Source organism: Stegostoma tigrinum, chromosome 30 (assembly GCF_030684315.1).
Source record: "Stegostoma tigrinum isolate sSteTig4 chromosome 30, sSteTig4.hap1, whole genome shotgun sequence".
NCBI lineage: Eukaryota > Metazoa > Chordata > Chondrichthyes > Orectolobiformes > Stegostomatidae > Stegostoma > Stegostoma tigrinum.
This window is the reverse complement of record NC_081383.1, coordinates 19815453-19887541: the sequence shown is the minus strand read 5'-3', so window position 1 is coordinate 19887541 and position 72089 is coordinate 19815453. Positions and strand designations below refer to the sequence as shown.

The 72089-nt window shown below is 41.7% G+C and overlaps 1 protein-coding gene across 3 annotated transcripts; it reads left to right on the top strand.

The window, feature by feature from the left end:
• The first annotated feature begins 34646 nt into the window (after positions 1-34646).
• Positions 34647-71614, top strand: tbxa2r (thromboxane A2 receptor). Of its 3 annotated transcripts, none has more exons than XM_048559955.2 (3): positions 34647-34970; positions 55556-56402; positions 63802-71614. In XM_048559955.2, exons 2-3 carry the CDS (start codon positions 55617-55619, stop codon positions 64051-64053), a joined length of 1038 nt encoding a protein of 345 aa, XP_048415912.1. In that variant the 5' UTR covers positions 34647-34970; positions 55556-55616; the 3' UTR covers positions 64054-71614. The 3 variants fall into 3 exon arrangements, with proteins under 3 accessions (XP_048415912.1, XP_048415914.1, XP_048415913.1); XM_048559957.2 differs by lacking the exon at positions 34647-34970 and adding an exon at positions 35186-35510; XM_048559956.2 differs by lacking the exon at positions 34647-34970 and adding an exon at positions 35186-35582.
• The last annotated feature ends 475 nt before the right edge of the window (positions 71615-72089 follow it).

Sequence of the window (72089 nt, the reverse complement as noted above, 5' to 3'; positions counted from 1 at the left end):
TTGGAGGAAATGAAAGGAGTTAGGTCTTTCCGTACAAAGAATTGCTAAATGTTCAGTTCAATGCCATAAGGTTAATGTAAAAATTAAATGAAATAAAAAGATATATTGGTGGGGAAATCAATTCAAAACAAACAAAAAAATCATTAAATTAAAGACCTCTCTTGGAAGAGGTCTTGAATACCATGTGCTGCTTTGGTTTTCTCACACAATAAATGACATAAACATTCTGGGGAAATTGTCACTAGATTGATACCAGTTGAAGGTGCTGAGTTAACATGGTGGCACTTTTGAGATCTGAATAAGGGATTTCATGGAATCATAAAATCCCTACGGTGTAGAAGCAGGCCAGTCGGCCCATTGAGTCCACACCGACGCTCCAAAGAGAATCCCATCCAGACCCACCCTGCTCCCCTTGCCTGTAACCTTGCATTTCCCATAGCTAATCCATCCAGCCTGCACATCACTGGGCACTATGGGCAATTTAGCACAGCCAATCCAACTAGCATGCACAGGACTGTAGGAGGAAACTCGAGCACCCAGTGAAAACCCATGCAGACACAGGGAAGTGCAAATTCCACACAGTCACCCTTGGAATCAAACCTGGATCCCTGGCACTTTGAAGCAGCAGTACTAACCACTGAGCCACGACACTGCCCCAAATATGAAATATCTAGATTTTGCCCATGATATAGACACCTTTACAGTTCAAAAAGAATCTGCCAGTTATCTGGATTGGTTAAGGTTATTTTCTTTGCCTTTCTTTGGAAATTGTGTCGCTGCTAGGAATGATACTCAGTAATCCTGTTACTGGGAAGTATAATCCTGATCAAATAACTGTTTTCCCCTGTCTGTTATTTTCATCTGCTTATGTGTCCCTCCTTCAATTGCCTGCAGACCTCCAAAGAGCGGGTGACATAATTCAAATGCTTTCTGCATACTTCTTCACTTCTTTCGAATTTTCCTTAAGACGTCAACGTTCTACTAAGGTTTTGGTTACCTCTTCTAATATCTCTGCCTTTGGCTTGGTGTCTAATTGTTTGATTACAGCTCTGTGAAAACTTTTTTTAGAATGTTTCTGTGTCATGGCAGTATTGCCAGCACTGCACTGTCAAGGCCCACAATTAATGACAGTCCAGGTGTCAGAATGTAATTCTTTTCTATTCATTTGTGGGATGTGGGCATCGCTGGCTGGCCAGCATTTCTTGTCCATTCCTAGTTGCCATTGAGCAAGTAATGGTGAGCTGCTTTCTTGAATCACTGCAGTTCACCAGCTGTAGGTTGACTCACAATGCTATTAAGGAGAGAATTCCAGGATTTTGATCCAGCGACAGTGACAGAACAGTGCTTTATTTCCAAGTCAGGATGGTGAGTGGCTTGGAGGGGAACTTGGAGGTGGTGGTGTTCCCATAAGCCCTCGTCCTTCTAGATGGAAATGGCCGTGGGTTTGGAAGGTGCTGTCTGAGGATCTTTGGTGAATTTCTGCAGTGCATCTTGTAGATAGTAACACTCCTGCTGCTGAATGTCAGTGGTGGAGGAAGTAGAAGCTTGTAGATATAGTACCGATCAAGTGGCTTGCTTTGTCCTGGATGGTGCCAAGTTCCTTGAGTGTTGTTGGGGCTTCAGTCATCCAGGCAAGTGGGGAGTATTCCATAATGTTCCTGACTTGTGCCTTGTAGATGGTGGCCAGGCTTTGAGGAGTCAGGAGGTGAGTTACTTGCTGCAGTATTGCGAGCTTCTGACCTGCTCTTGTAGCCTCTGTGTTTACGTGGCGAGTCCTGTTGAGTTTCTAGTCAATGGTAATCCCCAGGATGTTGATAGTGGGAGATTCAGTGATGGTAACAGCATTGGATGTCAAGCGGTAATGGCTGGATTGTCTCTTGTTGGTGATGGTCGTATCCTGGCATTTATGTGGCATGAATGTCACTTGCCACTTGTCAGCCAAAGCTTGGATATTGTCCTGATCTGTTGCATTTGAACACAGACTGCTTCAGTAACTAAGGAGTCACAAACGGTGCTAAACATTGTGCAATCATTGGTGAACATCCCCACTTCTGACCTTATGATGGAGGGAAGGTCATTGATGAAGCAGCTGAAGATGGCTGGGCCAAGGACACTGCACTGAGGAACGCTGGCAGAGATTCCTGGAGCTGAGATATTGACCTCCAGCAACCGTTATCATCTTTCTATGTGTCAGGTAGATCTCCAACCACCAGAGACTGTGCCCCTGATGTCCATTGATTCCAGTTTTGCTCAGGCTCCTTGATGCCACTCAGCTGAATGCAGCCTTGATGTCAAAGGCTGTCACTCTCACCTCACCTTGGAATTTAACTCTTTTTTCCATCTTTGAACCAAGGCTGAAATGAGGTCAGGAGCTGAGTGGTCCTGGCGGAACCCAAACTGGGCGTCACTGAGCAGGTTATTGCTGAGCAGGTGCTGCTTGATAGCCCTGTTACTGACACCTTCCATCACTTTACTGATGATTGCAAATAGACTGATGGGGCGGTATTGGGCAGGTTGAATTTGTCCTGCTTTTTGTGTATAGGACATACTTGGGCAATATTCCACATTGTCGGATAGATATCAGTATTGTAACTCTACTGAAACAGCTTGGCTAGCGGAGTGGCAAGTTCTGGGGTACAAGTCTCAGTAGTATTTCTGGAAATTGTCAGGGCCCATAGCCTTCACAGTATCCAGTGTCTCCAAATGTTTCTTGATATCATGTGGAGTGAATCAAATTGGCTGAAGACTGGTATCTGTAATGCTGGGGACCACTGGAGGAGGCTGAGATGGATCATCCATTCATCACTTCCAGCTGAAGATTGCTGTGAATGCTTCAGCCTTGTATTTTGCACTGATGTGCTGGGCTCTTCCATCATTGAGGATGGGGATATTTGTGGAGCCTCCTCCTCCAGTGAGTTGTTTCATTGTCCACCACCATTCTCGACTGGATGTGGCAGGACTGCAGATTATAGATCTAATCTGTTGGCTGTGGGATCGCTTAGCTGTGTCTATCAATTACTGCTTTATCTGTTTGGCAAGCAAGTAGTCCTGTTTGGTGGCTTCACCAGGCTGATGCCTGGTGCTGCTCCTAGCACACCCTCTTGCACTCTCCAATGAACCAGGGTTGATCCCTTTGCTTAACGGTAATACTTGAGAGGGGGATATGCTGGGCCATGAGGTTATAGATTGTGCTGGAGTACAATTCAGCTGCTGATGACCCACAGAGCCTCATGGATGCCCAGGCTTGAGTTTCTAGATCCTACAAATAACTTTGTCTCTAATGTTTTCAGAAAATCAAGAAGGGAAATTTGGCAGGGTCGAAAAATGGTTGCTAATATATTTTCCTGGAACAAAATAACAGGATGCTCTTTCTGCAAATTTTACTGACCTCATTTACAGAAAGTAGACTGGCAAAGTTTTTGCGGTAAAGTGGGAGCAGCTCCAAGCAAGTGCCCAGCCTATCGAAAACAAAACCTTGGACATTTCCCCTTTCCTACTCAGCTACGATGATGATAAACTAAAGCATGTGAAGATCCTAATGCAGCTAGGAAGTTGCCAACACACTGAAGTATGCGCATAATCGTCAGAAGACAGGAAAAAGGAAACAATTTATGAGCATTCTGGAATGCTAACAGAATTTAAGCATATATGCAGTCAATGTTACAATGATAGACAAACCCCAATATCGTTGTGGCTCTCAGCACTGAAGTAATACCAGTATGTTCTTACTATTAGTGTTTTTACTCTATCAAAATGAAAGCAAATTGCATTTACTTCACAGACACATACTTTTTACAAGAACGTCATAAGAAAGACTCTAGTGATTTAAATGCTCAAACTATCCTGAGTTTCATTTACATCCCCTCAATTAATTCAACCTGAAACACTTAAACAGAAGCCTATGTGGACTTTATTAATTCTGTTCCTACATTGTCACTTGTGATAACTATCGAATTTAAATTTAACTTTGGGATGTGTGTTTAATTAGTCTCTTCAGAAAGTATGTATCAAGCTGTCTCTGAGATCTACATAATAAGGTTATGCCTGAAAATGTCTTGTGGCATTGTCCCATTTCTATATCAGTGAAGAGACAATATAGTGGCTGAGAGCAGTCTAATGCTACGTTCGGCTATAAACTAATCATGTAGCAATCAGTTCATAGGAATGTTCTCTGCCTTGGTCTCGACCGGACTGGACTTGGCGGCTGCAGCCTACATGTTAATATTTCATTTCCTTCCATGCTCATTTCACACTACACAGAGCGGAATGCTCAAGGTTAAATGGGAGAATTTCTTCACCATAGTTAAAGCAACATAACCATTTTACAGTAGGTTGTCCATGGACAAGACATGAGAGTTGTTAACATTGTACAAAGCATGAGTCCATTCACACTAAAAGCATGAACATTACCAGAAACAGTAAGCTCCACCTGAACAAGTGGCATAAACACATTCTTTTCTTCTCACAGACAATGTAACGCTCCTCTTTTCATGAAATCTGGGCTATGTAGTTTTAATCAACAACTGTCACTGTCACTTTAAATATTAGGAAAGTTTCAAAGGCAAAAGCAATTCCTTACTCTGCAGAAAAGAACCACACCAGAATTTACTGACATAGTCAACAAGTTGGAAGTTTGCAATACTCATGTAGAATATAAGAAATTGAAATATTCAACTTAGGGGCTGCGAGATTCCTGTCTTCAGATGAGAGTCCAATGGCACAAAATGTATCCAGGGATGGTGATGGACATAACTGAGACATTGCCTGATAGCTTTGGTTCTGCAAGTAAGACAATGTCAGCCTTATGCCCCAGTTTCTGTTTGCTGGGTTTATTTCAAATTGATCCACATAGTATCTCACAGACATTTGAACGCAACTCTTAGACCCAGAAGGGTTCTTTATCCAGGCCTACCTGTACCCTCCACTTGGGCCCAATATTATACTCTGGCAAGGTGAATTCCTGTGGGGGTATTCAATGGTGTGATCAGATTGGAATGTTCCTGAGTTCTTTTCTGAATTTCTAAAATTTGTGGAGTTTTTGGGTGTAACAGGAACTGATTGCTTTATTATACTAGAATCCAAATCAATCAAATGGCAGCGTTAAGTGATCTTATGACCACCCCCATCTCCTACCTACTAGCGTCATCCCTGCCTCCTTGTCCAGTCTATCTTCCCTTGACTGACCAACCGCCACCTTAACTCCCTACCTTTACTGGCTCCATCCCCACCTCCTTGACCTGTTTGTCTCCTTTCCACCTATCTGTTCCTTTATCCATCTTCCATCCACCTCCTCCCCTCTCCCTATTTATTTCAAAATCCTCTTCCCCTCCCCCATTTCTGAAGAAGGTTCCAGACCCGCTACATCAGCTTTCCTGCTCCTCTAATGCTGCTTGGCCTGCCGTGTTCATCCAGCTTTACACCTTGTTATCCAACATAAACCTTGGATTTATTAACACTGCCAGAAATCGGTGGCAGATGCTCGTCACTTACTTGCATCTCCCACTAATCCTGATTTTATCTCAAACTTGTCTTGAAGGGCAGTTTTTGTCCTGTCCTATTTGTAAGTACATTCCTACCAGTTTCCATTAAGTATTTGTATTAATTGTCAAAATTAATTGTGTATATCATCCTCCGACACTTCCGCCATCCATCATCCTCCGACACTTGCGCCATCTACAATCCGACCCCACCACCCAAGACATTTTTCCATCCCCACCACTGTCTGCTTTCCGGAGAGACCACTCTCTCCGTGACTCCTTTGTTCGCTCCACACTGCCCTCCAACCCCACCACACCCGGCACCTTCCCCTGCAACCGCAGGAAATGCTACACTTGCCCCCACACCTCCTCCCTCACCCCTATCCCAGGCCCCAAGATGACTTTCCACATTAAGCAGAAGTTCATCTGCACATCTGCCAATGTGGTATACTGCATCCATTGTACCCGGTGTGGCTTCCTCTACATTGGGGAAACCAAGCGGAGGCTTGGGGACCGCTTTGCAGAACACCTCCGCTCAGTTCGCAATAAACAACTGCACCTCCCAGTCGCAAACCATTTCCACTCCCCCTCCCATTCTTTAGATGACATGTCCATCATGGGCCTCCTGCAGTGCCACAATGATGCCACCCGAAGGTTGCAGGAACAGCAACTCATATTCCGCTTGGGAACCCTGCAGCCCAATGGTATCAATGTGGACTTCACCAGCTTCAAAATCTCCCCTTCCCCCACCACATCCCAAAACCAGCCCAGTTCGTCCCCTCCCCCCACACAGCCAGCCCAGCTCTTCCCCTCCACCCACTGCATCCCAAAACCAGTCCAACCTGTCTCTGCCTCCCTAACTTGTTCTTCCTCTCACCTATCCCTTCCTCCCACCACAAGCCGCACCTCCAACTCCTACCTACTAACCTCATCCCACTTCCTTGACCTGTCCGTCTTCCCTGGACTGACCTATCCCCTCCCTACCTCCCCACCTATACTCTCCTCTCCACCTATCTTCTTTTCTCTCCATCTTCGGTCCGCCTCCCCCTCTCTCTCTATTTATTCCAGAACCCTCACCCCATCCCCCTCTCTGATGAAGGGTCTAGGCCCGAAACGTCAGCTTTTATGCTCCTGAGATGCTGCTTGGCCTGCTGTGTTCATCCAGCCTCACATTTCATTATCTTGTATATATTGTATGTTTGTTTATAAATTTAAAATTGTCAAATCAAATACAGTTTTTAGCATTTATCATTACACAAGTCTTATCAATAATTAGCATTGACCTTAATTGATACCGTGATTAATTAATGTGATTAAATGACCATTGTGATTTTTTACACTACATTAAGTGGTGCAATTCTACTGTTTTGAACAACACGAGAGTCAAGTGTAATGGGCAGAAAGGTGGGAAAGTAGAATTGAGGCTGCAAACTGATCAACCATAACCTTCCAAAAACCAAGCTCAAGAGGCTGAACAGCCTACTCCTGCTCATATTTCTCATGTTCATTAGTTCAACTAACTCAATGCTGCTTGTCTATTTCTATTTCCCAAGCTTCCTGACATGCAAGCCATTCAGTGCCTAATTCATAAACTTGCCACTTAGCAAATTCTATCCTCGCCTGACAAAATGAGAAATGATAAAATTCTACCCCAATAAGCTGAGAAGTAGCTAATTCCTCCATTGACTGATCTTCCCAGGAAGAAGTAAGTCCAAGCATTGTATCAGGATATGGCTGCTGGTTACTGTAATATTCTGTAAAGGAGCACCAAGGTCAAGTATTTGCTATTTCCCCACAGGGAAGGCCAGGTGATCTAGAAGCCAGCTTTCTATTCAAAATATTATATAAGTGGAAGAGTGACATTCCTCTGTCATCCTTCTCAAACAGAAAGTGCAGTTAAATGCAAAACGAAAGTGCCTGCAGAATGAAATTAGTTGCAAGCTATTCTACAAGAATGCAATGTGGGCTAGACATCAGAGAAACCCAATCGAAAAGCTCTCCTAACGCCTCAATGGTTAAAACCTCTGTCTATGAGATAAGATCAATCTATATCTCTTTATGGAGGCAGTTTATCTCCACTGGAGCTTAGGAAGAAATTCCACAACTGTACAAACATTTCCACATCCAATACATGAGAGCTGATTAGTCAGGAATCTCTTTCCGTGGTGCACATTTAAAGTAGTGATGGAAATTCAGCATCTTACCCAATCCCTGCTCAATGGCCTTTATATGTGCATTGAGTAAGGATATTATTTGGGATTTTTAATACTTTACAGGGAAATGTTGCAGGTATCTGATTTTCTAAATTATATGTGTGAAGGTCTATATACGTTTGCCATGATAAACTGTGTCTTAAATAAGTTGACCTTATTTGTCGCAATGCAGTGGTACAATATATAGGTATAGAATCCATATGGATAGAGATAAGAAAGAACAAGGGAAAGAAGACACCAGTGGGAGTTGTCACTAAGCCCCCTAAGAGTAGCTATATCATAGGACAGTCAATTAATCAGGAGATAGTAAGGTCATGTAAAAATGCAGTATACGAATCATGGGTGACTTTAATCTTCTTATAGATTTAAAAAGTCAAATCAGTGGAGATAACCACCAGGAATTTATTACTGCAGAGGACTTTGAAGCCTGGGTCATTAAATATATTCATAGCTGACACAGACAGGTTTTTAACAAGCAAGAGAATCAAGCATTATGGAGATGAAATAGTAAAGTGTGCTGAGGATTATCAGTTCTGCCATGTTCTCGTTGAATGGCAACGTTGACTCAATGAGCTGACTTGTCTATCTCTGCATCTAAATCTTATGGACTTATAACTTTTTAAATCTTATATTCTTTGGCACTGAAACAATATAAATACGTCAGAAGTGCCAGAAATACCCAACACTTCCATAAATTAGTTAGGAAAGGAGGACGAAAGAGCTAATCTTTACCATAATAGGAAACAGAATGGGATTATACAACACAGTGGAGCTTCTGGATAACATCAGCCAAGTCTGAGAAGATGGTCATTGAAGTATTTAGCCATTTTCTTCTTCCAAGAAGTAGTTTGCGGAAACATTTTCCTCGTAAGTTGTTCTTTTCCTATGTAAATATTCCATACGCTACAGTCTCTAAGACTGTCATTATGTTGTCCCTTTTTCTGACTGGGAAATTGACCTTTGAATCTTCCGAGCTGCACTGCATGTTTTTCTGACCATTAGTCCAAACTGTGCATAACGCAGGCCAGAATTTACTATGTATTCTGCTGTAGTCAATGATCTCCACAACAAAATGAAATCTGAAATAGAAAATCACCCCCAGAATTTTACTCTACCATTGATATTAACCATTTATGAGTTTGGATCAATACAAAAATAGCAGAGGAATTAAATCCCAATCTGATGCTTTCATCTACTCAAACGATATGATATCAAACCTTGGACAAAATTTTACACCAGATTTTCGTTTGTTGCAAAGCTTCGATTTGGAACTGCATATTCCATTGGACTATTTGAGGTACCTAAAAACTTTCTAAGGGGCCTATTTAATGTTATTAGTATTCTGATGTTTGGCTGAAACATTCCTAACTTTAAAAATAAGTAAAGCTCTGTTCCATGCTGTATTACACTATAGTTCTATGACTCTATGTGTCAAAACTCTTTCAATACTAACCTTCATGCATTGATGATATACATCAACTGCTGCTTCCTTAACTACCAAAATCATAAATGCACAGCCAGATAATAACAAATAACTGTAGACAGAGTGCAGTAAAAGAACAGGTTAATTTTCCAAAATAAATATAAGGGTCAGCCCAAGTACAGGTATTTCCAAATTAATCAGAATTAAATTAAATTAAATCACTTTGAATCCTCATACAGAGTTTTTTTTCATCAGGTAGTCTAAATTCTGTCTGATGGGACCTATCTGTACTCACCGATTACTGAAGAAACTATTTGTCTTAGTCTTGAGAAATATTATTGCTGCAAGTTCGCTTACAATAATTGCCGAGTCTATTAGGAGACAATACTTCGGCCACACAATGGTCCCAAAAGATGTAAGATAGAAAGTCAATATTGCCTGAAACAAACACTTGAAGTTATGCTTGAATCTATTATCAGAGGCATACTCCCTGAAAAAACTGCAATCTGTAGTTTAATCTAACTGATAATGGATTTCCATGTTCAATGTTTAGATTCCAGAAAGCTCTACAAGGTTATTAACACAACAAATAATTCCTGGGTTTGGGTATTTTTGTAAATAGAAAAAGCAAAAGATAAACCTAATTTAAATAAAAGAATACCATCTGGGTGGCTTGTACGTTTTTTTTTACTCGTACAGTGATGATTCCTTACGTAGTTATTAGTGGCAATGATTTTCACTGCCGCCACTTTCTGGCAAGAAGCAGCATGACTCTGCCATAAGTGCCATTCCTGCCTAGACTGGGTGGGGTGTGGTTGGAAAGTATTTGTTGGTTTTCAGGAAAATCGTGAATCCATTTGATATCTGTCTGCTGTCTCATAAATATGGCAAAGGGACTTCAGGGAATTTCTGTGACTAGGTAATTGGATACATCCATGGTAAATGGAGGACTGACCTGCTCTTGTGGGCTCAGGGAAGCATTTCTTTTTGCACAGAAAGTTTAAAAAAGAGGTGCCTGTCACATTCTAATCAGAATCGTCCACTTCTGAGCTGCTTCAGCTTGCTTAGAAACTGTAACATTGCACGTTTAATGGTGTACCTTCCTAGCTTCTAGTTGTAACAGCAAATTAAAATCAGAATAATGGGATCCAGTGACGGTAATTCTGCACAAGTCACCAATGCATTTTATCATGTTCTCCTGCTTGCTTTGTTTCCATCGGATGAGTAATAGATGGGGTTAAAATCTTCCATATATATAGCCAGTTTTATGTGGAACCAAGTAAATCAATAAAATGATCTCTTGCATCATGTGCAATCTCCGTCCAGCATCTAACTTTCTAAGATTGTGCAAATGAATCATAGAATCCCTACAGTGTGGAAACAGGGCCTTCAGCCTAACAAGTCCACGCCGACCCTCAAAGCATCCCACCCAGACCCATTACTCTATAACCCACCTAATCTACACATCCCTGAACACTATGGATAATTTAGCATGGCCAATCCACCTAACCTGAACATCTTAGGACTGTGGGAGGAAACCGGATCACCCAGAGGAAAGCCACACACACACGGGGAGAATGTGCAAACTCCACACAGACAGTCACCCGAGGATGGAATTGAACCCGGGTCACTGGTGCTGTGAGGCTGCAGTGCTAACCACTGAGCCACTGTGCCGCCCATCTCTGCTAGTCCATCACTGGTCCAAACAAACGGGTACATTCAAAATCTTTCATTACACAGAATTCAAGCAAGGCTGCCTTGAAAGTCATAGGTTCCTTGTTATAAAAACGTTTTTTTTTAAATGTTGTGTTAAAAGAGTACAATGTCCATAACAGGAGCTGTCTGATGAGTTAATGCATTCACTTAACTTTTCTTCCATTTTTTTACTACGACCTACGAATGTAAGAACATGATCCAAGTCCTGCTATTACAGCATGTGGAAACCCAGACTTTATGTCTCTATTTTATCATTTAACTCATCTCTTATCCCTTTCAATCTTAGTGATGTCTTTCTTTACTACATGGCCCTTCACTCAAGCAAAATTATTACTAGCAGCCTATTCATATCAGAATGGGTTTTTCCTATTGATAGCACTGGGCTAAATGTTGAAACCTATTAATCAATGTTGAGATAATGCAGCAAAACTCTCATTACTATAGATCTGTAGATTTTCTGTGTGGTTTGTTAATAGATACAAGTGATGGTGTTTTTAATTGTCAAAACTTTTGATACACTCACTTTGCTATATTTTATCAAATTGATAGTCTGTAGTAATAATATTGAGGAACAGGAATTTTGGTTCAGATCCATTCGGGCATATTTGCATAACTTTACTATATGTGGCTTCTCAGTTAACTTTTCATACCAAGTTCTGAAAGGAGTGGTTGAAATGCAACAAAAACTTAACATAAAGTAGTATTTTAGATTCAAAATGAAGCCCAGATTTCAATCGAGAGCGCCCTCGACCGCGTCTCCCGTATTTCCCGCAACATGTCCCTCACACCCCGCCCCCGCCACAACCGCCCAAAGAGGATCCCCCTCGTTCTCACACACCACCCCACCAACCTCCGGATACAACGCATCATCCTCCAACACTTCCGCCATCTACAATCCGACCCCACCACCCAAGACATTTTTCCATCCCCACCACTGTCTGCTTTCCGGAGAGACCACTCTCTCCGTGACTCCCTTGTTTGCTCGACACTGCCCTCCAACCCCACCACACCCAGCACCTTCCCCTGCAACCGCAGGAAATGCTACACTTGCCCCCACACCTCCTCCCTCACCCCTATCCCAGGCCCCAAGATGACATTCCACATTAAGCAGAGGTTCACCTGCACATCTGCCAATGTGGTATACTGCATCCACTGTACCCGGTGTGGCTTCCTCTACATTGGGGAAACCAAGCGGAGGCTTGGAGACCGCTTTGCAGAACACCTCCGCTCAGTTCGCAACAAACTACTGCACCTCCCAGTCACAAACCATTTCCACTCCCCCTCCCATTCTTTAGATGACATGTCCATCATGGGCCTCCTGCACTGCCACAATGATGCCACCCGAAGGTTGCAGGAACAGCAACTCATATTCCGCCTGGGAACCCTGCAGCCTAATGGTATCAATGTGGACTTCACCAGTTTCAAAATCTCCCCTTCCCCAACTGCATCCCTAAACCAGCCCAGTTTGTCCCCTCCCCCCACTGCACCTCACAACCAGCCCAGCTCTTCCCCTCCACCCACTGCATCCCAAAACCAGTCCAACCTGTCTCTGCCTCCATAACCTGTTCTTCCTCTCACCCATCCCTTCCTCCCACCCCAAGCCGCACCCTCATCTACCTACTAACCTCATCCCACCTCCTTGATTTGTCCGTCTTCCCTGGACTGACCTATCCCCTCCCTACCTCCCCACCTATACTCTCTCCACCTATCTTCTTTTCTCTCCATCTTCGGTCCGCCTCCCCCTCTCTCCCTATTTATTCCAGAACCCTCACCCCATCCTCCTCTCTGATGAAGGGTCTAGGCCCGAAACGTCAGCTTTTGTGCTCCTGAGATGCTGCTTGGCCTGCTGTGTTCATCCAGCCTCACATTTTGTTGCCTTGGATTCTCCAGCATCTGCAGTTCCCATTATCCCAGATTTCAGTTGCTTTCCCAGGATTGAATCAGGTAGTCCCTTCAATTCATAGTCAGCCAAATTGGAGCTCCTAAAAAGTTTGGCTTTTTAAAACTCTTGTTTACTATCTAGCATTGCAATACTTCTTTTGCACTGACATTTGTTATTAACTTTTGTTGGCATTTCTATGGAATGCATTGTGCTTTTACTGGAATATTTTCTCTTCTGAATGTGGTGATGTTTTTATGGAATTTTAGTGCTTCAGTATGGCTAATTCAACCATATATCTAAAATTTAGCCAAGTCTGCAGCACAGCAGGAGGTGAAAAAAACGCTGGATTGAATACATTAAAGCTGCTATTAAATCAAATTCTATAAGAGCTCAGGAGTTAGGATAAGTTATCTGCCAAAGTTAACACTAATGATTTGGGTGGCTTTGACACTTCACAAATCCAATATTTATTTTGCAACTGGAACAAAATAGTGAGTACATATGTGGAAACACAACAAGTACCAGAATGAGGTACTCAGCATGTCATTATCAACCATATCGACAGGCCCTTCAATACCAACTCAGCAAAAACAGTACAGAACTGCCTTCACCAGCTCCTGGTCAATACAGAACCAATTAAAGATCTGGGTCATCAGCTAAAAGGGGACCAAAAATCCAGCTGTATTGCAGGGGAAGCCAGTGCCAGAAATGTCCTCTTCAATAAAAACCTTCATTCTCTCATTCCTTGCAGACCTTTCATAGGAATTCTGTATACTGTTAGTCATTATGCTGTTACAAATGCATCAAATTGAAATAATGAAGCACAGATCAGGTAACTTTCATCATCTCACCCATGTCTATTAATACATAGCCACCCAGTCTTCGTATCTTATTCCAAAGTACAGGGCATAAGCCATTCTTAGTTTGTGGTAAAGTATTATCATTCAACCTCTTTGTGAGATGTATATTAACCTGGAGTTCTAGAGGAGTAACTCTCCTCTCATGCAGTCAAAACTTCCTTGCAGCAGCTATTGGACAAGATGCTCAGATGCTGCTAACTTACCCATTTACAAACAGACCTGGTTTCTTGTCTTAAGATAACAAAGCGTGGAGCTGGATGAACGCACAGCAGGCCAAGCAGCATCTCAGGAGCACAAAAGCTGATGTTTCGGGCCTAGACCCTTCATCAGAGCTCTGATGAAGGGTCTAGGCCCGAAACATCAGCTTTTGTGCTCCTGAGATGCTGCTTGGCCTGCTGTGTTCATCCAGCTTCACACTTTGTTATCTTGGATTCTCCAGCATCTGCAGTTCCAATTATCTCTGGTTTCTTGACTTCCCAAAATTACAGAAAGTGCATCACAGGCCATTTCTGGCTCATTTTTAGGTTTCAGTATGAATCCTATTTTGCTATGTTTTTATATCCCCACCCCGCACCTTTTCAAATACCTATACAATTCTTTCTTAACTAATTTTATAGTTTCCAATAGCCACATGTAAAACATAAATAACAGCCCTAGAAATTCATCAAACTTATTGCTGCATTCTGACAATATTTGAGTACATTCTGATAATAATTCAGCCAGAATTTGTCTATCCATTATCTGAGAACAGTAGGAAATTCGGAAAGATCATAGGTATTTCGTACACTTGCAACTATGTTCAAACACAGTAGGTTGCCCCACATTACTTCAAGATTTTCTTAATAGTTTTATCTACACCCATACTCGCTAAATACCAAGAATTCAAAACAACTTTTCACTTTATACCCTTTCAAGTCCTTTCATATTTTGTTTCACTTATCTTTCTCTTCTTCATTGAAAACCTCTTTTTAATAACCATAAGTTTACCTTTCTACCATTATTTTACCAAATCTCACTCTACCATCCTATACTTCCTTTGTCTGGGTGTCTAATATTGCATACAGCTGTATATTAATCAAAATTAAAACTAATGTAATTTGGATGAAGCGTATCCGCTGCTGGAAATAAGTTGATAAGTGAGAGCAAAACAGTTCCGTTTCTTTTGAAAGAGACAATATTTGAGTACATTCTGATAATGATTCAGCCAGAATTTGTCTATCCATTATCTGAGAACTGTAGGAAATTCAGAAAGATCATAGGTATTTCCTACACTCGCAACTATGTTCAAACACAGTAGGTTGTCCCACATTACTACAAGATTTTCTTAATACCTTGTATACTGATTGTACCTGCAAATTTGTACACTTTGAGGTAGTTAAACAATGTTACTTTACAGTAAGAAATACTTGTACATTTTTAGCACCTAATCAATTCTTAGGATATCCCCATTAATTATTTTCAACATGTGGGGAGATGCATTTGCCAATTTGAAAATATCATTGGAGTTTCACGCCCAGAAGCTTGCAGATGCTAGCCATTTAAAATATTCAGGTTAGTGATGGGTATGGTTTTGGTTCAAGAGTAATCAAGGGATGTAGTGATTGGGTGAGAAAGTTGATTTGATGTAGATAATCATCTTACTGATTTGGGAAAGCAGATTTAAGGAAACAGCTCCTGCTCCTATTTCTTATGTTCACATCACTGTTGCCCCATGAACAACAAACAAAGAAAAAATCAGGTAATATGTGTGTGATTCCTGAAAGAATATCATCTGCTCAGAGATTTCCCTCAGATCCGTTCGCATGCACAAGTAAGCAGACAGGGACTTGGCTGAACATCTCGGCTGAAAGATGATAATCATGTACTCCCTCAGTAATGAATTTGAAGCACCTGCCTACGTTACATTGTCATGGTCTGCAGAGGGGTGTTAATCTACAATAATCTTACCAAGAGGGCACAGTCTTGCCAAGTGAGTCAAGCAGATGTAGTATAACCTCATCAGGAAAACTGCACAATTATCAGGCTAAAGCATGTTCCAATCCAGGTAAAATGTAACATAACTGGAAAAACATTGAGTGACAATCTATAAGCACTGCAGCAAAAAAAACATTTAAAAATATGGCACAGCATCACTATATTTATGCCATGATCTGTAAAAAGCTTTGTTTATTTAGTTAATTCAAGTAAAATTTACTCACTATTAGAAACATTGGGCTATCAAGTTTAATCATTGTCATGGTAACTTTTTCATAAATATTCCTTTACTTCGTATAAAGATTGGTCTTAGTTTAAACTTATCCTATGTTTCAATTTAAGTCAAACATAAAATTCAAACCAAGTCATCACATGGTCTTGCAGTAACTGCCTGGATCATTAATTTTACTAGATCATTATTAGAAATCACTTTTACATTTTTGTCATATTTTTAAATTGTTAAGATGAGATAAATGATATTAAACTGTAGGCTATAGGGACAGAAGCTATTTTCCTATTGATTTCTCAAAAGCAGCAGTTGGCTCACTTAGCTCAGAAGAAAATCCTTTTAAGACTTGGGTTTAGTCATGTTTACATTTCTGACTGCATAACGCATTGTGCGTGATTCTTTAGGAATAAATTAATGCATTTTAATGTTGGGACTGAGAGTGGGATGGAGGATGATAATAAAATTTAATTTCATTGTCCCAACGCAAGACTTAAGTCGAGTAAATCATAAATCACTGAGAAGGATGTGCGTTCAAATTGCCAAAAAGCACTCACAGCATATGAAGTTATCTACTGGAGAACTGGTGGCCAAACTGATCCCATGCTCTTTCTTTCTGCTAGGAATTTTATATTTTTCCAAAAATGTACTTTATTCATAAAATTTGTAAACGTAAACATGACACAAACATTTCATCATCAATATTACAGGATTTGCAAATTCAACATGTACATACACAGTCTAGATATTTAGCAAATACCTTCCATATCGGATATGCATAAACATTTCAAATTACAAATTGTAAAGTGCAATCAATATGAGGTTCTCAATATTTCTCTCTGAGAAGTCTCAATGAACTTTTGATGGTCTTGATTTACACAATGAATTCTTTGTGAGGCACACAGTGCAAACTGATTATAGTTCCCAGCCTCTTGGTACACTATGGCAGCAAGACCTTAGATAGCTACCTTTCCTATTGAGTAACTGCAGCTACCCCAAGCTTTAGAGCATCCCTCAACACATAGTTGTAATTCTTGGAATGTGTCATTCTGAAACACTCGGTTGAGGACAACTCTTGAACTGAACCCAGGCAGAACAAAAAGCATGTTGATGGTCCTCCAGGCACAGCTGATGTTTGGCTCATGTGCAACTCAGGGAGAATAACATAGATCACAATGTCCTGGATTATGGAGTTGCTCAGGATGAACCTCAACTAAAAACCATTGTATCTTTCTCCAAATTTTCTTTGCGAAGGCACATTATATAAGGAGGTGGACAACAGCATCTTCTCCGTGATAGCTACCTCAAGGACAACACACAGAGGGGATGAGTCTCTGAGCATGGAAGAAGGATCTGACAGGAAGGGCCTTTCTCATCACCAGCCAAGCTACATCTTGGTGCCTGCTCCTAAGCCCTAGCAATAAGTCATTCTGACTTTTAGACTTTGCCATCCAACAGGATTGACCATGTCCACTTGGTACTGAACCTTGGAGACATCATGTGCTGAACACATGATGGGCTTATGGTCAAAGGTATTTTTCTACATCAGCTTCTTCACAAGAGTTAGGCAGTGGGGCTCAGTATAACTACTTGCAGTGTTCTGCAGCAATGTGGCCAGACATTGCTTTATGGGGACAAGTAGAACATCAGCATCTTGTAGCACTTGGTGTTTGAACAGTAAATGTCTATGCACAGCTTGAAGCAGCCACATATAAAGGGGACAAACAGGGTGATGTCAGACTTGTTTGGAAAGCTTTCTGTTTCCCACTTGTTGACTGAAATTGTCCTGTTGATGTTTCTGTTCAGTTGGACCAAATTGTGGATTTCATCCCCAAAGCCCATTTTCGAGAGCATATCAATCATGTAGATGTGCAATATTCTGTCAAACACATTCTCCTGGTTAAGGCTGATGAGGTCGGTGCCCATTCCACCCCACCATTGACACATAGATGATCATATCCCTGAGTAGGGTGAGGCTGTCAGAGATCATCTTGCCAGATACAGCACATTGCTGTCCAAGGTGAATTACCAACTCTATAGCAGACCTGATCTGATGACGATGACCACAGACAGAATTTAGTTATTCATATTCAGCTGCGAAATGAGTCGTCAATTTCTAATTTCCTCCTTCTTCCCCTTTGGTTTGTAGCTGAGGATGATATTCCTCATGGACTTAGGCAGGCTTCCAGCAAGAAGCATATTCTCATACAAAAAAAGGAAGGCAATGGCCCAGTGATATTGTCGCTAGACTATTAATCCAGAGATCCAGGTCATGTTCTGGGTACCTGTGTTCAACTCTATCATGGTGAAATTTAAATTATTTTAAAAGTCTGGATTTAAGAATATAAAGATATCCATGAAACCACAGTAAGAACCATCTATCTCTTTCACTAATGTCCTTTACGTATCTCCAGACTCATGATAATGTGCTTGATTCTCAATTGCTTTCTGGGCAATTAGAATCATAGAATCCCTACTGTGTGAAAACAGGCCATTTGGCCCATCAAATCCACACTGACCTTGAGGTCATCCTACCCAGACCCGTATCCCTACAACCTACCTAATCTACATATCCCTGAACACTACGGGCAATTTAGCATGGCCAACCCACCTAGCCTACAATCTCTGGACAATGGGAGGAAACTGGAGCACCTCGAGGAAACCCACGCAGACACAGGGAGAATGTGCAAACTCTACACAAACAGTCACCCAAGGGTGGAATCAAACTTGGGCCCCTGGTGCTGTGAGGCAGCAGTGCTAACCACTGAGCCACCGTGCCCTCCACAAGGTACATTAGGTATGGGCATCAGTGCTCAACCGCCTGCTGGGCAATTAGATATGAGCATAAATACTCAACTCCCTCTTGGCAATTAGACATAGGCAATAAATGTGATGCCACCTCCCCGAATGAATTATAAAAAACCTCCAGAAGGCACTGAACGATCAGTTCCTATAGGGGTGAATGCATTTGCTGGTCAGCCATTGTTTCTGGTATTTTAGCCTTCTCAAAGGAGTCAAACGCCTCAGTCAGCTCCTTCAGAGTTGACATTTTGTCCAGACTGTGCCATGTACAATTGTCTAAGATCTCCATGCTAGAGGACAGAATGACTTGGAGGCATGCTCCCTGTGAGCCCCCATCATAAAAGGAATTGCTGATCTTCTTTCTGGCTTCTGATGACAGAGTTCTCTCTGATTTCCTCTGGAAGAAGAAACATGAGCATGACTCTTCCTGATCCACAGAGTGGACTAGCAATCAGGAGTTGACCTTAGAAGCCCCAAGCTGGAGCAGAGCTGCCCACTTTTCTAGAATTGGTGTGCTTCCTTCTGTTCCTGTCTAACCTTCTGAACGCCTTTACAGACAAAGAACCTCTGTTGTTCACCTTGTCTGCTTCCTACCATAGTCCCAGAGGTTCAGAAAGGAACTCCACAGCTCTCCAGTCTTCAAAATCCTTTTTGAATTCTTTGACATACCTTGGGGTCAGCAAATGTATGTTCAATTTCCATGTGGCTTTGTCACCCTCTGGTCTTCAAGTCAGCAGCTGAACATGGGTGCAGCTGGGATAAATTCGCAGGACTTTATAACATCCTCTGAGGCTTCTAAAATTCTAATCCTAACTCAAACCCAAACTAATCTTCATTATATTGTCTATTATAGTAATCTGTTTTATGGAGAGAGCAGTATGACTGAAAATAAATGCTGATGTCTCATAGAACACATAACATCATTAATAAAAAGATGCCCTTTGTTTATGGTCCAGTAAAATTTCACATTAAAATGGCCCGTGACTTTCGGCCAGTTCACCCAAAATAGCAATAAGGACAGCAATCCCTGGATGCTATTGAATAAGATTTTTTCGATACACTATATTTGCTTTCATTAAGTTGCAAGCACACACATGCTGACTAATATGAAATCAACAAGCATTTAAATAAAACCTAACTGATCTGTAGCTTAATTTTTATCTCTGCAAATTTTAATTCATTGAGTCTGTACAAAGAGTAAACTCCCCTGGACAATCAATGGTGCTGTATGCTATGCAGACCAGTAAGGTCCTAGGTTCAGTGCCTAGACTGCGCTGAAGCAGTCACAAATATCTCAAGAAAGCTCGCAAAATCTGACCAAGCTGTTAACATAAGTGCAGATAGAGTGCAGCAAGCTTTATAATTTGCAAATGCATCTCAGTACATTCCTGTTGATAAATGTGGACTAGAAGGTGTTGGCTCCAAACTTCTAACAATTCATGTTGGATGTGGAAGTGTTGTATGGTGATTCGGCAGATGTTAAATATTGTGATTATTCACAATGAAATAAACAATTAGCTCTGTTAGGAATCCAGGTCTGTTTCAGATATCAGCTTGATTATAATGATGCTAGTCCATACCCTTGAAAGTCTGCTTGCTCGTTTTAATTTGTTTTACAGATGATGAGTGCCATTTCCCCAGATTTCCCAGAGTACTGATAGGACTCAAACAGGACAGCTAAATTCTGCAGTAATTAGAACCAGATCTTAATCTCACTGGAAATCGGCCCAGTTATACTGAGTGATGTTTTGTTCAATACAGTACGGAAGCTGCCACAGCTGACAAACAATGCAGTGATGAAATTTACTTAATGCAGTCAATGCAATTTCTTCATAGATTTATTTAAATACAATTGTAATATATTAAAGGAGAAGTTGGATCTGTACATGATCAATCACTCTGGGCTCAGCAAAGGCTACTAATCTCCTGACCTCATTACAGCCTTGATTCAAACATGGAAACAAAGAGCTGCATTCCAGAGGTGAGGTGAGAGTGACAACCCCTGACATTTCCTTACTTTGGCATCAAGGAGCCCTGGTAAAACTACACTCAGTGGGAATCAGGGAACAAAGATGGAGATAATTGGACACCTCTGCAGATGTTGCTCTAGATAGTTTCCTAGGCCCAACTATTTTCAGTTGTTTCATCAAAGACCTTACCTCCATCATAAAGTCTGAAGTGGGGATGTTAGCTGATGATCGCACAATTTTCAGCACCATTTGCAACTCCTCAGGTGCAGAAGCAGTCCACATCCAAATAGACAATAGACAATAGACAATAGGTGCTGGAGTAGGCCATTCGGCCCTTCGAGCCAGCACCACCATTCATTATGATCATGGCTGATCATCCACAATCAGTATCCTGTTCCTGCCTTATCCCCATAACCCTTGATTCCACTATCTTCAAGAGCTCGGTCTATCTCTTTCTTGAAAGCATCCAGAGAGTTGGCCTCCACTGCCTTCTGGGGCAGAGCATTCCATATATCCACCACTCTCTGGGTGAAGACGTTTTTCCTCAACTCTGTTCTAAATGGCCTACCCCTCATATTTAAACTGTGTCCTCTGGTCCTAGACTCACCCATCAGCGGAAACATGCTTCCTGCCTCCACAGTGTCCAATCCCTTAATAATCTTATACGTCTCAATCAGATCCCCTCTCATCCTTCTAAACTCAAGAGTATACAAGCCCAGTCGCTCCAATCTTTCAACATATGATAGTCCCGCCATTCCGGGAATTGACCTTGTGAACCTACACTGCACTCCCTCAATAGCAAGAATGTCCTTCCTCAAATTGGGAGACCAAAACTGCATACAATACTCCAGGTGCGGTCTCACCAGGGCCCTGTACAGCTGCAGAAGGACCTCTTTGCTCCTATACTCAATTCCTCTTGTTATGAAGGCCAGCATGCTATTAGCTTTCTTCACTACCTGCTGTACCTGCATCCTTGCTTTCATTGATTGATGTACAAGAACACCTAGATCTTGTTGTGCTTCCCCTTTACCTAACTTGACTCCATTGAGATAGTAATCTGCCTTCCTGTTCTTGCCACCAAAGTGTATAACCACACATTTATCCACATTAAACTGCATCTGCCATGCATCCATCCACTCACCTAGCCTGTCCAAGTCACCCTGTATTCTAATAACATCCTCCTCACATTTCAAACTGCCACCCAACTTTGTGTCATCAGCAAATTTGCTAATATTACTTCTAATGCCTTCATCTATATCATTAATATATATCGTAAACAGCTGCGGTCCCAGCACCGAACCTTGTGGTACCCCACTGGTCACTGCCTGCCATTCCGAAAGGGACCCGTTTATCACTACTCTTTGCTTCCTGTCAGCCAGCCGATTTTCAATCCAACTCAGTATTTTGCCCCCAATACCATGTGCCCTAATTTTGTTCCCTAATCTCCTATGCGGGACTTTATCAAAGGCTTTTCTGAAAGCCCAGGTACACTACATCCACTGGCTCTCCCTTATCCATCTTCATAGATACATCCTCAAAAAGTTCCTGAAGATTAGTCAAGCACGATTTCCCCTTCGTAAATCCATGCTGACTCTGACCTATTCTGTTACTGCTATCCAAATGAGTCATAATTTCATCTTTTATAATTGACTCTAGCATCTTTCCCACCACTGACATCAGGCTAACCGGTCTATAGTTTCCTGTTTTCTCTCTCCCTTCTTTCTTGAAACGTGGGACAACATTTGCCACCCTCCAATCCACAGGAACTGATCCTAAATCTATAGAACCTTGGAAAATAATTACCAATGCGTCCACAATTTCTAGAGCCACCTCCTTAAGTACCCTGGGATGCAGACCATCAGGTCTTGGGGACTTATCAGCCTTCAGACCTAACAGTCTATCCAACACCATTTCCTGCCTAATATAAATACCCTTCAGTTCGTCCATTACCCTCAGTCCGTCAGCCACTACTGCATCTGGGAGATTGCTTGTGTCTTCCCTAGTGAAGACAGATCCAAAGTACCTATTCAACTCATCTGCCATTTCCTTGTTCCCCATAATAAATTCACCCGTTTCTGACTTCAAGGGCCCAATTTTAGTCGTAACCATTTTTTTTCTTTTCACATACCTAAAAAAGCTTTTACTATCCTCCTTTATATTTTTGGCCAGTTTGCCTTCATAGCTCATTTTTCTCTGTGTATTACCTTTCTAGTTATCCGCTGTTGCTCTTTAAAAGCTTCCCAGTCCTCCGGCTTCCCACTCATCTTTGCTGTGTTATACTTCTTCTCTTTTATTTTTATACAGTCCTTAACTTCCCTCGTCAGCCATGGCTGCCCCCGCCTCCCCTTAGGATCTTTCTCCCTCTTTGGAATGAACTGATCCTGCACCTTCTGCATTATATCCAGAAATACCTGCCATTGTTGTTCCACTGCCATCCCTGATAGGGTATTGTACCATTGAACTTTGGCCACCTCCTCCCTCATAGCTCCATAGTTCCCTTTATTCAACTGCAATACTGACACATCCGATTCTCCCTTCTCCCTCTCAAACTGCAGATTAAAACTTATCATATTATGGTCACTACCTCCTAACGGCTCCTTTACTTTGAGGTCCCTGATCAAATCCGGTTCATTGCACAACACCAGATCCAGAATTGCCTCCTCCCTGGTAGGCTCCAGTACAAGCTGTTCTAAGAATCCATCTCGGAGGCACTCTACAAACTCCCTTACTTGGGGTCCAGTACCATCCTGATTCTCCCAGTCTACCCGCATGTTGAAATCTCCCATAACAACTGTAGTGATACCTTTGTGACAGGCCAATTTCAACTCTTGATTCAATCTGCACCCTACCTCCTGACTACTGTTTGGGGGCCTGTAGATAACTCCCATTAGGGTCTTTCTACCCTTAGAATTTCTCAGCTCTATCCATACTGACTCTACATCTCCTGACTCTATGCCCCCCCTCGCAAGGGACCGAATATCATTCCTCACCAACAGGGCCACCCCACCCCCTCTGCCCGTCAGTCTGTCCTTTCGATAGCACGTATAGCCTTGAATATTCATTTCCCAGGCCCTGTCCACTTGAAGCCACGTGTCAGTGATCCCCACAACATCATACTTGCCAACTTCCAACTGAGCCTCAAGCTCATCCACCTTATTTCTTATGCTTCGCGCATTCATATATAATAATTTTAATTTGTTTCTCCCCTCACACTTCCTATCAATCCCTATTTCACTTGGCCATACTGTACAATCCCTTCTTGAGTTTTCTGCTCTGTTGATTCTGTTGTCCTTCTTAACCTGTCTTATTCTCACTTTCCCTTTAACTTCATTCTTAAATTTCCAGTTTGGCCTCTCCCCCCCATTACTTCGTTTAAACACACCTGTGTTGCAGTGGCAAACCTGCCTGCCAGAAAGCTGGTCCCCCGATTATTAAGATGCAAACCGTCCCTCCTGTACAATTTATTCTTACCCCAAAACATACCCCAGTGATACAAGAATTTAAATCCTTGCTTCCAACACCAGTCCCTTAGCCACACATTCAGGTCCATTATCTCTCTGTTCCTGCCCTCTCCAGCCCGAGGAACTGGAAACAAACCAGAGATAACCACCCTGGAAGTCCTGCTTTTCAGCCTTCTTCCGAGTTCTCAGAAGTCCTGCTGTAGAATGCTCCTCCTTTTCTTCCCGATGTCATTAGTGCCGACATGCACCACCACCTCTGGGTCTTCACCTTCACCCTCGAGGATTCTCTGCACTCTATCAGTGACGTCCTGGATCCTGGCACCAGGAAGGCAACACACCATCCTCAAATCTTGCCTGTGGCCGTAGAAACCCCTGTCAGTCCCTCTCACAATGGAGTCCCCTATTACCACAGCTCTCCATGTTGTCTGACTTCTCGGCTCTGCCTCTACAGCAATTTTTGACTCGCAGACCTGTCCACCTCTCGGACTGGCAGTGTCGTCTGTCTCGGCAGTTTCCAAGACAGTCAGCCTGTTTACAATAGGTGCTTCCCCTGGGGTCTCTTGTACTTCATTCATGTCTTCCTTTGTCATCGACATCCCCCTTCTCTCTTCAAGTATCCTCGGTGTAGTGACCTTGTTGAAGGTCCTGTCCAGAAATTTCTCATTCTCTCGGATGAGCCTGAGGTCTTCTAGTTCTTTCTTCAGTGCTGCAACAACCTTCTTCAGAAGCTGAATGTGTACACACTTACCACAGTTATAGGAGCCAGAAACATCATCAGTGTCCCTGACCTCCCACATCATGCATGCAGCACACTGAATCAGCTTGGCAGTCATGTCTTCACCCTCTTCAACAGTGGCGTAACCTCCTCACTGAGCCTCTTCACCGAAAACTCGCACTTTACTCACCAGGCACTTCCCTCAGCCGTTGTGTGTTTGCTGTGAGTCTGTGGACTCTTAATTAGGTTAGAGGAGGAGGGTGGGAGGGAGGCCCTACCGTGTAGGACCTGGGGCTGAGAACACACCTACTTAAATAGCACTCCGCTGCAAAAGGGACCTTCTGGCTTCGAGGTAAGTACTTAAATAGCACAAATGCAGCAAGAACTGGACAATACCCAGGTTTGGGCAGAAGAGTGGCCAGCAACATTCATGCCACATACAACAAGAGGCAATATAGTCATCAGTCAGTGGTGTTACCATTCAAGAATTCCTCATTATTAACATCCTGTGGGTTACCATGGACCAGAAACTGAACTGGGCTTGCTATATAAATACTGTGGCTACAAGAACAGGTTATTGGGTAGGAATCCTGCAGCAAGTAATTCTCCTTCTGACTCCCCAAAACCTGTCCACTACCGTCAAGGCACAGGTCAGGAGTCTAATGGAATACTTCCCACTTGCCAGGATGTGAGCAGCTCCAACAACACTCAAGAAGCCTGACATCAAGTGGGGGAGGCAATGACTGTTAATCCAGAGACCCAGATAATGTTCTGGGGATAATAAAATGTGAGGCTGGATGAACACAGCAGGCCAAGCAGCATCTCAGGAGCTCCTGAGATGCTGCTTGGCCTGCTGTGTTCATCCAGCCTCACATTTTATTATCTTGGAATCTCCAGCATCTGCAGTTCCCATTATCTCTAATGTTCTGGGGACCCAGGTTTGAATCCCACCATGGCAGATGGTGGAATTTGAATTCAATACAATATCTGATATTAAGAATCTAATGATGACCATGAATCCATTGTCAATTATTGGAAAAACCCACCTGGGTCACTGATGTCCTTTAGGGAAATAATCTGCCATCCTTACCTGGTCTGGCCTACATGTGATTCCAGGCTCACAGCAATGTGGTTGACTCTCAGCTGCTCTCTGGGAAACAAGGAATGGGCAATAAATGCTGCCTGGCCAGCGACGCCCTCATCCTTTAATGAATAAAAAAAATCCAGGACACTTGATTGGCATCACATCCTCAAGTACCAGCTTCCTCCAACAATGATGCTCAATTCCAACAGTGTTCATCAGCTGTGAGATGCAATGCAGAAATTCATCAGGGTTCCGTTGACAGCATGTTCAAAACTACAAAAGCAGCAGATATATGGGAGCACCACCATCTGCAAGCACCTCTTCAAATCACTCAGTTGGAAACTTATCACCATTGCTTTGTCGTCACTGGGTCAAAATCCTGGAGGTCTCTTCCTCGCATTTTTTTTTGGCTTACACTAAATGGATTTCAACAGTTCAAGAAAGTTGCTCCAACACTAATTAAGTCAATGAGAGATGGGCAATAAATGCTGGCTCAGCCAATGATATCCACATTCAATGACTGAATTGAAAAAAGGGTAAATGGAACAGAAGCTATAAGGATAGGATGAATGGAGAGGGGTGAGAGATGCTCCTTTAGATCATAATAACAGGTATCAGTTGAGCTGAATAACATGTTTTTTCTGATTTATGTTCTGCCTGGTTTTGTGTTTGTCTGTCATAATAAATGTAAAGTACTCACGTATCTGTATATCCCACTAAAGGGATCCCTTATATAATGCTGAGAAACAAGATAACTGTGCTAGAGTTCTGCCGACAAAGTGACACCTATTCCTCCTTGAAGCTTCACTGCGGCCTTTGCCCTTTTCTGAAGTTTTGTAAAGTTTCTCTTGCTCATGAAAGGAAATTTCCAAGCCCCAGTAACATGTTAAAATGAAGCCATTCAGGGCACAAAGAAAGGACTTACATTTACTTTGTCCCTATCTTAATACATGGCAGAGCATTGATCCTGGCGGCTGGAAAAAAGGAAGGAAGGTCAAGTGTGTGTGTTTGTCAGGTCAGTCAGTCTGGCTATAGCCACCCACGCCACCAATGGCCAGGCACTGGCAATACAAGTTGGGGCACATCCCTTCTCAGTTGAAAATAAAGGGATCACTAACTTCAGCTAAGAAACACTATATACATCCCATAGCATATGGATTTTGAGCCATGCAGGAAGAGTAGCAGCTTTCATGATTTGAAGATATAGCAAAGCACTTTAAAAGCAATGAGGAACTTTCATGGTATAATTACTGTAGTTCCCTGAGGTTAGCAGGAGCAGCACTCAAAATGCAACTTTTGTTCTTAGCTTCTCCTCCTCTGAGCTGCTTTCAAAATGTCCTTTAGTGAGTAAGCTACTGCTATGCTGACCTCCATCATGATAAAATGCCTGAATGCTTTCTGAATGTAATGTACTTTCTGCTGTTGGTTCTATAAAACTGTTGCCAGTTGCTCCACAATGCTCTTATTTTCATTGTTTTCTTCTCCAATCCTTTATGATGTTGCTGGAGATCCTTCCCCTTAGTCTATTGTGCCATGTTTCCTGACTCCAGAATGCTGAGTTGCCATGTGACAGCCAATGCTCTGACTGCATTGTAATCAGCCTCTGTCATTGATCAGGGATTATCCTGTGACACTTTCAGGGGCCCTGCACTGCCCATCTGACCTGTCTCCAAATGGAAATGAAATCACTGGTAGATGGGTTAATTTTTAATAAATCCTTGCCAGTAGCAGAGATCAAAGAAACTTGTCAATTCCATGCTGCATCCTTGGCCCACCTTGTGCTGTCAATAAACTTCAGCTACTCCAAAACTCTGAAGCTCAGATCCTAACTCACTCACTGCTCTTTTGTTCATTGATGTATTTAAGCTTCTGATCTGGGAATGCCTGAAATTTAAAATTCTTATCTTCACGTACAAATCCCACCGTGACCATGTCACCTCCTATGGTCACCCCCAGTCCCACAAAACCCTCCAACAGCTGATTCTGGATTGTTACACATCCCCATTTTCAATGTTTATGGTCAAGTCTTTAGCTGTCTTGACCTTTATCTATGGATTTCGCTCTTTAAACTATTCTGCCTCCCAAACTCTTTCTCTCATTTAAGATGCTTCTTCAAACCAATCTCATCTGCCAAGCTTTCAGCCACCTTACAGATTCACAGAATTGTTACAGTACAAAAGGAGACCATCAATCTATTGATCTTCACCAGCTGACTCGGCATTTTGACTCTGTGATAACCTCCTGCTTTTTTCCCCTAACCCTGCACATTGTTTCAATTTAGATTGTCATGCTAAGCCCTGCTGACTACTTCAATTGAAGCTACCTCCCCCACACTTACACATGTGCATTCCAGACCTTAACTGCTTGCATTGTGAAAGAGATTTTCATGACCTCACATTTACTTGTCATCTCTGGTTCTTAATCTATTTATAAGTGGGAATAAATCCATACTACCAACTCTATCCAGAGCCCTCAGGATTTTGAAAAGCTTTATCTTTATTTCACCTTCACCTCTCAGGGAAAACAGTCCCAACTTCTCCAATTTTTACTCATAACTGAAGTGTTACATCCCTAGAACTATTTTTGTCAATCTGTTCTACATTATCTCCAAGGCTTTCACATTCTTCCTATAATGTGCTGCCAAGACTATAAGCAATACTGAGGTCTAACTGGTACTTTTATCTGTTTTCACTGATTGCAGTTTGTGGGTCAGAAAGCCAAGGATCCAGTTCCAGAAGGTGGAGCCGAGACTAAGGTCACGCAGTTTTGAGATGAGTCTGGATGGGATAATGGTGTTAAAGGTGGACCTGTCAACACTGAAGTCCCCTAAAGATGATTCCTCAGCCCCCAAATATAATCCCCGTACATGCACAACTGTGTTGTCAAATTCCAAATGAACGCCATCTACAATTTAGTTGACAACACCACCGTAGTGGGACAGATATCTAACAATGATGAATCGAACTACAGGAGGGAGATAGAGAGCTTGGTGACATGGTACTATGAAAACAATCTGTTTCTCAATGTCAGCAAAACTAAATAAATGATCATTGCCTTCAGAAAGAAAGGATGAGAACACGCCCCCTTCTGCATCAACAAAACTGAAGTTGTGAGGGTGAAGAGCATTAAGTTCCTTGGAGTTACGATAACCGGCAACCTGTCCCGGACTTCCCATATAGATGTGACAGTCAAGAAGGCAAAACAACTGCACTTCTTCCTCAGAAAGCTCAGAAAATTTGGCATGACCATAAGGTCCCTCACTAACTTCGATGGACGCGCCACAGAAAGTGTACTGTCTGGGTGCGTGACAGCCTGGTACGGCAACTGCTCTGCCAAGGACCATAAGAAACTACAGAAGGTGGCGTGCACAGCCCAGACCATCATGGAAGCCAACCTCCCATCCTTGAATTCCATTTACACAGCTCTCTGTTGTGGGAAGTCTGCCAATATCACCAAAGACTCATCGCACCCCAGTAATGATCTTCTACAATCTCTTCAGGCGGGCAGAAGATACAAAAGCCTGAACACATACACACACACACACACACACGCGCGTGTACGGGCAGCTTCTTGGCTGTTAGAAGATTGATAAAATGGATTCTCTAGCCTCAAATAATGCTGATCTTGCTAACATTGATCAATGCAACATTCGCTATCAATATTTATTCAGACCTCTTTGAGATTGTGTTACAGATTCACAAAAGACTGCAATTTTTGGCTTAGCTGCCTAATGTCTATTCCTGTAAACTTTCTATATACGATGGTGGCTTAGTGGTTAGCACTGCTGCCTCGACCACCCTCGTTTCCAGCCTCAGGTGACTATCTGTGTGTAGTTTGCACATTTTCCCTGTGTTTGCATGGGTTTCTACTGGTTGCTCAGGTTTCCCCCCAACAGTCCAAAGATGTGTGCGTGAGGTGGATTAGCTATGCTAATGCAGGGTTGCAGGGATAAGGTAATGGGGTGGGTCTGGGTGGGATGCACTTTGGAGCATTAGTGTGGACTCGATGGGCCAAGCGGCCTGCTTCCACACTATAAGGATTCTGTGATTCTATGACAAGTAAAGCGGGGAATGCACGATGTCGGTACTAGCCTGATCTCCTCTTTATTTATTTATGTTAAGCTTGAAGCTGGGCATGTGCATGACTTATAATCTCACAAAGTAGCATGAGAAATTCTGTCTGCAAAAGACTAGATCTAAAAACATCTCTGATCTTTGTAAACATAGAAATGCAAACACTTATCTCAAAGGACAGTTGCTGTCTGCATGAAGTTGGTCGTTGTGTATATTTGACCTCAGCTAGGAGCACATTTTAAATTCAGTGCTTCTGGTAACTCAGCCAGGACTGCTGCTTCTGGTCAACACATTTGGTGATAGTAACCCAAGGTAGACAACGGTGAGTGAGTCCCTCTTTGATCATCTACTCACAGCAAGGGACATACTAGTTCAGTTAACTTCCATTGAATAGTTAGAAGCTTTTCCTACCTGCAGTCGATCCATCCTGAGATCATTCAAAGTCTTAAATCTTTGTATGAAATTCTTCCTGACAACTTAATAAACTTTGAATGTATACATTTATTCTAGTCTCTTGGAATAATCTTATCCACATAAATTAAACACCTTGTAAACTCTGTTGAACTTCTCTCTCAGTACCCAGTGTTTAAAGCTGAAGGGCTCTAATTTCTCCACTCTAGATCAACTGGTGATTTTTGTGCTGCCATCACAGTCTGTTATCTATAAAAGCCTCTTGAAATTAAGGTTAGCCACATTCCTCTTTATCCAATGTTCAGACCTTGGTTTCCTTCAATGAAGGTACATCAAAGCTCCTGGGGTTTAAAATATGAAGGATTGATGTCAGGGTGTATCTGGATATCTAGAAGTATTTTTCTTATATTATTTTCTGCGGTACCTCTCACATCACCCACAGACCTAAATATGTTGAGAATAGAAAACAAATGCTATTGTACAGACATTACTTGTCTTTGGCAGGCCATTCCAAATGATGAGGGAGGCCATTCCAAATGATGAGGGATTGCTTACTCAGAAGTAGCCACTGACTGCATGTCTGCCACCATAATCAGGCATTCTATCTCCTTTCGTAGGATGCTAAGTATATATAAAAGGAGGAAAAATACTTCCAATTATATAGTATGTTTCACGACATTAGGGGATCGTAAAGCACTTTATAGCAAGTTTAATTGCAATCACTGATGCATCAAAAGGAGGTAGCCAATTTGTACACAGCAACCTCCCAGAATTAGAAATGTGATATTGATCACATAGGCTATGTATTATTCCAAGATGGCGTTTGAAATTTCCACTAAGAAATTATTAGGGTTAACCTTCTGAGAAACTAATTTTCACCATTAAACAGAAATAGAGTTGTTTTGTATAACATGTTAGCAAAAGAAATGCAAACTGTTCAACTTTTACAGATGCATTTCCAAAAACAAAAATGTGTGCGCCATAAATTAACAAGTTTTTGTGCCATTGCCAACTGTAACAAGAACTAGAATTCAGAAGACAGATGGCCTCAAGGCAACGCTGTACATTTCAAAATAAAAACAGATTTAGTACAAAGGAGTAAATAGCTATGATTATTATTCATTTTGTGGTATCATCAAAACCAAATTCACTACACAGTTTCATTTTGTATTTTAACTGAGAACCAGACATCATTTTAAAAAATATTTCTATCAACAATGCTTGTTCTTAAATCCTAAATATAAGCAGTAGCAAGTTCAATAAATGCTGGGCCATGGTTCAAATTGGGAGGGTGGTTTTATCTAAAAGCCCTAACAATAATTTAAATTTGAGTTTATTTTGATCACTTGAGGTACTATTACTCTGTTACATAACAAAGAACGAAGAATGAAAATTAGCTTCATATATGTTTTCTGTCACTTTGATTTTTACTATTAGCCAATTCCTTCATTTATATGGTACCCAACAGTCTGTTTCAATTTTGCACAGGACACTGATGGTTAAGTAAATGAAATAGACCTTATTTATGTCTGGTTTGAGCGATTAGCTCAATTAGATTCTGGCTTCTGTACCTTTTGAACCCTCTGAAAACTTTTTAAAACCATCACCAATAATACATAACATTTGTTCTACATATAACGGGCATTCTTCCGATAAGCTGTCATGATGTTTCTATTCCTGAATCCTTTAAAAACAAGCTGTTCATCTAGCCATTGTAGTTGTTTATACCAAAATACTTCCCTTAAACACAACTTTTGAATGTAACTATTCTCAATCTCTTTGAAGAACAGATTTTATATACCATTACCTTTCTTTTCCACAGTTAGGGATCCGTCCATTCATTTATTCCCCTAGTTTCTTAAGGTAGAATTTAACCCTCTCAAGGCTGTCTCCATTACTGCCACATTTTTCACTGCACAAGCAATTTTTATGGAGAACACTCCAGCCTCTGAAAGCAAAATACAAAGTTTGTTTTCTTCTCATAGCACTTCAAAGCCACCTTACTTACCTTTAAAAAAAATCTGTTGCTCCATAATACAAGTTCAACCTATAGCCCCCACTCCCGGTAAATTCCAACATACCGCACTCCGATAGTTATAAGAAACTGGTTTTCAACTCACATCCGATAAAGAAATACTTTCAGTTTTTAATATTAGCATTGTGTTTGAGAGGGATATCATTGCTATTTATCCAAAATAACTAATGAAATCTCTTCAGACTTAATGGGAACTGCAGATGCTGGAGAAATCCAAGATAACAAAGTGTGAAGCTGGATGAACACAGCAGGCCAAGCAGCATCTCAGGAGCACAAAAGCTAACGTTTCGGGCCCAGACCCTTCATCAGAGAGGCTCCTGAGATGCTGCTTGGCCTGCTGTGTTCATCCAGCTTCACACTTTGTTATAATGAAATCACTTGATAGGTATTAATTATTTATTTTTAAACAACTAATCAATAAGCACTTATTTCATACACTCTGTCCCACCCCATGCAGATTCCATGTTCCAGCAGCCAATTTAAATCTCCACATATACCATACTTCTTTACAACTCTTACCTATCAAATGCTAAACAAGTCACAATGTCAGGTGTCTCATTTTGCTACTGACAGGAAACAAACTTTAATAACGAGAGTATGCAAGCAAATCTTGGCATGGAGTTTGAAACTTGTAAGCAATTTACTGACGTTTGCATTTATTAGCGATTGTAAATGACTTGAGGCAATGTAAATAACTGATATATTCAGTCAAGCTCCAAATTAACCAACCTTTTGGAGACAAACAGGAGGCTGGAAGAACACAGCAGACCAGGCAGCATCTAAAGGAACGGTGAAGTAAACGTTCGGGTATTATTCTCCTTTCCTCCAGAAGCTGCCTGGCCTGCTGTGTTCTTCCAGCCTCCCGTTTGTCTACCGTGGATATCGGCATTCTTCAGTTTTTTTTGGTCTTTAACCAATCCATTAGCTGGTGGCGTTCTCACCTCCTTAAGTTTAGCACTTATGTGCCGCTTCCATTATGAATATGCATCGTCAGTTATATCATCTTTTTGATGATAAATGTATCAATGCCACATTTGCCTATTCAATTTAATGTAGAAAGGACAAATTTCAATATTTAAAGACAGGAAGGAAATCTTCCCGTAGTATACTGTCAGTGTAACCGCACTTCAAATACCACTTCAAAATATAATGCCTCAATTGTAAGTGCTTCAGGTCATCCTGCGTATCTAATAAAGCACTACATAAATGCTAAAAGAAAAACAGAAATTGCTGGAAAAGCTCAGCAGGTAGAAATCAGAGTCAAGGTTTCGGGTCCAGTGACCCTTCCTCAGAACTGGGCCAGAACTTCAGATTTCTCTTCACAGATGCTACCAGACGTGCTGAGCATTCCCAGCAACTTCTGCTTTTGTTTCTGGTTTACAGGATCAGTGGTTCTTTCCGTTTTTACTGAATCAATGCACATTCTTCCTTCCCTATTCTTCCAAAGAGAAAGCTTTGGAAGATAACTACTTCAGTTGATCTGCCTGCCTTTTAGAGAAATGATATTGGAACAGTCTGTGAAGATACTAACCGGATGTGCTATGACTTTCAACGGAAGGCATTTTGCATTTCTTGCTTCACGTAGCGCTATAGGGAATTCGTTAACTATCTTTGGTTCAATTATACCGTCATTATAAGGGTCCATTTTCTGGGCGACATTTTATCTCTTCCATAAAACACTCACTCGAATGAGAGTTGGGGCTTTGGGGCCAGGGAACATCAGAACCTGTCAAACCATCTGATGAAATATGAATATTGACAATTCTGACTGCAAGCCTGTCTACCCAATCTCAATCCTGGTGGTATGAAATATCAGTGAGGAAGTGGTTAAGAATTACTTTGGAACTAAGGACATTATGGACATCATTACATTTATTAACGTCGCTGTTGGACAGCGTTGGAGACTGTGCTCTGTTTACCTACTGAGTTACACAGAACAAATAAATCAACCAGGTCTTATTTTTTGGGAGGAAAAAAGTCCAACAATTTCCCCAGAGATAGTAAGGACCGCTGATGCTGGAGTCAGAGATAAGATAGGTGTGGAGCATGTTCCCTCAGGTTCCCCAAAACGGCCCCATTAACAAAATTATGGAATTCTGGCTGACTGAGTTTCGACATTTTCCTACATACTAACTGCAACTGAAGAATGACCATTGTGCCAAGGTCTCTAAGCCGCCTGCCTCCCCTCTGGATGCTGGTATAAATCTGATTGCAGCAAATAGCTCTCGGTTACCACCTGGTCTGAGAGGCTAACACTACCAGAAAGGGACGAGAACGCCTTCTCCTACCAAGTAGAGGGGAGCGGTGGCTGTTGGGGACTTGCATTAAGTCGCTCAGCAGGAGCTTCCAGGATTGTGGGATCTTGCTATACTATCTGTTCTCACTGGGAAGGACCTCGATTTAAAGGGGGAGAGGAGCGGGTAGAGGAATGCAAGAGCAACGAAACAAAAAACTAAATAATCCAAGGAATGTGCCGGAGGAATCGTCCCGCCTACCACTGAGGGCATAAATTGGGGCGGGGGGAGGTTGGAAACTGACGTCTAAAACTCTCGGGAATTAAACATTCTCATAAACCTCCTCGGATGCACAATCTGTGGGAACAAAGGCTGGAACCCCGAGGGATCGTATCTTCAACCAGTGAAACCAAGGTAAAGTCTTTTTTAAACTTAAGCAGCGAGGACGACTTTGGGAAATGTACCGTTACTGAGATTCCTGGAAGCTGAGTGCATATGCTAACGATCACAACAGTTAGAAGCAGGCGAGTCGCTTTCTCTCCCGGTATCAAGCCTCTTAAAAGTTCGCCTATAATGTGCAGGCTTGTACCACTTCCATACGAATTGGATCCAAGCTTTGCGCACTCGATGGCACGCACACAAAAAAAAAGCGTTTGTGGCGATTAGAAGTTAGCATGGTGCGAAGCACTCTGCAATTCAAAAGTTATTTCATTGTAATGGAGGATTGGTTTTGAGCAGGGACAAGTAAGGGCTATGATGCAACTGGCTTATCGCGGGTTCGTGTCAAGATAGAAGCAGCATTGTCTTTAAAAGCGTTTCTAAGAATGACCGGATGCGGGAGGGGTATATATTTATGCGCACTTATTGTTATTCGGGGACTATTGAACTCGTTGGAATTAAGGGCGATGCAATGAGTCCCAGAGATGCAATTGAAGGGATTGACTGTGGACTGGGGTGAGTTTGACTTTTGGAGCATCATTCTAATCATTGAAGTGGAAACGAACGCCAGGATAACTATGTTCATTTGTGAGTGTCACCGATTATTACGTTCCCTTTTAATGAACAACCTAGAATCGTAGGAATTTACAGCACAGAAAGAGGTCATTAGGATCATCGTGTTGTGTCGGCAGAAAGTAGAATCTTGTCTCAGCCTTGTAGATTTTCCTATTTCAAGTGCACATTCAAGTATATTTTAAATGTGGAGAACATTTTTGCTCTTACCAACAAGCGCCTGAATCTCATCACCATCTGGACGCAAAATGGCTCCGCATTTCGCTTTCTGAGACAAAATAATTCGAGCAGGATGTATAACTTGGAGGGGTTAGATGGATAAAATTATTCATGTATCTACTTAAATGTTCTGACCTTTAAGTATTCTCCTTGCTCTATTCTATTATGTTAATGCTGTTAAACTGTTGATATTGGTGCTTTACTGCAATTTGTGCATCAAAGCGACTTAAATGGCCAGGTTCATTCAGCTGGTACACATCTGTACAGCTGTACCTGTACCAGCTCCTTAAGGTGCTAGTGATTATACCTGACTAACCATCTCGTAATGAGCCTCCTTGTTATCCAAGAACAATGCCTTTTCAGTAAATACTCCCACTAATCATTAAATTGGCCAAAACAAAGAAGGACTGGCGACGGTGATCTACCTCTAACCCTTCCCCAAATGACATTCTAATAGAGGTGGCAAATACTACAAGGTGCCAGCCATAATCGGTTTCACGCTAAAATCTGAGTGTCCTACAATGTTCGCTGTCTTATACATTTAAAGTCTGTTTGAGGGTTTCAAAAGTCACAGTTACCCTTGATTTGACTTTAAATATGTGATGTAACATTATGTACAAGACTACTAAAATGGACATTTATTTTTGTTCGCTGCTTTGAATATGTACAGGAAACAAATTAATGGAAGAATTGCAATATTTATCTATGTGAAGACAGCCACTTTTATAGATTGAAAATCATTATTAAATATGCTTTATGCATGCATTACTTCTTCTGCAACATTTCAAAATAATATGGTATCTGTCAGCCTAAATAAGACAAATATTTAAGGACCATAAACAGTTGTACATTTTGTACCAATTGACTAATAATTGTGGAATACTAAAACATTAATGTGAAATTAAAATTGCAAAGTGCGCCTCAATATCTAATTCATTGGGTTCTATTGGTATTCTCCTTTAAACTATATTAAAGTACATATCTGTGTACAATTTCTATTATACAATGTCACATTTTCCTGGTAATTGCTTTCCATGTCCATATTTATAATAAAAAGGACAAATAATCTGCATTGGTTCATAAAATCATTGTGTGACCGATCATTAGCATAAGATCCTGATTTACATATCATTCTGGCTCATTCATGACAAGATATTTGTTTTGATTTTGCATTCTTGATTACCCATTTTTAAAATCAAATCTGGCTGCCAATAGATTTTAGAAAAGTCATTTGCTTTCTGGCCCATATTCCAGTATAAATTAGGCAATAGACATTTGAAAAAATACCCTTCCATTTGCAATGCCATCAGAAATCAACTGGTATATAGTCAATTAAGGATTAAACTTAGCTTTATTAACCCCAATGCTTATAACAGCCAGATTTTGCCAATGTGATGTGCCTGTTATCTGTCATTGGATCATCACACGGTTACAGCACAGAAAGAGAATATCTAGTGAATTAAGCCCGTGCCAGCTAGTTAAACTCTCTGCCTTTTCTCTATAACCTTCCAAATCATTGTTTCCCTTTCAAATATCAATCTCATCCCTTTTAGAAAGTCAGACTTAATATGCCTCCGCCATCCTTTCAGCAATTGTTTTCAAGATCATAACCATTGTCCTGATGAAGAATTTCGGTCTGAAATGTTGTCTTTCATGCTCCTTGAATGCTGTGTGACCTGCTGTGCTTTTCCAGTTTCACATCCATTGACTCTGGCTTCCAGCATCTGCAGTCCTTACTGTCTCCAAATCTTTTCTCCATCCTCTCTTAGGTATTCACATCATTCTTAAAGTGTGGACCCTAGAGTACAGTGCACCCCTGGACACAGTGCACCTAGATGGCTGAACATGTTTTTAGAAATGCTCTTCATATGCTTTTGCATTTCATGCCTCAATTTAATGCCCAGAACTGGAATTTATTTTACTACTTTTTTAAAATACCTGCCACATTCAATGATTCATACACACATATACCATCAGATTTCTTTCTTCCAGTACTGAATTTGAGTGTACCTTTTATTTCATATTGTCTTTCTTCATTTTCCCTACTGAAAGATTGTGTTTCACATTGTTGTGGGTTAAATTTCATCTGCCACACACATGCAAGCTTGTTTATGTGTTCAGAGTCTATTGTATTCTCAGAGTTTACAATATTTCTAAGTTTTATGCCATCTGCCAATTTTAAAATTGTGCCCTGTATGCCAAACACTAGATCATTGAATAGATATCTTGAAAAGTAGTTATCCTGGTCTTGACCCTTGAGGAGCCTGACTGTGAACCTTTTTCCAGTCCATAAACAACCTTTTTCCAATCCTTTTATTTTTGTCTTTTACCTAATTTTATATTCATCTGCTCCTGCACTTGTTATTCCATATACTTTATGTTTTGTGACAAACCTGTTAAGTGGCATCTGTCCATTGCCCTTTGGAAGTCCACACACCACATCAAACTCATTGTTCATATCAACCCTCCCTATTACCTCATCAAGAAAATCAGTTAATTAAATACAATTTGCCTTCAGTGTATGAATTGATTAAAATGCAATGGTCCAAGTTGGTGTTAATTTGTCACAGATTATTGTTTCTAACATCCTCCCATAAGTGAAATCAAACATATTGACTTGTAATCATTAGGTTTATCCTTACACTTTTATCCCTATACCCTTTCTTGAATAAGGGTTTAACACTTACAATTCTCTAATACTCTGCTCTCACCCCATTTGTCCAAGGAGATTGAAAGATTATGGCCAGTACCTCAGTAACCTTGAGAAGCATCCCATTGGTGACAAAACAGCTTTAAATCATTTAACCCTTCTAGTGCCTTCCCTTCCTCAATTTTTTAACCCATCCAATATCTCAATGTGTCCAATACCATGCCTGTGGTAGGATCTTTTACCTTGGTCGAACACTTGCTTAGTATCTCAGGTATACCTTCTGACTCCAAGTATGTCATCATCTTACAGCCTGTTTACTACTTGCATGCCCAGAGAATGCTTTTGAATTCCATTTGGCTCCTATTTTTATACTTGCGTTTCCCTTTTCACTTTCCACTGACTTTTTTTTATATTCAGCCTGGTTCTAACTTGTATTGGATAATTATCTGAAGAGAAAATAAGTTACTTGCCATAGGGAAAAGCTGAGTAAACATTCTTACAAGAACATAAGCATGGACATGATTAGCCATATAATCTTCCTCTATGTTTTTATCATTCTATGCATTATCAATCTGTTATATGACCCCCCTTTCCTGCTGGACCTTTCTTTCTCTCTCTGACACATTCCTATGTGAGCAAATATCCAGGATGTGTGTACAGACTGTGATGGCCAATGATAAGCAATGTATCTCGATAGTATTAATAATGTTATGAATGTTCAAAAAGTGGACTGGTAAGGAGTTAAGATTGTCACTTCCTGAGGCTTCAGGTTTGTCTCAGCTTTCAAGGCGTACTGCTCTACGTGATGATTCACTGCAGATGCAGCAAACAAGAAATGGAACTGACAAGAACATTTAAACTGTGTGTATCAGACAACTCAATGGATATTCAAAGCTTTAAGTAAAATGACATTAAAACAACTCACAGGATAGGCACAACGTTAATGTCTCTTGTCCATATGGTTCAAAGTTCCAAGCATCTAAAATATATGAAGGTCCCTCAAGATAATTGGCTTTTTCAGAAGCTAATTGGCTTTCAGCGTATTTCTAGAAGATTGTGCTTTTAGTTAGACATTTTAACATTTTACCTGTAGAGTCAAATGTGATGCAAACAATCTTTACTGATTTTTGCATTTTTACTTGGAATGTGATAATTACAACTAAACACAAGGACATTAACAATGTCAGCCCTTGTGGCGAATCAGTTTGGGTTTCAATGGCAATTACTGGAAAACATTGCCGTGGAATTGACTAATCATTGAGTTATTTAAGATATACTATGAATTAGATTAAATCATTCATTCTGTTTCTGCAGGGCACAGCATGTTACTTTCGATTGGATCATTTGAAAATTTTCCACTTCTTACCAGCTGCCAATTCATATTGGAAATTTGGCAATTTGCTGTCATTAGATTTCATGATAATTTCAACCAGCGTTTGGAAAATGATTAGTGAAGAGATTCAAACTTCTAACATGTGCCAACTCTTTGGAGAGTCTCTTGGGTGAAAATGATATTTTATATTTGCTGGGCAGGATGGCATATGTAGGAATTTTCAAATGCATTAATATGTTATCCAATGCAGTTATAGGGTAGCAAACCTGAAAATGCTTCTCAAAGTAACAATTACTTCATCTGTAGCTGAAGATCATAAGGAATTTCTCATTCTACAAAGACAGACTGGTGGTGAATTTCTTATTTCACAATCTTCAAAAATTACTTATAGTAACAGGAAACCAGTCGCTGGGTGGATAACTTAATATATTGTCTTTCCTCCTCTGGTATTTGAGACCAGTTTGAGCTGATACGGTCAACATTACTATCCGGTGACTGTGCAAATCCTGTGTTGTGGCTGTGTCTGGTCTCAACTGAGCTGGGACCTACAGTACAACAACAATGTGTATTTAGGTGGCACGTTTTACATGGTAAAATGCACTAAGGTCCTTCTCAGGAGCTAGAGGAGATTACAGAAATAGCGAGGGCCATAGGCATGGATGGATTTGAAAACAAAAATGAGAATTTCAAAATTTAACCATTGCTTAACTAGAAGTCAGATTCATGTAGGTAATGGATGAACAGCGCGTGGAATGCCTTAGGACATGGCAGGCAGAATTTTGGATTGTGCCAAATGTGTGCAGGGTAGAAGATAGGAGGCCAGCAAAAAATGTGTTGGAATAGTCAATGTTAGCAGTGGGGGTTTCAGTAGCAGATGAGCAGAGACAATGATAGAATTGGGCAATGTTAGTGAGGTGGCAATAGGTATGTATATGTGGAGCACTCCAACATAGCACCAAATTGGATACCTTACTTAGAAAGACCACAAGAACAACTGGTAAAAGAAAGAAAATTATTACAACTGGTGAAATAACATGATCTTTAACAGTTGTAATTAAGCTATATTGCTCAGGACACTGTCAATTGTCACAACTCCTTTTCTCAAAATGTTGTCTTCTAGTCAGGGGCACTGGTCAACCTATGGCACCTTGCTGAAATAGCTATTATCCATCTGAAAATCTTGACACTAAATATCAGACTATCTAAACACAAATAGCATCACTCAATGTCCCACATGTTTATTTTTAAAAGAAGTTGCAAGACTATCCAGAGAAGAAAACCAGAAAAAATGTAAAAATGCAAAAAAGCAATATTTCTCTTTTCAAATGCACACCTGTCAGTTCAATGTAATGACATATCCAGAATTTTTACTGAAAATGTGCCTCCACTATTCATCAGTGGGTTAATAGGCCTTATTTTAAATTGTAATAACTGATGAAAGTCAGGCGAGAGTCAATTAAAATGGAGTGGTGGGCTTATCCAGTCCTTTCCAGCTCTAATCTGATAACCTATGATTTAAAATTGTAGGTGCCCAAAACTGTTAACCATCTGGTTCACATGTGTGGGTTTGATCATCTAATATATCATTCCCAAATTCCTGCGGGCAGACATTCCCCTGTGACTATTGTTGTTGTTCTCAGAAGTAGGGATCATGTGTTTTGAAGTCAAAGGAGGCCTGAGTGAGTTGCTGCTTTTAGGTAGCAGCCTGCTTCAACCAAACCTTATTTCCAATCTGACAACCTGGCCAGTGACTTCGTCCATGTTTTGGAGGGACAGGAGGTGGCAGGAGTCAGGCCCACATATAAAAGTAAGGCCTGAGAATTGAAATCTCCCTGGACATTGGTGTGCTCTCATGTTGCTAGCTCAGGCCATTTGCCTGAAATGATATCAGTCCTAAATTAGGAAGCTATGCATTTGGATATGACTTTTAAAAATTGGCAAACTTAAGAAGATCTGCGTGCATAGACAATAATTGTTAGGCAAATCTTCTTGTGGAATTTCTTCAGTGGATGCTACAACTTCGGGGAAGGTTGGTGGAACCTTCAGTTTAGTGAATAACAATATTAGTTCTGGAGGCAGAGGAGCCAATCCAAATCTCTCCCCTACTCCCTCGATAAAGGAGCAATTTATTCATAGAACCCCAAACCATAAAACTCTACTAAGTTAGTACACCTTAAAATCTACATTATGTCAATCAGTTCTCGAAGTAGCCTAGAATGGAAATCTCTGGCAGTAAATGTACAAATTAGCTCTAAACATGTATTGAAATAATTAAACCCCTACACGTGGTGTACACACTAATATGTCTCATTGCAGAAATGTTGATAATGCACCATCTTTAAATGCAGCAAAACCAATTCTTTTTAAGTGTTGTTTAATTGAAGTGTAAAACATCGCAAATGGACTCTGTTGAGAAAACGGAGCCAGTGAAATATGTTCCAATTACAGACTTTTAAAAAAGTGAAACTTTAAAAATAATTCCAGGCCGTGATTTGTTCATCAGCAAGGAACTTATTTTCCTCTGAAAACAGCCACAAGACTGAAAGTTGTTCAGTTATTTCTCTTCACAATGCTCAGTGTTTCTTCAAGATATTTTAGCCATCTGGGCTAAACATGTCATGACACCTTTCTGGAGCAGGTGGGACTAGAACCTGGTTGTCTTGGCTCACAGGAAGGGACATTAACATGGCCACTGTGCCTTTTTGCAACGTTAGCTGGAGAATAAAGTATCTTAACCAGTGATAATGGAAGTATTACCCATATAAACAATGGTTTGTGTCTGACTTGTAAATCAATGAAGTTAATTTCATATTTTGGTGTTGGTGAGTTGCTACTACCAGGCAAATATCACTCCAACACTGTTGATTGCTGGGTATAATAATTAACAGTATAGCAGTAACTGCAGTGATGATGGTAATGCCCTGATTTGTCGAATGAGAAACAGATGGTGCGTGCATGTTATGAATTACAATACTTATAAGGTTTCGGGACATAAACCAGTCTGACATTTTACATTGTTTTGAAATTGAGCACAACTCTCAAAGTTAAATCTAAGTCAATCTAATTGGAGACTCTTGTGGCTTCAGCTTTGAGTTCATATTTCATGGCCTGAAATGTCAGCTTTCCTGCTCCTCTGATGTTGCTTGGCCTGCCGTGTTCGTCCAGCTCTACAGCTTGCTATCTCAGTCACTTGAGCTTTGTTAGAGAGGTTCAGTATCTCTCAGTTACCCTATCTGGCAAAGTGAATACACTTCAAGGTTTTGAAACATGACTGATAGGAACTGATTCACTTTTATCAAACATTTACCTCAAAATTTCCCAATGGAGCTTTAGTTGTTAATGAGATCTAGTTAAATCACATCACTTTTTTTCGTAACTCATCCATCCATGTTAAAGTCAGGTGGACGTGGTTGTATTTTAGATTGTTTGAAACCTTGAAATCTGCCCAAAAATGGAAACATGGACAGTCTGGGTAGGAGCTAGCGTGAGAGGATTCAAAGCTTGTTCAAGTAGGGTGTGCAGCTTCTTGGCCCATTTCGGTACTGCCCACATGGTGCCCCATGTTGACAAGGGTGCTTCTTTGGGTTAAAATAAAACGAAGACCTGCTGACGGCGTAAATTTGAAATAAAAACGTAAATTTTACTGGAGAAACTCAGATGCTTCCAGACCTGCTAAGTTTCTCCAACATTTTCTGTTTTGGCTCCTTTGAGTGTTCCATGTCTCTGCTGGAAGATGGATAATTCGTGAGATTGCAACAGCAGTTAGCAATGCAGGCTGACTTGATTCATAATTTACAAGGTTGACTCATGCCACTCAATGCAATGTATTTCCCTATAATTCACCAATGAATATTTATATTGCTGATAGATGGATGCATTATTAGTTATTTAAAGGGCTAGGCCCCCAACCAGAAAATAACGTGACTCAGACTAATGGATGTGGTTGCCAAGCTTCTAAAAGTACTCTGGAGATATTGTAGTGAGTTGCTGGATTTGGCAGGAAGTGTTGCTACACCCTCATAAGGAGGACAGAGGATGGGGTGGCCGATCCATATACAGGTATTAAGGCCACATGTGCATTGCATCTGGGACTGTAGGATGGCGGGTAAATGAACCAGAGGCTGGATGGAGGATCAGCTCTGCATGTGCTCTCTGCCAAGTTGAAGCTGGCCCTCTCCATCTTACTTGACAGTGTCAGGAAGCTGTTTGACATGCCAGCCTATTTGCCCACTATCTCACTGTGTCTGTCGATCAGTACTTTCCTACTTTCCATGGCCTGACTGTAACCATTCGTTCCCCAGTGACTCACCAATTGCAGAACCTGACAGTGGTCGCTAAGGTACATGTACTCACACTATCTGAACTGTGTGTGTGGACATCAGATCAGTGATAGGGCTCCTTTGTCAGTGCTATGATGTGAAAGGAACTGGTTCACTTTTATCTAGCTCTTACCATGAAATAATTTCCAAATGGAGCTTTAGTTGCTGATGAGTTCCTGTTAAATCATGTCACTTTTTTCGCAATTCACCTATCCCATGTTAAAGTCAGGTGGACGTGATTGTATTTTAGATTGTTTGAAACTTTGAAATCTGCCCAAAAATGAAAACACAGACAGTCTGGGCAGGAGCTAGCGTGAGAGAGGTCACATCTCTCTCTCTCTCCTCTTCATTGGAGCTTTACAGGTTGGGCAGGTGGCAGTTTTTAGGTATCTGAAACAGGAAATAGGAAAAGGATGGGTAGGAATGAGAGAAGTTGGGTGGATTTAAGTAAATGGTCTATCATCACACCATCAGCAGTTCATTCGTCATGCTAGATAACAAAATGACAGAGAGCAGGGAGTTGGGAAGAGGCATACAACAGGAACATACCATCATCCTTGATATTGTCAGTGACGAAAGGTGCCATGGATTTCATCACAGCCAGTCCCATGATTCAGGGAGCCATCTCCTCCACAGGTCTCACTTGTCCTTTTCTCTGTCAGCTCTTCCTTGCTCCCTATAGTTACAGAAGACCTTGTCCTTCAAGACATAATAGATTGACTGTGATTTTTGGCAGTGTGCTTGAGTGACGTCTCCAGAGTATTTTCAGAAGCAACCACAAACATTAGTCTGAGTCACTTTATTTTCTGGTTGGGGGCCTGGCCTTTTAAATAACTAGTGATGGGTTCATCTTGCAGCAATATAAATATTCATTGGTGAGTGACATGGAAAAACATTGCATTGAGTCAACCTTGTTGGCCACTGTTCTGCAGTTGGTGATAGATGGGGTGTGTAGGAGAGCAAGGCAGTCAGTTTGGATAGGCCCATGTGTTTCTGTTGAATGATGGGATGTGGTGGAAATGGGGGATTAGTAGCGAGGTGGGTATGAGTTCCTTTGAAGATGCACTCAGTCGCCTTTAGCACTCTTGTGAGATCATTGAACTTTTTGTGCCACAACACTTGAAGGCACCTTCCTGGGCACCTACTGCCATTTCTATTGTAGGGTTGTTTGTGTGCCCCTCTGGCAAAAGAATAGCCTTTCTTCTCCTGTTCTTCTGCACAATTAAGACCTCTAGATTGTTTCCTGGAATCAAACAGCCTCCACTCCTCCCCTGGTGCTCTATTTGTGCACCTCTTACATGTATCCAGCACAATTACAGGCATCCAGGGACAACTCTCTTACATGAGAGTTTACCAGCCCTTTAAGAGAGAAAGACTTGCTGCCCATCTGTTATTTGTACCTACTGCTCAGACCCCTGCTAAGTGGTCAGTCAGCCAACAGCACTTGGAACAACACTACAATGAGCTAAATGAGGAGGCAGTGCCAAACTTATGTGTGTTGTCTGTCATATCAGGAACAGGCATGTGCTGGTCCTGAATTGCTCCTTCTTGAATGTTTTCAACCTTCTGCATTTTGGTAGTTGCCATTTTTCAGAAACCTTCTTGAGTTATGAAATTAAGACAATCATTTCTGTCTTCAGTTGCTGTGTATTTCAAGATTTTTTTCTTTTTTTTCACGTCAGCAATTCCAGCGTCTGCATTTTTTTTGGCTTTATTTTTGAGAAATAGTATTGTCAGCACGGCCAGCATTTACTTTCCATATGGTCGAGTCTTTTTCTTAAAATTGCTGCAGTCCACATGATGAACTTGTTAATAATTCCAAAACTATTCCTGCGACTGCAGATAACGCAGCAAAAGTCAGAATATTCATGTCAATTTAGGCCCTTAAACAGGCACATTGATATACACTTGATACTCCTTTGCTTTACACTGAGCTTGTGCAAGTATCTGAATTTGAGCATGACAAATAATAACAAAAAATAACTGGCTCAGTTTTTTGCTGAGTCAAGATTCAGGATGAAAGAAGACAAACTAGTCTCTAAACTTTAACTCAGTTTCTCTTTTCACAGAGTCTGCAAGACCTGCTGAGTTTTCTTGAGGTATTTTCTGTTTTTAATTCAGGATGGAACCATTGACTAATTATCGAACTTGAGCTGAGTGGCAGACCAGTTCATGCTTTCCATCCATTTTCAGCCTGTTCTGCTTTGGGTACCCAGTTCAACTGTGATAGCTCATTTATATGTCAGCGTAACAACATTGTATGCTGTCATTTAAATGCTGATTGGTGATGGCTTGCTAAAATTCTCTGTTTACACAATATTTTCATTTTGTATCCTGAGTTCCTCTTCCTCAATCTCTATTACTGTTTTCATCTTTCGCAGATATTCTATGCCCAGAGAAAGACCCACTGCAGAGATTCTTTGTTGATCTCCACTGACTTTGTAATTCTTTAAAGAAATTACTATTCTCTATGCCTTTCCCTTAGATAAACATAATTTTCACCAACCTAGTTTTCTGTTTTCTGAAGGAAGTGCCTGTAACTATGTAAGTAAGTTGGCTCTACTCTTAAGTATAAAGCTTTGAAATATGAGGCAGGAAATTATTACGGTAAAATAAATGACTGATTAGTCAGTGTTTACAAAAGAAGTCTTCTGTGCCTTTTTTTACCTAATTTGTGAGGCATAATGCCACCTCTAAAAGTGAGATGAATATCATGCAAACTCATTAAACATACAAGCCTTAAAATTGGCACTATTAATTTCTATTTATTTCTGAAACACTTCTTTTAAATATTTGGCACCAAATTAAAATTATGTTAATTAACGCTGTTCTTAATTTTTACATCAGATGTAAACAGATAATTTCTTATGTGGCGTTTCCTCAGTGTTAAAATATCGAAGTTATTCGTGTGGCATTTTTTAGCTGCAATTTTCACTACAGTTGTCTCATGTGTGCACTTGCGAAAGAATGAAATCTCCATCCCTTCTCTTACTGTCTGTAATCTTTTGAAAAGAAAGAGTTATGTTTTTTTAACCCCTGAGTATCTGGACTATTTTGGCAATTAGCAAGAAAATTTTTGTGGCTTTAAATGAAGAGGATGGTGTATTCATCCCAAATGTCTAACACAACATGATTAGGATAGTTAGGTGTTGTTTTTGACCAGTGGAGACTCAATGCTGTAAATCTCTATGACTCTTTGATTATCAGTCACTCAACTAAACACACACACACAAACACACACGCACAAACACATGCGTGCACGCGCACACACACACACACACACACACACACACACACACACACCCCTCCTGACCTCCAAACGTCAGCTTTCCTGCTCCTCTGATGCTGCTTGGCCTGCTGTGTTCATCCAGCTCTGCACCTTCTTATCTCACATTCTTTCTTACTGTTTCTCTTTCTAAATATCTAGAATGATAGCCACAACCATTGTTATTGTTTTCAGACGTTTAGCCAACATTTATTGCATGTTGAATGTGTGGGTTTAGGGCAATCACCATCTTGGTTTCAGAACAGCGCATTCAATTCAGGAGATACTTTTTTGAATGGTTGATAAGCAGTGACACCTCTGGGCTAGAATATGTCCTTTTATCCTTTAAAGACAATGAGGCAGATGTTGAATCCATTATGTGATCCTCAGCAGTCATCTTTTGCAGGCTATCATTGTTCATTTCAAAAAGAAAAATCATTTTCAGAAAACACGATAGTGAGTACAGTTTATGTTTAAAATGTTATGAATATGACTCTCCTTCCTGATCATGACAGGATCATTTATTTCTCTTTTTAAATGGTACCCCTTCCATAAATGGAAATAAGTAGATACTTTTGGCTGAATCCTAAAGGGGTAGGGAGCACCAATTCCATGAACTAGAATAGTAATAATTGTGTTGATACTTGATATCCAGCCTCTTAGTTTTGTGTCTGAATCTATTAAAAATAAGATAGTGTGATTGGCATTGTGTCTGAACAGAGTTCAAAGTCAACAAAATAAAACAACATTTTAGGAAAGGAGGTTGCTAAGCCGCTGGTGAAGATCTTTGCCTCCTCACTCTCCACGGGAGTCGTACTGGAAGATTGGAGGGAGGCAAATGTTGTTTCTCTTTTCAAGAAAGGGAATAGGGAAATCCCTGGAAACTACAGACCAGTCAGTCTTACGTCTGTGGTAAGCAAGGTTTTGGAAAGAATTCTGAGGGACAGGATTTCTGACTATTTGGAAAAGCATAACGTGATTAAAGGGAGTCAGCATGGCTTTGTGAGGGGCAGGTCATGCCTTACAAATCTTTTTGAGTTCTTTGAGGAAGTCACGAGAAAGGTTGACGAGGGTCGAGCAGTGGATGTGGTGTACATGGGCTTCAGCAAGGCATTTGATAAGGTTCCCCACAGCAGGCTCATTCATAAAGTCAGGAGGTATGGGATACAGGGTGATTTGGCTGTCTAGATTCAAAATTGGTTGGCTGACAGGAGGCAGAGAGTGGTTGTAGATGGTAAGTATTCTGCCTGGAGGTCAGTGCTGAGTGGTGTCCCGCAGGGCTCTGTTCTTGGGCCTCTGCTCTTTGTAGTTTTTATAAATGACTTGGATGAGGAGGTTGAGGGGTAGGTTAGTATGTTTGCTGATGACACAAAGGTTGGAGGTGCCGTTGATAGTATCGAGGGCTATTGCAGGCTTCAGCGAGACATTGACAGAATGCGGAACTGGGCTGAGAAATGGCAGATGGAGTTCAACCTGGATAAATGCAAAGTGATGCATTTTGGAAGGTCGAACTTAAATGCTGAATATAGGATTAAAGGCAGGATTCTCGGCAGTGTGGAGGAACAGCGGGATCTTGGTGTTCAAGCGCATAGCTCCCTCAAAGTTGCCACCCAGGTGGATAAGGTTGTTAAGAAAGCATATGGTGTTTTGGCTTTCATTAACAGGGGATCGAGTTTAAGAGCCGCGAGGTTATGCTGCAGCTCTACAAAACCCTGGTGAGACCACACTTGGAATATTGTGTCCAGTTCTGGTCGCCCTATTATCGCAAAGATGTGGAGGCTTTGGAGAGGGTGCAAAGGAGGTTTACCAGGATGCTGCCTGGACTGGAGGGCTTGTCTTATGAGGAGAGGTTGACTGAGCTCGGACTTTTCTCTCTGGAGAGAAGGAGGAAGAGAGGTGACCTGATCGAGGTGTACAAGGTAATAAGAGGCATGGATAGAGTCGATAGCCAGAGACTTTTCCCCAGGGCAGGATTGACTGCCACGAGGGGTCATAGTTTTAAGGTGTTAGGAGGAAGGTATAGAGGAGACGTCGGAGGGAGGTTCTCCACCCAGAGAGTTGTGAGCACATGGAATAGTTTACCAGTGGTAGTCGTGGAAGCGGAGTCATTAGTGACATTTAAGCGACTGCTGGACATGCACATGGACAGCAGTGAATTGAGGGGAATGTAGGTTAGGTTATTTTATTTTTGGATTAAGATTATTCCACGGCACAACATCGTGGGCCGAAAGGCCTGTACTGTGCTGTACTTTTCTATGTTCTAACATGGTTATAAAAGCTTGTATTAAGTAAACAAGTTATCTCCTAATTGTAGAACTATGTAATACATTCACATACTTCAATTCTTTTGTATATAAATGAAAAGCATTGCTATCTGATGATATCATGTTCTTGGACATCCTCTGTCTCTCTAATTTTCAGTTTCAAATTTTTTCGACTTTCATAAAAATATTAAGTCATTTCAGACTAGTTCTTTATTTCTATTGAGTGCAGGGAAAATTTTGAAAAATTACATTATCAAACCCACTAATGGTCATGCTATCCCCTATGGAAAAATTTGTACATTTTCTTATTCCGTGCCAATAACAGGGATGTAACTTTGGAGATAATGAGACTTGCAGATGCTGGAGAATCCAAGATAACAAAGTGTGGGGCTGGATGAACACAGCAGGCCAAGCAGCATCTCAGGAGCATATATGCTGCTTGGCCTGCTGTGTTCATCCAGCCCCACATTGTGTTATCTTGTAACTTTGGAGGACAGATTGCGGCAAAGTTGCTCAAGGTAGCAGTGAAGACATCTAGAAAAAGAGAGTTCCGTAGTGTTTGGGAAGAATGGCTAATGGTTTTGACTTGATGGTTTTTGTCACCGTTAGTAGAATAAAAGTCAGGCTGTCCATAGCATTGTAGAGTCAGTAGAATGGGGAGCTGGTGCTGGGTCACAGAATTGAAAGAGATCACATTGGTGGCTTGTGAGATTTCAAGGTCAATTTGTCTATAAGACTAAAAAAAGCAACAGAATGCAAATGGGGCTCAGGAACAGAAAAGTGTAAGGATCAGAGATAGGGAGGTATGGGATATAGCTGAGAAAGAAAGAAAGTCTTCTATTTAATTACCTGTAATGCTTTTCAAAGCCAGAGAATATCATTGGATTTTATGATCAATTAGGTACTTTTGAAGTGCATTCACCATTGTAGGAAATGCAGCTAATTTGTGCACAGCAAACTTGCACAAACCTGCTCAAACTGAATACAGAGGAGGCACTGTTCGTAGCTACCAAGACAGCTTGATTGCAATTAGTATAACTCCATCACTGGGCAGGCATAATTACTAGGAATGTCAGTAGCAGTACTAAATACAGCTGCCCCTATGAAAGTTAGTGTACAATTACTTGTCTCCTTACATGGACATAGCAATAATTTTTCTTCATTCATTCATGGAATGAAGGCATCACTGGTAAAACCAGTATTTATTGCATATCACTAACTGCCCTTTGAGAAGATGTTGGTGAGTGATCTTTTTGAATGCAACTGTCATGCAATTCAGAGGCATTCAGTTTATTGTGGCTCTGGAGACACTTTCTGGTCAGTCTCATGATCACTGTCACTTGCAATCACTTTTTATTCCACATGTTCTGAATGGAATTTGTGTCCTCCAGCTGCTGTGATGACATTTGAACTCACAGCTCCAGATTCTTATTTCAGTGATGGCATTGGTCCATCAGAAGTGATGGCCTGTGCTCTGACTGGGTTTTGTGTGAGATAATGGTTGCAAACAAGATAATGCTCATTGAGCTCCACCCGTTTTGAAGATGTCACACACAATGCATGTATGGAGACAAGTAATTGCACACTAACCTTCATAGGAGCAGTGTATTCAGTACTGTTTCTGTTACTCCTAGTAATTATGCCTGCCTAGTAATGGAGTTGGGCTTATTGCTATAGGCAATAAACCATCTTGTTATCTAAGATCATTACCTCCTCTGCCAAGATTGTGCACCACCATATCCTCTACCACTAATCAATACATAGGGCCCAGACACAATATAGATGCAGGATTTATGGCAGCAAACTACTCTAAATAACTTTGACACAGATTTACTCCGATGTGGGTTGTTAGAAGTGGCTCATACCACAAGGTTTAAGCAATAGCAATCAGGGTATTAGCACATGGTGATTAGCATTGGACATCTTTGTTGAGATCCAAAATTTCAATGATGAAAGGCATCTAAGAGATTCAGAAGAAATAGATAATAATATATTCAACAAAAGTGAGTTTGCTATTTTATCAGCATATACCTTTAAGAAAACATAGACAGCAGCTTAAACACAGTGACTACCAGTGAGAGACTGTAGCAGCCGTAGAAGGAACGACAAGGCAAGCTCAGCATCCAGAGCAAAACCTTCACCAACAAGTTAGGTGGGGAGATGTAGAGAAAGTGAAAGTTCAAGCTGAATGAGGTGTCAACAAATATGTAGGTTTGTGCCGGATGATGTCAATGGTCTGGTGTAATACTGAGCTGTGTTCTTCAGAACAAGTGAAGGGTAATGCATCACAGCCTGACCTGTGCTTTGTAGGTGGTGAAAAGGCTTTGGGGAGCTCAGAACTCAGTGATCCCTGGATGTTGATCATCTGGAATTCAACCATGGCAAATGCCTTTGACTACCAAGGGGAACTGTTTAGATATTTTTCTGTTGGAGATTGTTATTGTGTGCTATGAATATTATTTCAACCATATTTTCCCACCCTGCATGTTATCTTGGTGCATACAGGCATAGGTGTTTCATTATCTGAGGAGCTACATTTGTAACCGAATGTAATGCAATCTTCAGCAAATATCCTACATTTGGATTCGAGTAAATAATAAAGCCTTGGCCTCAAAGAAACACCTGCAGCAATGTATTGGGTCTGAGTTGATTCACTTCCAACAAAGACAATTATTTTTCTTTGTGAAAGGTATGACTGTGACCATTCTGCCTGATTCTTATCGAATTTAGTTTTATGTGGGCTTTTTGCCATACCCAATCACGTACTGCTCCATATTAGCGGTATTGAGGTATTGAGCGAGTAGTCATAGCAGAATCTAACACAACATCAACAACAACAAAAACAAAGTTGCTGGAAAAGCATCTGTGAAGGAGAAAACAGAGTTAGTGTTTCCGGTCTGAAGACCCTTCAGTGACCCCGAAACATTAACTCTGTTCTTTCCTTCACAGATGCTGCCAGACCTGCTGAGCTTTTCCAGCAACTTTGTTTTTGTTCTTGATTTACAGCATCCACAGTTCTTTTGGTTTTTATTTTAGCATCTAAAGAATCTAGAATCTAAACTGAACATTGGTGTGTGGAAGATTGAGACTTGCCTGATGGATTGGTGAGAGGCCAGATTAGATTTGTCATTTCTTTTGTGGGAAGGATGTAGTCAAACAATTTTCCACATTGCCAAATAGATGTTATGTTGTAGCTTTACTTTTGTTTTAGATATATTTAACTTATAATTCCAAAGTACATATTTTTTTAAAAAGAGAATGCAAAAAATAGCTGCAAATGTAAATTAAGTGGCTATCTGACAAGAGACACAATCATGGAATACCTACAGATGCAATGGAAACTCAAAAATATAACACTTCTAAGATGGGGGGAAGAGACCAGACTTGACTGTGATATGTTATGTTTACACATAAAGTGAAAAGTTAATGTGCTTTTGCTCAACAGCAAGCCACCCCGCTTTGGATTATCTCCCAAACTGCACACAAACTTTATGTTTATCCCTTTAGAAAATGCACAAGCGCAGGGGTTAAAACACAATTTTTAACTTTACCACATTGTGCTATTAGGACTGAAAATTATCACGTATCATAGCCTGGTTTCAGACAATTAGTGTACTTTGATGGTCATAGTCAAAGAACTGTCCGAATGCCCTAGCCACTCCTGTGTTGCAGGTGAAGACGCTGTCTAATTCTTGAACACTCAAACTCAGCTAGCTAACAGCCAGAAGTAAGGAACCAGAGCAACAAAAGGGTTCTTTTTTCACCCTGAATGCTTCAATTCAATCACAGTCTAAAGTAATCCAAACTAAAGAATCTCAACCAATCTGCAATGCTAAGGAGTGTAAAACTAACTGTTGAACTACCAATTCCAGCATTATCAGTAACCTCCTCTACTATGGCCAATCTGGTCATTGCAAACAATGCCAAAACTGATCAGCGTATCTTTTCTAAAATGTTTATCTTTTCAGACTCCCTTCTTATTTCTAATCTGATGTATACGCATTCTGCTACTAATCCTTCTTACACTTAGTTTTTAATAAACTCACCCTTTGTTAACACGAGAGCCTGCTTAGGTTGGGTGCTTTTAAAGCACACGTCCATTGGGATCTGGGAAAAAGGAATCTACAAGGTATTTTAAAGTAATCAGGGCAGTTCACATCCCATCTGGAACATATTTGGGAACCTCACGTGGGTTTGGGCATAATACTGTTTTATTCTTCTCTTCTCATCATTTCTCTGCTTTCTAATTGCTGAAAAAAAAATTAACTCTATCTTTTTCCAGTCCTGGTGAAACACTAGTTTTGTTTCTCTTTCTGTAAGTGCTGTCTGACTTTCTGCATTTACAGCATTGTCAGCTCTCTTTTCTTTTAGGTGTCCAGCCCTTACAGAATTTCACTTTTGCAAGATACCACCAAATAATGATACAAGTGTAGTGATGTACCATAATCTTTAGTAAGAGCTATGCATTGTTTTGTACAAAATGTTGACAATATTGATGACATTGTGTTAAAATATCTTTAAAATTTTATCTTAAAATGATAAGCCACAGTTATTTTTTATATTTGATTCAATCAATCACTCCCAAGCTACTGTGCAAACTATAATACATCACATATGTGAATGTTAGAAATCAGTCATCGTCCCCGACCATCGCCGGCCCACATTCAGCTTAAAGTTTTCAGCCTTAACTTTGTATCCACCCATTGCTCATTCAAGCTTTCCTCCAACCTCCACCAGCTGTGCATCTCTTCTTACACTATTCACATTTTCATCTTTTTGCCTGAATATTCATATAGTATGGAAGGTGGTCATTCACCTGTCTGCCCTTTGCTAGTTCTTGAAAGAGCAGTCCAATTAGTTCCACTCCCTTGATCTTTCCCTTTGGTCCTGCAATTTATTTCAGTTCAGTTATAAAGTCAATACACTGTGAAGGATAGTATTGATCTGCTTCTTTTACCCTTTCCAAATGGTAGCACTGTTCAAGGTAGTCTAGCCTTCACTTTCCTTTTCCTGGCCTTTTAGGAATTGCCTCTCTGAATTCATTCAAGTCTCTACTTCTGGGTTCAACTTTGAAAGTTTACTTCAAGGGGAATCTTTCTAGTTAAGCTTTCAACCATATGACCTTTACCTCCATACATTGAACATTACTGTTTTTGACTATCAATTTCAAAATGTGCATTTTGATATAAATTTGAAATATTTTTAAAAGTAGTTAAAGGATGGTGATTCCTTTCATAAATGCATTACAGGCCCTTTGGTCCTCCAAACCAGTGGCAATCATCATGCTCTAATAAAACTAAAAAACAAACCTTCTGCCCTTATTTGGCCCATATCCTTCTAGTCCCTCTCTATTCATGTTACCATTCAGATGCCTCTTCAATGTAACCAATGTTCCTGCTTCTACCACCTCTTCTAGCAGTGCCTTTCAAGCTCCTACCACTCTCTGCATGAAAAACTTACTTGTACATCTCCCTTTAATTTTCCCCCTCTCATCTTGAACCTATGTCCCCTTGTAATTGAAACTTCAACCCTGGTAAAAAACCTCTGACTATCCAACCTGTCTGTGCCTCTCATAATTCTGTAGATGTCTATCAGGCCTCCTCTCAGCCGCTGTCTTTCCAGTGAAAACAATCCCAGTCTTTTTAAGTTTTCCTCCTGAAGTTAGCTGTTTAACTATCTCTCAATATCTCTTTGCAGTTCAGCCTAAATATTACATTGTTTTCTTCTTAGCATATCTGTATTTTGGTCCAAATTAATGTTACAATCCCACATTATAATATAACAATCAACGTAGACATATAATATTTTCATTGTTTTACATACATAATACTGTAATAGCTTGACGTGAAATTTTTTAGTAAATTGGAGATTTGTTAGAATGATTATCAGCGTAGGCATCTATATCTACATACATTAACTTTGGTTTCTTGTTTTTAAGGTTCCGAAAAATAACTCACCCAATACACAGCTCTGAGGAAGTAAACCATATCTGAAACACCATGAATGAAACCATTGTGATACCAGCTGTGTGCCATTTTAGGATGCTGAGCCAAAACAGTTCGAATAGCACACATGCTTCTCCTTGGTTCTCAACCGCATTTGCAGCTGTTGGACTTATGTCAAACCTGATCGCTTTTGTGGTGCTAATAAGCGCTTACAGAAAAGCACAGAGCAGATCAAGATCCTCGTTTTTGATTTTCCTATGTGGCTTGGTTGTGACAGATTTTTTAGGTCTTGCTACAACTGCCTCTATTGTTGTGACTTATCATCATTTAGATTTCGAGTGGGATGAAGTTGATCCTCAGTGCCACCTTTGTCGGTTTTTGGGATTTTCAATGGTGTTCTTTGGACTCAGCCCTCTGTTGCTTGGGGCAACCATGGCCGTTGAACGATTTTTAGGAATAAACAAGCCATTTTTACGTTCTACCAATTCTTCAAAACGACGTGCTTGGTGTACTGTGTTTATAATATGGCTGTTTTCCTTTTGTGTTGCATTGCTTCCCATTTGTGGACTTGGACATTATACTCACCAATGGCCTAATTCCTGGTGTTTCTTTAACATGACAAACAGCCCAAGCGATGTTGGATTTTCAATATTGTTCTCTAGTGTGGGATTGTTATCTCTGGCGGTGTCTGTTTTCCTGAACACAATCAGCGTGGTTACACTGTTCAAAGTATGCTTCAATCGATTAACTGTTGAAAGGAGCCGAGATCATGAAGTGGAGATGATGGTACAACTGTTGGGTATAATGGTTATTGCAACAGTCTGCTGGACGCCATTGTTAGTAAGTACAAATACGTTTAAATACTGTTTTAACATTGTTAATTACTGAGTAACTTGCTAACTGACCTTTCCCATACCATGTACAGGTTAACAGTAGAAAGGGGCCTATAGTGAGGCATAGGTAAACATAACAGAGCACACATTTCAGCCACTCAGACTAAATGTTAACATCGCTGTGTAGTTCTTTAATGTATTAAGCCTAGGCAATTCTTTCCCTGTGTTTTGGCTGTTAGATGTGTGATGTGTTTGAAATGTGAGTTTATAAGGGACGTAAGCTTCACCTGGCTATCCAATTGGACACATTTAACGAAGTGAAAGGAGTCAGTTCTGACACTCATGAAAATAATGAAATAGAAGGCTGATGTCAAATTATTGAGTTTTCATTCAAAAATCTGAAATGTTATTTTTCCAATGTTCCTTGCTAATATGGACATAATATCGAAACTCTTCCGGGGCATAATTCTTATTAGCGAGTTTTGAGAAGATTTGTAGCTCAGGTTGAGGTTCTGGATGTGAGTTTGCTCGCTGAGCTGGAAGGTTCGTTTTCAGACGTTTCATTACCTGTTTTTTTATTTGAAAAAATATACTTTGTTTGTAAGATGTACAAAACAAAACATATTTACACACCTACCCAGTCATGCAAGCCGCTCTGGGTTACCCAGGGGGTACGTACACCCACTAAAGGAAAAAATACAAACAAAGAAGAAAAAAACAAAGCAAAGAAAATACCCCGGCAGTCGTCACCCCGCACAGTCTCCGTTGGTCCCCTGACCAGTTGGGGAAGGCGCCAGCTGGGCCCAGTTACCAGATAGGGCCCTTTTTTCTGTTCTGGACAAGGGGTTTCATACCATGATCTTTCCCCACCGCGCCTTGGCGGCGGCTGCCCCAAGCTTTAGCGCGTCCCTCAGCATGAGGTCCTGGACCTTGGAGTGTGCCAGTCTGCGACACTCGGTCGGGGTCAGTTCTTTCAGCTGGCAGATCAGCAAGTTGCGGGCAGACCAAAGAGCGTCTTTCACCGCATTGATGGTCCTCCAGGCGCAGTTGATGTTGGTCTCGGTGTGCATCCCGGGAAACAGCCCGTAGAGCATGGAGTCCCGCGTCACGGAGCTGCTCGGGACGAACCTCGACAAATACCACTGCATTCCCCTCCAGACCTCCTGCACATAGGCACACTCCAGAAGGAGGTGATCGACAGTCTCGTCCCCCCTGCAGCCACCTCGAGGGCAGTGTGCGGTGGCGCAGAGATTCCGGGCATGCATAAAGGATCTCACTGGCAGAGCCCCTCTCACCACCAGCCAAGCAATGTCCTTGTGCTTGTTTGAAAGTCCTGGCGATGAGGCATTCTGCCAAATGACTTTGGCAGTCTGCGTGGGGAACCACACGACGGGATCCACCCTCTCCTTTTCCCGAAGGGTCTCGAGGATACTACGTGCTGACCACTGCCTGATGGCCTTGTGGTCAAAGGTGTTTCCCTTCAAAAATTTCTCCACGAAGGACAGGTGGTACGGAACGGTCCAACTACTCGGAGCGTTCTGCGGCAACAAGCCCAGGCCCATCCTTCGCAACACCAGGGACAGGTAGAACCTCAGTAAGTAGTGACACTTGGTGTTTGCGTACTGAGGATCTACGCACAGCTTGATGCAGCCGCACACAAAGCGTCGAGCCGGTGTTCTTCTCTGACCACTGCCTCCTGCTGGCTGACTGTCACTTACAGGACAACCAGCAGGCCGGCAAGGGGACGTGGAAGCTCAACACGACTCTGTTGACCCCAGAGAACGTCGAGGAGCTTAAGAGGGAGTACGCCGGTTGGAGAACCGTGAAACTCCTCTTTGAGTCTCCAGGCGACTGGTGGGAGACGGTGAAGGAGAACATCAAGAGGTTCTTTGTCCTCAAGGGTGTTCAGAAGGCAAGAGAGAGGGGGGGGAAAGCTGTCGTGACTCCAGAAAAGGGTGCAGAACCTGCTCCTTCTGCAGTTGATGGGGGTCGATGACACGGAGGACCTCCGCAAGGTGAGGGGCCAGCAAGCCTCGCTCTTCGCCGCGGAGGCCTCCAGGATAATCTTCCGGTCCAGGGTCCGCTCCGTGGAGCAGGACGAGACGTGCTCGCGTTTCTTCTTTCAGAAGGTGCACAAAGAGAGCTCTGTGCTTAGCCGGCTGAAGGAGGACGACGGCTCGGTGACGTCATCTCGGCCCGACATTTTGAGGACCAGCAGATCCTTCTATGCCGGACTGTACGACACGAAGCCCACGGACAGCACGGCCTCCGAGTCGTTCCTGTCGTCTATCACGGAGGTCTTAGACGACGGCACGAGGGAGTGGCTGGACCGGCCAATATCCCTGGACAAGCTGACCAGAGCCCTCAAGTCCTTGGAGAGGAATAGGACTCCCGGAAGCGACGGCTTACCGGTCGAGCTGTATTCCGCTCTGTGGGGCCTGGTCGGCCAGGACCTGCTGGAGGTGTACTATAGTGCACTTCAGGCAGGGAAATGTGCAAGTCCATGAGGAAGGGCATCATCACCCTCATCTACAAGAGGAAGGGGGAGAGGGAAGAAATTAAGAATGGCGTCCCATTTCACTATTGAACGTGGACTACAAAATCTTGGCCAATGTCATAGCCAACCGGGTCAGGTCTGTCCTGGAGTCAGTGATTCACCCTGACCAAACCTGTGCTGTGCCGGGCAGGAAGATCGCTGAGAGCCTCGCGCTCATCAGGGATACGATCGCCTACGTACAGGACAAGCGCGTGGACACCTGCCTCATCAGCCTGGACCAGGAGAAGGCCTTCGACAGGGTCTCTCATGCTTACATGAGGGACGTCCTCTCCAAATTGGGGTTCGGGGAGGGCATCTGCAATTGGATCCGGCTGCTCTACGCCAACATCGTTAGCGCAGTCTCGATCAACGGGTGGGAATCAGACAGTTTTCCTGTTAGATCTGGAGTCAGGCAGGGCTGCCCGCTCTCTCCTGCTTTGTTCGTGTGCTGTGTGGAGCCCTTCGCCGCCTCCATCAGGAAGGACGTGAGCCTGAAGGGCGTGACTATCCCAGGCAGCGGACGCCTTCAGGTCAAGACCTCCCTGTACATGGACGATGTCGCCATCTTCTGCACCGATCGTCGGTCGGTGAGTAGACTGTTGGACATCTGCGGCCAGTTTGAACTGGCCTCGGGTGCCAAAGTCAATAGGGGTAAGAGCGAGGTCATGTTCTTCGGGAACTGGGATGACCTCTCCTTCATCCCCTTCACCGTCAGGACAGACTACCTGAAGGTGCTGGGTGTTTGGTTTGGTGGAGCTGGGGCATGCACTAAGACTTGGGAGAGGCGTATCACCAAATTGAAGCAGAAGCTGGGCAGGTGGACGCTCCGGTCCCTCTCCATCGCGGGTAAGAACCTGGTTGTCAGGTGCAAGGGGCTTTCGGTACTGTTGTATGTGGCGCAGGCCTGGCCTATTCCCTGGACCTGCGCCGCCGTGGTCACCCGGGCCATCTTCCTCTTCATTTGGGGGTCGAGGATGGACCAGGTCCGCAGCGACACCATGTACAAAGACCTGGGAAATGGGGGAAAGGGCGTACCGAACGCCACCCTCGCCCTGATGGCTACCTTTGTGTGCAGCTCCATCAAGCTGTACGTAGATCCTCAGTACGCAAACACCAAGTGTCACTACTTACTGAGGTTCTACCTGTCCCCGGTGTTGCGAAGGATGGGCCTGGCCTCGTTGCCGCGGTACACTCCAAGTAGTTGGACCGTCCAGTACCACCTGTCCTTCGTGGAGAAATTTTTGAAAGGAAACACCTTTGACCACAAGGCCGTCAGGCAGTGGTCAGCATGTAGTATCCTCGAGACCCTTCGGGAAAAGGAGAGGGTGGATCCCGTCGTGTGTTTCCCCACGCAGACTGCCAAAGTCGTTTGGCAGAATGCCTCATCGCCAGAACTTTCAAACAAGCACAAGGACATTGCTTGGCTGGTGGTGAGAGGGGCTCTGCCAGTGAGATCCTTTATGCATGCCCGGAATCTCTGCGCCACTGCACCCTGCCCTCGAGGTGGCTGCGGGGGGGGGAACGAGACCGTCGATCACCTCCTTCTGGAGTGTGCCTATGTGCAGGAGGTCTGGAGGGGGATGCAGTGGTATTTGTCGAGGTTCGTCCCGAGCAGCTCCGTGACGCGGGTCTCCGTGCTCTATGGGCTGTTTCCCGGGACACACACCAAGACCAACATCAACTGCGCCTGGAAGACCATCAATGCGGTGAAAGACGCTCTTTGGTCTGCCCACAACTTGCTGATCTGCCAGCTGAAAGAACTGACCCCGACCGAGTGTTGCAGACTGGCGCACTCCAAGGTCCAGGACCTCATGCTGTGGGACGCGCTAAAGCTTGGGGCAGCCGCCGCCAAGGCGTGGTGGGGAAAGACCACCGTATGAAACCCCTCATCCAGAATAGGAAAAAGAACCCTACCTGGTAACTGGGCCCAGCTGGTGCCTTCCCCAACTGGTCAGGGGGCCAACTGGGACTGTGCGGGGTGACGACTGCCGGGGTGGTTTCTTTGCTTTGTTTTTTTTTTCTCTCTGTTTTGTTTTTTCCTTTAGTTGGTGTACATACCCCCTGGGTAACCCGTAGTGGCTTGCATGACTGGGTAGGTGTAAAAATGTTTTATTTTTTGTACATTCTATGAATAAAGTATATTTTTTCAAATAAAAAAAAGTTACGAAACGTCTGAAAACGAACCTTCCAGCTCAGCGAGCAAACTCACACCCATAATTCTTATTGCTAACTGTGGTTGTGAAAGTTTGCTCCATGTTATCAATACCTTCTGGCAAATGTTCATACTGTTTACTACAATGACTCAAAACTCAGAATGAGACAGCTGCAAGATATTGAACTGAAGCCAAGGAAAGAAGGAACTTGCAATTCTGTATTACATTTTATGATCTCAAGGCATCACAAGGTACTTCACAATTAATGAAGTACTTCAGAAGTTTTCTGACTATTTACAATCTAGGGAAATTATGCAACCAATTTGCATACCATTTCCTTAAATAGCAATGAGGGACCAGACAATCTAATTTTTAGTGATATTGGCCTGTAGGTAAATATTGGCAGAACATTGGGAGCAATCCTTATAAAACTTTGAATAATGCTATAACGTTATATCTAGCTACGAGAGCATACACAGCTGCAACTTAATGTCAGCTTTGAAGATGACAACGTCCTAAAAGTACAGCAATCCCTCAATACTCCATTGAAGTGTGAGCCAGGATAATTTAAATAACTGCACAGAGGCTGGCGTCCTGTCACCCAAGTCACCCTTCATTTATCATGGACTGTGATCAGCCAGCTCAAACCCAGTCCTTAGACTGAGAAGACCTTCTGAATCATCTGTTTCTATTTACCATCCAAGACTCCCTGAGTGGTCCAGATTAACAACCACAGTCAAGGATCTCATACTCAATGAGATCCACCTGGTCCTGGCTCCAATCCTACAGTAATAAACTCCTCTTCTCAGCTCTCATTATCACTTATTCAGCTTCTCTTCTGCCCTGGCCTATGATCAATAATCACTTCATCTGCCTATCCCTTTTATATCTCTCTCTTTCTCTCTGGGCTCCATCTCCACCTATCCTTCACAACACACCAACCCCACCTCCATGCCCCAACACAACCACGCCTTCAGCATAAATAGCATATTTTTCTAGCTACTGTTATTTCTGGTGGAGAGTCACAGAACTCGAAATGTTAACTCTGTTTTCTCTCCCCAGATGTTCTGTTTCTGCATCAGTAAGGATTATGTGCACAAATCTCTGAAATGGAGACAAGAATCGAGATTTAGGTCCTCTTCTTATTGAAATGGAATTAAATGATGACACAGCAACATTTGCAGAGTGCATTTTGCCTCTCTAAAATGTCTTCCCAAATCAACATCAACTGTTAACAAACCATTCATCTCATTGCTGTTTGTAGAATTTTGCTTTTCACAAAAAATAGCTCCTTTGCATGCACTAAAAGAGTTGTTGCACTTCAAACAGTTCGCTGCCTGTGAAGCACATTCAGGCACAAGATCTGATAAGCAATGAATGAATCTAAGTTATCCTAATGAGTTCTAGTGAGCATTTACTATTTATTGCCAGTTAGCGCAAATGGGATTACAAGGTATTTTATTGTCTGGTGTCATAAAGTGGTCTACTGCATTTGTTTTATGTAACAATGCCTGTCTTCATAAAAATAAAGAGGGAGCTGAGATTATGAAAAATATTTGAGGTATTGAAAATGATTTGAGTTATGAATTCTGTAAATTAATATTATTTGAAACTATTCAAAGACAGCATTATATCTGGAAGAATGCAAATATTAATAACAACAACTGTTATAAAGTCTTGTCTATGAGACCATAAAATGTAGGAGCAGGTGTAGTCTATTCAGCCCATCAGTACCTCCCTGTTATTCAATTAAATCTTGGCTGAATTGTTAAGCCTCAACCCCACGTCCCTGCCTTATCCTCATAGCCCTTGATTCCCTTATTGATGAAAAATGCATCCATCTCAGCCTCGAATATGCTCAATGAATCCCCTTGATAGTCCTCTGTGATAAAGAATTCCACAGTTTCACTGAAGTGTAAATTCACCATTGTTCTACTGGACCGTAGGGCTCCTCTCTCATTTGAGAGATACGACTGGTGGTGGTTTAACCTGAGGTTCACCGTGCCTCTGGTGAAGGGACAGGTTGAGATGGAGAGTCTTTCATAGTAACCTTAGCTAGTGCAGGAATTGAACCCAAGCTTTGACATTGCTTTGCACTGCTGACCAGTCATCCATGTTGACTGAACCCCTTTACAGATTTGCTATCTTCTGAGAATGAGAAATTCCTCCTCATTTCTGTTGTTAAATACCAGCCCCTTTCTCTGAGTTTATGCCATCTTATTCTAGATCTTCCCACAAGAGTAAACAGCCTCTCTGCACCCACCCAGCCAAGACCCCTAATAATTTAAATGTTCCAAACTTCAATGAGAAGAGGCTCAACCTACTCAACCTCCCCTCATAAACAATCCCTCCATACTTGTGATGAACCTAGTGAACCTTCTCTGGACTGTCACTAATGCCAATAATCTTTCCTTAGATCAAACCAAATCAGCTCACAAATAATCCTGGTGTGATCTATCTTTGTTTTAGTAAGCATTCCCTATATTTATACTCCATTTCCTTTGAAATAAAGACCAAAAATCCTTGTCACTATTGCCTACTGGACTTGTATGCTAACCTTTTGTGATTGTGTCTGTTCTGTATCTCAAAGTTCCTCTACATTGCTGCGTTATTGAAGTGCATTTTTTTTGATGTAGGCAAGCTACATGTGAAACAAATATAAAGTCATTGCAAATTTAGATGCAAAAGAAAATGACACTTTGTGTTGATTTTCACAGGTACTTATCCTCAAGAAAGCTTTTACAGACACACCAAATGGCATAACCCTGAAACAAACTCTTGTTATTTGCATTCGAATTGCCACATGGAACCAGATCCTTGATCCTTGGGTTTATATATTATTCAGAAGATCAGTTTTGAGGCGATTTAACCCAAGTCTTCGAGCAAGGCCTTCAATTTCATCGTTATATCCGACTATAAATGCATCGTATAGTCGGCGATTTACACAAGCATCAATGACAACCGCATAAACTATTATTGCAGCTGAATTCAGCAGGGGTGCCACCAAACTAGACTGACTTATACTTAACTGTGAAGGTGTATTTTAGATTAAATTAAAGCATGCTTATCTAAATATGCGTCAATCATAAAATGGCTTGATACCCGAACTTGACTTTCAGAATTGCGCACGTTAAATGATTTTTACGTCAGCCTACATTTTGATATAAATGCTTTCCCTTAAAATCTGGTGTACTGTAACGTATGCACAAGGCTATAGTGAATCGGCTTGCAATGCAACCAAGATTCCATTGTTTCCTTTTGTACCAGCTGAAGTTCAATTGGCTACTGAGAATTTCTTAAATATGCTGGCTTAAACCAAAATATATTTCAAGGGTTTTGAGACATAAAAATAAACTTATTGAACTACTTTTCAGTAAGAAACAGTTTGTACATTGGCACATCAATGAGATTTTGAAATAAAGGAAGACAATTTTTTTTTACAATTTGAGATGCAAGACTAAGTACCAATGATGTGAAAAACAACCCGAAAGAACTGCAGATGCTGTAAATCAGGAACAAAAATGGAAATTGCTGGAAAAACACAGCAGATCTGACAGCAATCTGAGCTCTGAACGGTCACTCAAGCTGAAACGTTAATTCTGACTTCTCTTCACAGATCCTGCCAGACCTGCTGAGCTTTTCCAGCAATTTCTGTTTTTGTTGCTATTATTAATGATATGAAGTTTCTACAGCCATTAACCTTGCCTGGATCCTAGCCAACTCTGAGGTTTCCATGGCATTTAATGCTCATTTTTAGTTCATATTAATATCATATCTACTATTGATCATCTAGTAGAAATCACATTGTTTTTCAAATATATGTAACATTGAAGAGATCACGTATTATGACATATTCTGTGCTATATGACTGTATGACGCTACAGCTCTATTACTAAGCTACCAGGATGGACAGGATGAAGAAATCATAGCTACCGCAGCAAATCTGAAAATCATCCATGCAAAGAAATAACAAGATTTGTATCATTCCCTTTATCAAAGACAGCAGTCACATGCTGCTTGATGAATGGTGACTATAGCACCCTAATGACTAATATCAATCAGGAGAGGAAATCAGAATGGTTGAGCTAGAGCCCAGAGAAAGGGAGAGAGATATGAAAAGACTAAGAAAGCAACAAGATTATGGATAGCAGGCCAGGGCAGACAAAAAGCTGAATAAGTGATAATGAGCGCTAAGAGAATGAGTGAGCTGAATTGAAAATAACCCAAGTAATGCCATAATAGGCCTAGGATCAGGTGAGAATGAGTGACTGTGCTAAAACCAACCTATGTCACACAACAGGACCATGTGTAGGGGTGGGTAAAAAATATGGAAGGTTGGAATCAGGCTCTAAAGTTATTGGACACAATTTTGAGACCTAAAAGCTGTAGGGTCCCCAAGTGGAAAATGAAATGTTTTTAAAGCTAGCACTGAGACTCACTAGAGCTTCTACCTGCAGTAGGCTTTCAACAGAAATGTTGGTGTGGAACCATGGTAGTTTGTTGAAGTGGCAGGCAACTGGAAGCTCAGGACCAGGTGTTTTGTAGGTGTTCTACAAAACAGTCATCCAGCAGCAGAAGCCAGGGAGGAACACAGTAATCAATAAGCCTATAAATAAAGCACGGTGCGGATTTGGGCCTAGTCTTCTCAGGGCACTTAGGTTGCAGCAGCAGCAGTTTGGAAGTGGATAGGGACACAGGAAGTGGTAAGGTGCAGGATCACTGCAAAAATCTTTAATGTAGTTCCTGTTGACATCATAGAGCTTCAAAAGGTGAGAAAGGCTCTGGATTAGTGAGTACTGGGCACCTGACAACTATTGGTTAAACAACAGGAGGCTGGAAGGACACAGCAGGACAGGCAGCGTCTGGAGGAAAGGAACAGTCAACGTTTTGGGTATCACCCTTCTTCAGGACTGGACTTGGGGCTCGGGGAGCTGCAGACAAAGAGTGGGGAGGGAAGGGGTGGAGGCAGAATGGTGATGATTGGTGGATATTTTTAGTAGGTATGACCTGGTTGGTTGATGGGAGGGATGAATCAGGTTGGTAGCTGGGAGGGAGGGTCAGAAGGTGCAATGGAAAAGAGGATGTAGTGCTGGTAGGGGAAGCGGGGGATGGGTGGGAAGATTACTTGAAATGGGAGGAGAACTCAAGTTTGAGTCCTCCAGGCTGTAGGGTGCCCAGACGGAAGATAACTTGCTGTTGTCGCTGGTTAACTCTTGCTTATCCTACAGATTTAGAGCAGTGGGAATTTAGTTACAGTCAAATTCTCATTACCTAAAGAACAGAGTAGAAAGCCTAACAAAATAAGACTAATAATTCTTGTCTAAGGGGTTAATTGTAAGTTTAAATGATGTCAGGGGAGGTCAGACAAGTGGAATGTATAGCCTGTATCATATCAGGAGTCCTGGATGCTGCCAGTATCCTATATGATCATATGTGCAGGAAATGCTCCCAGCTGCAGAAGCTGGACCTCTGGTCTCGGAGATTGACCAGTCTTTGCAGATACTGTGGTACATCTACAAGGCTGAGTGTTACATGGGTAGTACTTTTCAAGGAGTGATCACACCGCAGCTCCAGGAACTAAAGGAAAGAAGGGAATGAGTGACCACCAATCAGTCCACAAAGAAAAACTTGTGGTAACACTCACTAACTGCTATTCCATTATGGAAGCTGATCATGGTGGTGGAATCTCAGAGGAATGCAGTCAGAGCCAAGTTGTTGGCACCTCAAGTGGCTTGACAGTATGGTTTGGGAGGGAGGAAGTGGGGAGGAGAAGTAAGAGAGAGCAATAGTAATAGGGAAGTCTTTAGGCAGGGGAGCAGACAAGCATTTCTGCGGCCGAAGATGTGACACCAGGAAGATGTGTTGCCTCCTTGGTGCCAGAGTCAGGGATGTCAGTGAATGGCTGCGGGGCATCCTGAAAGGGGATGGTGATGAGTTACAGGTCATGGTACATGTTGGTACCAAGAATATGAGCAAAGCAAGGAATAAGGTCTTGCATCAAGAATTCAGTCAGCTAGACAATACATTGAAAAGCAGGACTTCAATGGCTGTAATCTCTGGATTACTCCCAGTGCCATGTGCTAGCGAGTTTAGAAATAGAAATCTAGGACAGACGAATGATTGGCTAAAGAGCTGGTGTGAAACAGACAGGTTTCGATTCCTGAATCACTAGGACCATTTTCAGGGAAGTTTGGACATGTACAAATTGCACCGTCTGCACCTGAACCACTTTGGAACCAAAATCCTGGCAGGTAGGTTTGCTAGTACTGTTGAGAGGAGTTTTAAATAGTCGGAGAGACACGGAATACTGATGAAACAGAGACACATCAGGCTACAGCAAAGGAAGAAATTCACAATGAGTTCAGCTATGTTGAGTGTCAAGGGAGGAAGGCAAGGTTGGTTGGTCTTAAATGCTAGGAGTGTAATAGATAAGACTGATGTGTTAATGGCATAGATTGACGCATCGAAGTTTATATTGTTGCCATCACAGAAACATGGTTAAGAGAAGGGCTGAACTGGCATCTGAACATTCCTGGGTATAGGATCTTTAGGCAAAAAGAGGAGGGTGTAAACACCATCCTGGCACTATTAATTAAGGATTTAACTACTGCAATAAAGAGATAATATCTGGAAGGGTCCTCCATTGAGGCTGAATGTGCAGAACTTAGGAATGTTTAGGGAGCAGCCACTTTAATGGGACTGTACTATGGGCCCCCAAAGGAAATTGAACAGCAAATATGTAGACAGCTCACAGAGGTGTGTACGAGTAATTATAAGTTAATTATATCAGGAGTTTTCAACTTTTCCAACATAAATTGGAATAGTTGTAGTGGTAAGGGTTAGAGGGGGTGGATTTCTGAAATATATCCATAGGAGTTTTTTTGTATCAATATATAGAAAGCCCAACAAGGGGCAGTGCTGTGCTGGATTTGGTTTTAGGGAAAGAAGCTGGACAAATGTTTGATGTGAGAAGGGACCAAGGGGGCAACATGTATGTGAAGCCACAAAATATTTGAAGGGCATTGAATGAATACTTTGGTCTTCAATCTGGAAAAAGAAGAATGTAGGTACAGAGTTCAGGAAAAGGGGCTGTGAGGAGCTTGTCAGTTTGACATAGGAAATGGGGAGGTATTAGAGGGTCTATTGGGCTTAAAAACAGACAAATCTCTTGACCTGGATGGAGTGCATCCCAGGCTGCTGTGGAATGCTGAGTAGAAAATTGCAGGGGCTCTGATGTAAATTTTTAATTTCTCTCTGGCTACAGGGAAAGTGCCAGAGGACTGTAGAATGGCAAATATGGTTCCACTTTTTAAGAGGGATGGTAAAGATAAGCCAGGAAATTATAGACCAATGAGTCTCGCGTCAGTGGCAGGGAAACTATTAGAGAAAATTGTGAAGGAGTGAATTAATATCTACTTGGAAAGCCATAGGTTAATTAGGAAGAGGCAGCATGGCTTTTTCAGAGGGATGTCATGCGTAACAAATTTGTCAGAAGTTTTTGAAAATGTGATCAAGTGGGTGGATGAGGGAATTTCAGTTGCTGTAATTAATATGAATTTTAGCAAAGCCTTTGACAAGGTCCCAGATGGGAGACTGAATGCAAAAGTTAAAGCACATGGAATTTGGGGAGTCTTGATGAAATGGCTCAGAAATTGGCTTAATAATTGGACACAAAGATTGGACAAAAAATATTGGCCGATGGCTGTTTAAGTGCCTGGAGGCTGGCGTCCAGTGGTTTTCCACAAAGACTTGTACTGGGACCCTTATTGTTTCTAATGTACGCAAATGATGTATGTGAAAATGTAGGGGGAAGTTTGCAGACGACACTAAGATCAGTAGAGTGGTTAACAGTGAAGAAGATAGTTGTGGGTTACAGGAAGATAAGGTGAGTTGGCCAGATGGGCAGACCAGTGGCAGATGGTCTTTAACCATGATAAGTGTGACGTGATACACTTTGGAAGGAGAAATAAGATAAGGAACTATTTAATGAATGGCAGGACATTGGGTAGCTTAGAGAAACAAACCGATCTTGGGGTAATTATTCACAGATCCCTGAAGTCAGCACAGCTCATGAATAGGATAGTTAAGAAGGCACGTGGGACACTTTGCTTTTCATCAGTCATGGCATGGAATATAAGAGCAACTAAGTAATCTTGAAGTTGTGCAGAGCATTGGTCAAGCCACAGCTGGAGTACTGTGTGCAGTTCTGATCACCTCACCACAGGAAGGATGTGATAGCACTGGTGGGGTACAGAGGATGTTCACCAGCATGTTGCCTGGGTTGGAGAAATTGAGCTACAAGGAGAGACTAGAAAGGCTTGGATTGATTTCATTAGACCAGAGAAGACTGAGGGGAGACATGATTGAGGTGTATAACATTATGAGGGGTGTGGAAAGGGTGAATAGAGAGCAGCTGTCCCCCTTGGTTGACGGGTCAATCATGAAAGGGTACAGTTTTAGGTTTAAGGGACAGGAGATTCAGAGGGGATTTGCAGAAGAAGTTCTTCACTCTGCAGGTGGTTGGAATCTGGAATACACTGCCTGGGAAGGTAGTAGAGGCTGGAAACCATAAAAACTTTAAAAAATATTTAGATGAGCACCTCAAATATCATAACATTCAAGATATGGGACAAGTGCAGGAAATTGGAATTAGCACACTAGTTACGTCAGTGCAGACTTGATGGGTCGAATCTGTGAATCTATGATTCTATGAGACCACATTGTGAACAGTGAATATAATAGACAGATTGAATAAAGTAGAGGTGAATGGATGCTTCACCTGGAAGTTGGGGCCTTGGATTGTGAAGCAGGCAGCAAAGAGTAGGTGTCACACCTTTACAGTCTCACCCAACAGCTAGACAGCCAGCAAAAATCCCTGTTGGTTCTTTTCAGAAAGTCCCATTGCACTAAATACTACTCAATCTTTAAATAAGGGCCTCAGATGGTGATGGGATGGAAGGATCATTCATGGCTTTCCCAGTACAGATTTCATCAGGCTGACTGAGTGAAGGTGACAAGGCCTGCATTCAGCAGTCACATGTGATTGAATAGTCGCCAGCTACCAGAGGTGATAATGAGTCCCTAATACTTAACACTGCCTGATCAAATAGTTTCAGAATAAAAGATTAACCCTTTAATCCCTTAACTGAGAAGAAAGGGCATATCTTCTCTCAGACGGTTATGAATATTGGAATTGTCAATCACATAGAGCTGTGGAAGCTGCATCATTGAGTATATTCATAGCGAAGGTAGATTTTTGAAGTTGTCAAGAATTATAGGAAAGTTGAGCTAAGCCCATTGATTTTATTGAATTGTGTACCAGGCAGAAGGGTGTTTACTCAATTCCTGTACCAGTTTCTTAAGATCTTCTTGTTACTGCTCAATTACTGCTGGCACTTCTACCCCCTGCTATTTTGAATGAGGTCCTATTGGCTCAAAGCTTGAATTTGACTTTCTTGACACCAATACCCAAAATGATATTTTGATTTAGATTCAATGGGTCAGTGGAATTACATGAGCTATTATCTCTTCTACTCTCCAACTGTTGTCTCCTCACCCAACACCTCCACCAACGAACCCCCACACCTCCCATCACCCCACCCCCTTGCACCTCCATTGACGTTCTTTGCTGCTAAGAAATTGAAGATTTGCCAAAACTGTGACCTCAACTGACAATGTTGCTCTGACAACCAGCAGGATCAATATGTTGCCTTTAATTTGCATTAAATCTTTTGCTGAATGCATGTTCAAAATGAAAGACATCCAATCCAAGTTTTACTAGAGCCCAAGAGAGCAGGCTGCTTTGAAATGTACCTAAAATTGTTTCCTTGGTGATTCTGCCCCTATGGAGACCGAGCAATAGATCAGCTGCCCCTTGACTATATTGGTCAGAGGTGGTACACGGTTGGCCAGACCGTACAGAACAAAATGGAGGCATTTCATATCCTTACCAAAACGCTCCACCAGGGCAATTTTAAGATTGGTACAAGCCAATACCTGTTCAAATTACTCATTCAAAGACATGAACAAAGATTTCCTATCATGTTTCATGATGTGTTCAACACTTCATATTCAACGAGTGTCTGTGGAAATGCAATCACTTCTTGTTCTATAAGTAAACACGGGAGCCAGTTTGTATACAACAACATTTTATAAACAACAAATGAAATCAATCATTGTAGTTAAACTCATTTTGTTTGAGTTAAAAACACATCACTCCTATAAGACTGCATTCAAATGTTAGCCAGAAAGTGTTTTTAAGTTTTGAGGTTTTGATGTCCAACTTCAGAGGCAACAGGGCTATCAGTAGTACCAAACTAAACAAAGATCTTGTGGTAAATATAGAATGTTAAACTAGCATCTTAATCTTATCCAATATAATGACATCTTAAGACTTTGGCAATTCAACAAGTTTTTGCATTTTTTAATGCATTTAATGTATAGCAGAATTTGTTACCATTTTGTCAGAGATAATAGGAACTGCAGATGCTGGAGAATCTGAGATAACAAGGTGTAGAGCTGGATGAACACAGCAGGCCGAACAGCATCAGAGAGCAGGAAGGCTGATGTTTCGGGCCTAGACTCTTCATCAGAACTAGGTCCGAAACGTCAGCTTTCCTGCTCGTCTGATGCTGCTTGGCCTGCTGTGTTCATCCAGCTCTACACTTTGTTATCTTTGTTACCATTTTATTCTCTTATCAAAGCTATAATAAACAATGGGCAGAATTATCTCAGCCGCTGAACAAAGTGGGCATTGGAAAGAAAGTTGGGAAAATTGTATGAGATTGGCAGTAAGGAAATTCCCACCTTTGGGAGCAAAAGGTCCCATTTTCCAACAAATGTTGTCCAACAAGGGGCAGCTGATGAGATTCTCACTAATAAGCAACAAGAGGCCTGGATGTGAGTTTGCTCGCTGAGCTGGAAGGTTAGTTTTCAGACGTTTCGTCACCATTCTAGGTAACATCATCAGTGAGCCTCCGACGAAGCGCCGGTGTTATGTCCCGCT

Excerpts from the sequence above, each read along its gene's own strand:
- tbxa2r (XM_048559955.2), top strand. The coding sequence starts at position 55,617 with ATGAATGAAACCATTGTGATACCAGCTGTGTGCCATTTTAGGATGCTG. Across the intron at positions 56,403-63,801 it reads TCTGCTGGACGCCATTGTTA|GTACTTATCCTCAAGAAAGC; the intron begins GTAAGTACAAAT and ends TGATTTTCACAG.